Source organism: Populus trichocarpa, chromosome 18 (genome assembly GCF_000002775.5).
Source record: "Populus trichocarpa isolate Nisqually-1 chromosome 18, P.trichocarpa_v4.1, whole genome shotgun sequence".
Lineage (NCBI taxonomy): Eukaryota > Viridiplantae > Streptophyta > Magnoliopsida > Malpighiales > Salicaceae > Populus > Populus trichocarpa.
In genome coordinates this window covers 10,078,446-10,149,754 of record NC_037302.2, presented here as the reverse complement: position 1 = coordinate 10,149,754, position 71,309 = coordinate 10,078,446, and the positions used below count along the sequence as shown (strand labels likewise).

The following is a 71,309-nucleotide window of genomic DNA, read 5'->3' as shown; positions in this document are numbered from 1 at the left end:
AATATATAAGTTATAAGATATTTAATATAAATATCTTATAAATATTTAAGATATTTATAGAGATATTTATGGTGATGTGTACATTGTATAAAACATCCATGTAGTTTTTTCATGTATCATCAGATCCCTCTAAGTCTTGCAAACATATATGTTTGCAAGACTTGACCTAGCAAGAGTAGGGGAAGAAATACTTATAATGGGTAATGTTACCATTTATGTATCATTAGAGCCGCCAAGTCCCGGTGACACCTTTTGGCGTGTACAAGTCATCATAAAAATTATTTATGAGAGTAGCCTTGTGGCATAGCCGTGGAGCGTAGCCATGGGCATAACTGTAGGCGTAGACATAGCCATGGGCATCACCGTGGGTGTGCCATGTATAGTCGCTAGCATAGTCACGTGGACGTAGCCGTTGGCATAACTGCTGGCGTAGGGCGTATCATAGGTAAAATTGATGGCTTAGTTGTTGATATGTTGATGGCGTAGCCGTAGACATAGTCGTTGCATTGGGGTTTTGTCATCCATGAAAAGAGCTTTTGAGAAATAAGAATGAACTAACTTTTTGTTCAGTCCCTACAAACAATGCCAAATGATAAGTCTGGAAAATATCCCCAGCAGAAAGATTAGAGACACTTATCATAGGCTGATAAAACTAGAACCGGAGGGCTTCGTGGGCCTGACGACACTTAAAAAAAACATTCTAAAGCTTAAGTTAGTATATTATTTATACAAGTGATGAAGAGAATGAGTATTCTCTTGGCTTAAATGTTTCTTAAACCTTGTTTAATTCTTGTATTAGACTTGTGTAGTGTTAAACTTGTGTTGAGTCTTGTGTTTTCTAAAGACATGAAGTCTAGAGAGATGAGCCTTAGAGAGATGAGCTCTGACTTTTCTCATGCTTTTAGGAAGACCTGTTTATATAGACTTTCTTAAGATAAATATCTTAAGAAATATCTAAGATATTGAATATAAATATTTTACATAAATATCTCCTAAATAACTAAGTTATGAGATATTTAATATAAATATCTTATAAACATCTAGAATTTTTATAGAAATATTTATAGAGATGTATATATTGTATAAAACATCCGTGTAGTTTTTTAACGTATCATCATTGTATAATTTTAAAAATTGTATTTAATGGAAGATTATAATCATAATTGTCTCTTACATTATAAGAATTACACACACACACACACATATAGTGACTTGATTGCAAAAAGGTTCTATTATAAGGACTAAAATGTATTTTAATAAATACAAGGACCAAAAAATCTATAGACTAATTTATGAATAGAAAGAAAATAGAAGGACTAAAAAATCATTTATGTAAAGAACTCATAGGGATTGAAATGAGATTTTATAAAGCTTCCCTTACATTACTGAAAAGTTTTTTGCAACCAAACTTAGAAAAGTAATAGGTCAATAATTAGCACCTTAATTAATTACACACATTATAATACAACAAAAGAAGGTATATATCTACAAATCATTACTCTAATATTGCTACATGTGTTGCATTTGTTACTTGGAAAAGATGATATTAGCTACATGTGTTGCTTTTGTTACTCGGAAAAGATGATATACTAGCTACGTATAGCATTCCCTTTTTGTCTTGGGAGCCTCTAAATTTAAATGTAAGTGTTAGGGTTTCAAGGGTACATTCTATATAATAAACCATCTTGGGATCGTAAAGAGGAATTAGTGGATTGAGTAAAGAAATAATAAAGCATGTGACGAGGAATCCGATGATCAAGCATGAACAAGTAGAAACAGAAAAAACACACCCTTTGATGAGTAATATATTCGACTTCAAGGAAACGACATGCCGATTTTCATATAGAATTAATGTCGAGTTCACGAAAACTGATTGCTGATTTAGATAGTAAGTATTGTAACTAATAAGATATTGAGAAATATGGGCTTCGAGTCATGCTAATTCAACATTGTGTCGGTAAGAATTCTAAGATCTTCTCGACAAAAGACGAAGCAAATGACTCGAAGTTCGTCATATCCCTAAATAATAAGGTTTGAGACATGAATTTTGAGGCAAGGGCTCATTGCTATCGTAAATGAAGTGACGTACAACTGCCTGATACACAAGAATTATCAAAATTTCCCATGTAATGTTCTTATTGGCATCTCGAATTTGCTTTTTAAGACTTGCTTCCAAAATTATGATCATCTCACGGAAATAATGGCTTTTTTATGCATCGTTATTGCTCTACAATGAGATAAATCCACGTACAAATGAAAATCTTGGGTGCATATATGAGTCCTCTGGATAGCAACACAACGTAACAGTTTGCGGACAGGTTCAATGCTTCAACCAGAAGTGTCGTCTGCTTAAGAAATATATGAAAAAGAAAATAGAAGTGAAAACCTAGCTAGCGGGTCCATGCTATTGATGAACTCTGTCTTACGGGATGGCTATTCCTGCCAGTTTGCGTATAAAATAAAAATAAAAAATGAATAGACCTAGCTCAAGAGATCGAATATAAGTAAAAGAAGATGAGGACAAGTGAGAACTGTTTACTCTCAATTTTGTTTTCTTTCGGTCGAGAAAAAGAAGAGAGCTAAAGAACATAAAATATAATATAAGAAAAGTGGAGGAAGAAAAAAAAAACAAAGAGGGGCGAAGGAAAAAGACACTCCTCCCCCGACAAATGTTTGGCAATTCGGAACAGACACGTTATATTCCCCTCAGTCCCGAAACAACGTCTATGTTCCTCAGCTGCTAGTCATGGCTGCCTCGAGATTTAAGGGTTTTGTTGTTTGTTTGTCACATTGAAAATTGTTTCAAGGGAGGAGTGTAGGTCGGTCATGGAATAAAAATATAAATTATACCGAGGAGAATAATTTCTTTTACATATTAGTATCTTAATAATGCATGTGGAGCTGGGAATAATGGAATGTTCTTGGAATTATCAAGCTAGCTAGAGACGCTGTAGCCTTATTTTTCTCATGAAAGCACTCCTACACGAAAGACTTTGCTCACCTTTTATAATATTCTAGTTCCATTGTTTTTGCTTCACTCATAAGCTTCACTCTGCATGCGCTTCAGAATTTTAAAACTCATTTGTCATGCTAAACTTGCTTCCAGTAGAAGAATCAGTATTCAAAATAAATATAAAGTGGAGAAAACTTCATGTATTTAACTGTAATTAATTTGAGATTCAAACATAACTCGATAAAGTTCTAAATATTAGAAGCAGTATATATTGCTAACGAGAGTTTAATAGTTAATTAATAAATCTGACCTTTACTTCTGTTACCCTCGTCATCGTCTCTGTGCGTATAATATTTATGCACGGTCACTTGCAACAAAACGTCACTACAAAAAATTAAAAAAGAATCTTTCGATTAGCATTGATATAAACATATCAAATCTATAAAAAATATTAAAAAATTAATTCATTTAACTTTTTTTTTAGAGTGTATTTTTGAAACATAGCTAAAAATAAAAATTATTACGTTCTTAAACAATCACATTTGCATTATACGTTACAGTGAAAAACTCTTAGCATCTTAATAAAATTGGTCTAACTGGCAAGTCAACATGGTGATTCGTTGACCCAGTTTCTAACCTAATTGAATTTTAAATCAAACTATATAAGAGTTGATTTGGTATGACCTAATCGACTTGAAAGATATACTCATGATGACTCAATCCGAACCTCGTTAGACTTTTGTTTTAAAAAAAAAAATTTAAAAAGATTTTTTTATAATTTTTTTTTGAGAAGACGATATTTTAGATTGACATGATTCAACCTGAGTTAACTTACTTAACCCATAATCCAGGTCATTGGCCCAACCAATTTTAATAACTTTGTATTTTGGAATCTATTTTTTTATTTAATTATAAAACAATAAAAATAAATATTCATAGAAAAGACAACGAATAAAATTATAGAGAAAAATATATTTCTTAATATAAAAATTGCTTTTTTAATTCATAAATTTTTTATATATATTTTCAACAAAATAGTTTTTATTTTTATTTTTTATTGCCAACATAGTTCATTGAATAAAAAAAAACCACAACAACCAAACCAATATTCAGAAAAACTATAATTATTTGAACTAGAAAGGAAAAAAATGTATTTTTATCAAAAATATTTTTTTATTTAGATGAAAATACATTTTTTTTCTTTTTATGAGAAGCATTATTTTTAAGCAAAACTTATTATGATTTTGAAAACAAGTCTAGATTAAAAAATTTAAAAATCATGAATCGATAATTATTATGCAACTATCTCTACCAAAGAATTAGCAAATACACACTTATTATGATTGTGAAAACAAGTCTAAATTAAAAAATTAAAAAATCATGAATCGATAATTATTATGCAACTATCACTACTAGAAAATTGACAAATACAAACAAAAACATAAAAGAAAATATTCTGTCAGTAAACACCAACAGAAAAATTCTCTCGGTATATACCGAGGGAATGACGATGGGTATTATATTGTAATTCAAAAAAACAAATCGTACGGTGACATGATAGTTTTACTGATAGAATGACCAATGAAGTTACTGAAGGAATAATTATGTCGGTAATGTCGTCGATGATATTTAATTCATGATTGGCGATCGACCCTCCTCTCCCCTCCCTCATTTCTTCTTCTTCCCTGTGTATTTTTTCCTGCAACAAATAGCCACCCCTGCCCCAATCTCAACACAATTCAATCTCCTACAACAAATCCGACCACCACAACACTCAATTTGTAAGCGTCCGTATTCTAATTGAAATTTTATTGAGGATTCTCCACTTTAAGTAATCAAATCTATCTTTTTTTTTTATTTGAACTCAATTTTAAAATGCTGATTTTCTTTGCATATTTTTTTTATAGTATGTGTATTTTGTTTGGGTGTTTTCTTGTTTTATAGTTTTTTCTCATACAAATTTGATGTATGGATTTATAATTTGTAAATGTTAGAGTTTATTTTAGATTTTGTAAAATTATATATTTTTTGTAAATTGATGAAACTTGTGTCGAATCTTTTACTCAGGTGTTTTGTGATGAAATAAATAATGGCTTATATAACGGGCCGGTTTTATATTTTATCAATTTTATTGCCGAGTTGAAATTTTCAGTAAATATGTAGAAATTTGAATGTATGTAGATAATTGATAATTAATTAAAAGTACTATTAAAATAGATTGAATAAGTTTAAGCTAAATCAATATTTTGCAAATTATTTTGTTAATGTAGTTAATTAATACATGTTGTCATCATTATTTTATATAGGTTTGATATAAGTAATGGATGATCTTGCATGGTTGTATACAAATTCACCACAAGGGTTGAGGAGGTTCAGAATTTTATTAATTACATACTATCTAATCCGAAAAATATTAGTGAAAGAGGTATTAGATGTTCATGCAAGAGGTGTAAAAATAAAAAGTTTCTCGATCCAAATGTTGTAACGATGCATTTTCTACAAAAAGAGTTCATGAAAAAAATACTTGTATTGATTTGCACACGAAGAACCATATGTTCCTTATGATACCATGGTAGAAAGGATAGTTGAGTTAACTTCTAATTCTACCAACGTGCATGAAGTTGTTGATGACAATAGTAATTCTTATAGGAATAAAGTTATCGATGCGATGAGAATGAATCAGGGTCATACTAGTCGATGTCCAATTATAGATAAAGAACCTAATGCAGACGGGACCAAATTTTTTTATCCTTTGTAAGATTCTGACGAACCACTATAGGATGGTTTCATAAATTATAGTAAATTATCGGTCGTTGCACAGGTGTTCAACATCAAATCAGATCATAGGTTGAGTGAAGCCAATTATAAAAAAAAATTGGTAAATTGGTAAAAAATATTTTACCTGTAAGGAACAAGCTGAAAGTGAACTTCTATGCTGCTAAGTCGATAAAGATGATAGCGATGAAATCAACATACAAGATTGCAATGGAGATGAGAATAAGTCAATTGACGAAGAAAAAGAGAATTCTGATTAATTTGCATAACAAGAATGTGTAATGCCATAAACTATAATGTAATATTTATAGACAAAATTCACTTCAATGTAATGACAATGATGTTAATTTATTATTGAATGATAAGAAAATATTTATTTTAATATTGTGATGTAAACTGGTATTATTGTGTTGTGTGTACAACTATAAATTTAAGTATTTGCAGGATGGATAGATAGACATAGGGAATATAAATATAATTTGGCATCAAACACTGTTTTACACCGATAAAAATACCGACAAACTGTACATTACATACGGGTATACCGACAGAATGTATCTGTTAGTATATTTCATAAACCATGGGAACTGTTCCCCTTCACCCTGGCATTATTCATGGTGTTCATTACATACGGGTATATCGATGGAATATGTCCATCAATATATTCTAGAGACGATGAGAATTGTGTCCCTTCACCTTGGCACCATTCTCGATGTTCATTACCTACAGGTATACCGATAGAATGTGTTTGTTGGTATATTTCAGAGATCATGGGAACTATTCCCCTTCACCCTGGCACTGTTCACGATGTTTATTACATACAGGTATACCGATAAAATGTGTTCGTCAGTATATTCTAAATATTAAAAATATTAATATTTAATCGCCTATCGGTAATCTCATCTGTAAAAACTAAATAAAAGACTTGAATCATAACAGATCACGACTTTATTTTCTTCACTCACACACCCGTTTCTCTTTTTTTCTCTTTCTCTTAATTTCTCTTTCTCTTCTCTCTCTCATTCTCACCTTGAGATCAAGCATTCTCTTCTTTTCTCATCCTAAGGTATGCTGTATTTCTTTATTTATTTTTTTGGATTTATTTAACAATGTATTTTCATTTTTTTAATTAAGAGCAAAAATAAATCGTGCCATCAAGGTAAGAATTTTTCATTCATTTTTCTTCTTTTTTGAGTTTTTCTTTTGCATTATTTTTGTTTTTTTGTCATTATTTTTGTTCAATTTTATGTTTTTAATAATTTTAGGAATTAATACATGAAATGAATTTTAGTTGTTATTGAAATAAGTTTGGCATTATTTTGTTGAATTTTACTTATTTTTTTCTATTGCACTTCATGAGGAAAGAATCGCTGCTAGTGTTTCTAGTAGCAATGCTAACAACCATAAATCATTAGGAGCCGACCAAGAACAGACACTTGAGGCACAAGTATCGACTCACGATGCAAACTTGTAGGTGGGGGCTTTTTTATGTTTAAGAGTAAATGTTTTTAAAAAATAAAATAAAAAACAAAGTAGACAATGCGTTGTTTAATGATCTAATTTTCAACCACATGAGAGGTGGCTAGAAAGTTAGGGCATATGTTATTTTTATATCTAAAAACAAATTTTCAATTTATTTTCATCTAAAACTACTTCATACATACCATAAGAATCCTAATAAACCAATTGCTAACCTCAAAACGCCCCTAAACTATATAATCCAAAATTAAACCAAATAAAAAAAATTCTTCCTTAACCATAATCTTCACCCTTATTTATTGGAATAGTGTATAAATAATTTTTTTCTTCTAATAAAAAAAAATATTGAACTGGATATTATGTTCAGTGAGGTTTTTCATAATGCTCATTAGTCATTATTAAATTGAATGGGGATAAATTGGTGTTTTCATATTTCTAGAGCACACTAGAATGACTCAATTACTCTTCAAAGCAAAAGAGATTTAAAACTGGCATCTAGGGTTTCTTTTTGTATTTCATGCTAATTTGTTTTGTTATTATTAGGTTGACTTAGGGACAATTTGGTATTTAAAAAATATAAAGTTTAATTAAAAAAGTGGCTCGTGCTTGCAATGCACGCACTAGCTAGTGGGAGACGTTCACACCCTTTATGCAACGCGTTCTAGTGAGCAAAAACTACTTTATGCTATGTCATTGGAAGTGTTATGTCATTATTTTCGTATTAGGGCAGCCTGTGGTGGTGCTAGTGCAATGTCTCCAACACTTTTTTTTTCTCTCTTTTTCTCTCTTCCCTTCAAAATTAATGCTAGACATGCAAAATTTTGGAGTTGCCCCTTTATTTATTAATATTTTAACTTTGGTTTTTATTCTTTTAATTTTTAATTTTTATTCTTGACCCTTTTATAAAATTATAATTTGTTTTTAATTTTATCCTTCAATTTCAATTTGTGATATGTTATTTTTTCCACTTCGATCCTCATTCTCTTAAGTTTTTTGGATCATTTTGTTAAATTGATTTCTCTTTTTAATTTGACATTTGAATAAAAAATCATAGTTATCATCTAATTTATGTTTTATTTCAATTTTGATCCTCATTTTTTAAATTGTCATTTTATTAAATTGATTTTTCTTTTCAATTTTAACCTTCAATAAAAAAATTTAAGTTGTCCTCTAATTTATTTTATCCTTATTTTTTCAATTATCCTTGTAGTAAATTGATTTTTCCTTTTAATTTTATCCTTCAATAAAAAAAAATTAGTTGTGCTCTAATTTATTTTTTATTTCCATGTTGATGCCCATTCTTTTAATTGCTATTTTGTTTTTGTTTTGGATCCTTTTCTATAGTTTAATTTATTTCCCAACTTCATCATTTAACATATGATTGGTTCAATTTCACCCTTCAATAAAAAAAAATGTTCTCTATTTTGTTTTATATTTCAATGTTAATCCTTATTGTTTTAATTGTTTTTTTTTTTTTGTGTTGAATCCTTTTGTATAATTTTTTTTATTACATCCTTCAACATTTGATTGGGTGAAGATTAAGCTTCATAATTTTTTTAAGTGGGGTGCTTCTAGCTAGTTTAATAACCCAAGTTACGAGTTTGGAAAGTTAAAGCGGGTTGACATCTATTTTTTTTTTTACTTATTTTCCTTTCCGATTTCATCATTCAGTATTTTTTTTAAAGGGGCTTTGTGGTTTTATTTTATTTTATATCAGATTATCTCGATCTCATGACTTGGACCGTTAGTTTAAAAAGTTAACCCGAATTAGCTTGATATTTTTTATGGGGTGTTTCTTTTTCTTAAAAAAGAATTTTAATCTTTTTTTAAACATCATTTTTTACAAAAAAGAAATAATAATAATCTAACCCCATAGTGTAGCGCGGGTCAACATCTAATGCCATATCTATTTGTGAGCATATTTCTTACTTAAATATATTGTATACATGCATTATTTTATACTTAAAAAACATAATATTCTTTAAGGATTTCACTGTTGATATACTAAAAAAAATTTCTTTATAGAGCTTCATTGTTTATATGGATAATAAAGGTACACACACATGAGTATGTAAACTTTTCTCTCTCTCTGAAACTATAATTTGCTCGTACATACATGGTATCGATCCCTAGTCAATCCGGCCTTCATATAATTATTAATTGAGTCAACTGAACTTCATACCATAAAATGACAATCGAATAATAATGTCATTTAAGTTAATTAATAAGATTTTGAAGGTTCAAGGCCAGTCCATTAATTAATGAATATATAATTGGAGACTTTCTATTTCATCTTTGACCTAAGTCTAAGAAAGATTTTATTCCGTTAATTTACAAATAACTAACACCAAAATTGGCTTCATTAATTTTAACTTCTTCGTATTTAAATAAACTTATTGCGTATATAATCACACATATTATGATTGCAAAATTATTTTGATCACGTTTCTAAATATAAAGATAAATTGATAGGAAATGACATATATATATATATATATATATATATATATATATATATATATATATATATATCAAGCTGTTGACGACTTCATAATTATTGATCAAAGCATGACATAATTTTCTTTCGTGGGCATGGACTGTCATGAATAGCATCACAACTTAACGAAAACAGTTAAAATCAAACAATATTTCTCTTATAATTTTATTTTATTCAATGAGAAATCCAAAAACAAGAATCTCAACAAAAGTGCAAGTAAGATTAAGAAGATATATAGTTAGTTCCTCATATCTTGCTAACATAAATACTTGAAAAAATGATTATTTGTGATAGGAGTGCTCCGAGAGGCATTAAAGCAAGGATGAATAATTAATAACATATAGTATGATTCTGGGGAAATGGCAATCATTCCTTTTGGAGAACTTAGGATAGGGATCTCCAAACCCAAGATTTTGACCTCTCGAAAAGTGTGATATGTCGACCGTCTCATCTCTCACGGGTCCATTAATCTCACATTTACCACATTCTTAGAAGATTATCCATGTATACAATATACATGTATGTCACCACACCACACAATGCTAGCAGTTCTTATTTTTCCCATCATCCTGACGTACGTAGCTGTCATCCATTCTTCTTTCTTTCTTTCTTTTTTTTTTTTTTTTTTTAACCGTTAGTTAGTGTCCGGACTAACTTATACGTACCTCGATTAATCTTCTGAGATCTTGAAGTTAACAACTAGATAAGACTCCAGTGACCCTGAAATTTGTGATACTCGAACTGATAATTTCTAGAAAATAAACTAGGTATCTAGCTAGCTGTCCTCCACCCATTATCCATTCTTCTTTCTTTCATCAGTGGGTGGTCAGTCCCTCTGTATAGTGTAGTTTAAAGCCTGATTTTCCTATTCTTTCAGCTATACAATGCAGCTATATATGATATCGCGCTCTTTATACATAATTGAGCCAGTGTATATTTTGCCCATTTCATAGAATTTTCTACATGCATGGTAGTAAATAGTGCCTAGTCCATGAAGAGTGAAATAGTATTTAGCCACGTAGATAAAGAGGCGGCCATAATATATAAATATATATATATATATATATAACCTGCTTAGAGACAATTTACTGTTTGCTCCACAACTCGATAAATTCAATCACAAAACCATATTATGACAGACGAAGAAAAAAACAGAGGAGCATAATAAGAAGAGAAATTACTTTCGGTGCATTTAAATCCTATTAAAGTAACTATGTGTGACAATGGGACGTGGAAATGAAATATTAAATGTTGGTTGTGTATATATACTATAGTTTGACTGTAAACTAGATTTTAATTTTATGGCCAATAATCACTCTATTAATTAGGAAGTCATTCTCAAGGAAAAAAAGAAATTTAATTCATGATTTTATATTGTTTAGTTGCAAGAGATTTTGGGTTTAATTAAATCTTATTTTGATGTTTGGAATATATTTTGGTGATAAGAAAGAAACATCTCATTATAAAGTACCATCTCTACAAATAATATTCGGTACATTCATAAAGTATGAGCTAAAAATTAAATCACAATAAAACATGATGGAAAAATGTGTACACCTGCTGTCATTGTAGTGAAATCATTTTCTTTTTTTTTTAGTATTATAAATTAACTAGAGTTCATAATACCTTTTGTGTCCCACTTTGAGCTAAAGCAAAAGCAGAGATAAAGTAGAAAAGAAAAACATACAAAAGAAAGGGAAAAAAAAAGAGAGAAGAAAAAAGTAAAGTAATAAAGAAAGGAGGGAGAGAAACAAAGACAGGTTCTCAAACCTCCATGATTTAAATTCTCTCAACAGGAGGACTTTCTTCTATTTAATCCAGAACAGGAAGACCCCTCAAACTTTCTACAAAGACCCTGCTTAGGAGCTTCAAGAAAAGGGAGGAGAAATAAAAAAGAGAAAGATTTATTGCTAGTACAACTAGAGTGAAAGAGATCATCATATACCAAGGGGGAAAAATATATATTCTGTAGGAAGGCAATGAATAGAGGGGTTTTGCAGAGTTCACCGGTGCAGCAAATGATGGCTGGCAACCCCAACTGGTGGAGCATCAACAATATGAGGCCACCAATAACTCATCATCAACAACCCTCTCCTTTTCTGCCTCCTCCTAGTCTCTTCCCTCAATTCCTACCTTCCATTTCTTCTTCTTCATCATCTTCTCTTCCTCTTCCTTCTTGGAATTATGATAACCCAGATCAGCTTCCAGAGTCATGGAGCCAACTACTTCTGTAAAGTTCTCCCTGTCTATCTCTCATTCCCACACACACACCTCATAAGTACTCTTGATGCAACTTTATGGATGTGCTTTATTAATCATACTTGTTCTTGTGGTCTTCTTCTAGACATGTTTGTCATGCTTGTTCTAGTGGTCTTCTTCTAGAAATGTTTGATGGCACTCTTTAATTTCGTCTCTTTCTTTCTAGATCCTGGACAGTTTCTATATATCATGAGTTATACCAAATGAAGAGTGGATATTAAGATTTACTTGGGTTTTGTGTGATATGATCTTTTAGGGGTGGATTGGTGTGTGATGAAGACAAGAGCAATATAAGCAATTTTCAAGCAAAGAAGATGGAGAATTGGGAGGAGCAAGTGTTACATCAAGCATCAAGTGCTTCGGTTATGGATGTCAAGCAAGAAAACTCTGCAAGCAACTACGTGTACGGTGCAAATGAAGATTTCCAGGCAGCTGCAAAACCTACAGCTTGTTCTCAAGTGATACCTGCTTCATCCCCCAAGTCCTGTGTTACCAGTTTCAGCAGTAACATGTTGGATTTCTCTACCAGCAAAGGAGATGGAAGGCATCCACCACCAGATCGATCTTCTGATGTGAGTGAGAGTGAAAAAGGGTTATTTTCCACTGACTTTTCATTAAGAAATCCTATTTATTTTAGGGCTTCAACAGGAAATTGTTCACGTATCCCTTCATGATGGCCAAAATCAATATCCGTTAATTAATTTGAATAGGTTATCCAACGAAGAGAATTCAGAAAACCTTTTATTTTTTTATTTTTTATAAATTCTTCATTCTACATCTAGATTAATGGTTTTGTTAGGTCTCAAACTGTTAATTATATGTATTATAACAGGCTTGAAGCAATCAGTTTTGTTATTAAATACTTCTTCTGCTATCTTCCCTTTTGGTAGTGTAACAGCACCGCTAATGGTGGGGCAGTAAAGAAAGCTAGGGTTCAATCTTCTTCCGCCCAACCTACCTTTAAGGTAATGTACACATCTGAAGAGAATCCTCCATCACATAATACACACAGAGCACGCACATGCACAAACATCCGCTGGGGTGGTGGCTGTATTTGTCTTTCTTGATTGTCCATTTCTTGAACCACGGTGATTCTTTTAATTAATTTGCATCTTTAATTCTTCATTAAGAGATTAAAGAAGAAGAAGAAAACAATTTTAAGTACATGCATGTTTGAATTCACCAGGTGAGGAAGGAGAAATTAGGTGATAGGATTACCGCTCTTCACCAGCTTGTTTCTCCATTTGGGAAGGTGAGCTTGAATTTCTCTTATTTATTAAAAAATAAATATTGCTAGATCTCGCAGATAAAAAAAAAGGAATAAAACAAACACAACTCTTTTTATGGATATACATAAAAGGAGATTTTTCCCACTAATAAAAGCTTCCCCTTTTCCTTCATCTTCTGTTTTTCTAATTTACATTTTTTATTTATTTATTTTAAGGCTAGAGTTTTCACGTAAACCTAGCTATAAAGAAGACAAGAAATATGACTTTGGATGTTTGTGGTGTGGTATTCTCTCTTTTGCAGACTGACACGGCCTCTGTCTTGTTAGAAGCTATTGGGTACATCAGATTCCTTCAGAGCCAAATTGAGGTGATGTTCCTTTCTTCCTTTTATTTTCACGAACAACCATGAACCAGTGATGGCACCCTGCAAAAGATTTAAGTATTACACAATATTCCTTTAACATTCTTTTAGATATTGAAGTCCTAAATATATATATTTATATATATTCCCTCCTACCCCCTCGAATATATTGCAGGCTCTCAGCTTACCGTACTTGGGCAGTGGATCCACAAATATGAGGCAGCAACAATCTGTAAGAAACTGAGTTTATAAAATTCCATAACTTCTCCACTCCCAAAGCATGAAAAACAAAAAAAAAAACTCATGCATATATATCTGTGGTTATGTCCTTGCATGTGCTTGACATATTCGTTTTCTTAATTATATGATACTTACTGGTTGATGATTGTACATTTTCTTTGTAGGTTCAAGGAGAAAGCAACTGTATATTTCCCGAGGACCCCGGTCAGGTATGCTTTATTGGATCCATTACCTCCTTAAAAGGGTTTGGGAAGCTTGAATTTGAAACCAGAAAGGAAAAGATACTGCCTTACTAGCTAGTACTGTGCAGTGAATTTTTTTTCCCCCTAAAGAATGCTCTAAATGAACATTGCTCTCAGCTTTATGGACGGTTAAAGGCAATCTGAGTTTGCATTTCAAAATTGTAAGATTATATATGCAACCAAGAAAGCTAATAATGCTTTTGCCGTGTTGTTTCTTTGACTAGCTGTTGAATGATAGCTGCATAAAGAGGAAAGGAGCTTCTCAGCAGGTACTTTTTTATTTATTAAAAACCAGCTCTTTCTCACTTTTCCTTTCTAATTTAATAAAGTTTCCCTTCTAATTATCTCGCTACTCTATACTAGTAATTAATCCAACCATATATAAGTTAACAAATAAAATATCATTGACATGTTTTCCTTTCTTTGGACCGTTGTGTTAATAATCAGGACTCTCACGGGGAGCCAAAGGACCTGAGGAGTAGAGGATTGTGTCTTGTTCCAGTGTCATGCACACTGCAAGTTGGCAGCGATAATGGAGCAGACTACTGGGCTCCCGCTCTTGGAGGGGGGTTCCGATAGGCGGAACAATCTTCTGGTGGGAGGTTTAAGCACACGAGGAGCTTCATAAAATGATATAACATCATTAGCAGTCACTCTGCTCAAATCTAAGGCTGATTGCTCATGATGCTATATGCGGTCTTCGCTATCTGTGTGTGCTCTCTAGTTTGGACCTGAATGTCTTTAATTTGAACACTCTGATTTAAGATCAAGACTTATAATCTATCTATGTTCTTCCTCATTTAGCTGCTACTAAGATCGATGATGCTTTCATGTAAATGCACTACTTCTAGTATGGTTAATCATTTTAATGCTTGTTGCGCACGGATTAAGCAGCATTTCTTGGATCATTATTAATTGTCAGCATTCCGAATATCAATTCTTTTGTAAATTCTTCAATATTTCTAAAACCCTACTGTAAAAATATCTTCTATATCAAAAAAAAAAAAAAAAAAACACCCATCAAATTATTTTTATATCTATAAAATCCTAAAATAAAATCTTCAAACTAAAAAACTCCTATAAAATCTAACTCAAAAGGCATTTTACACGATCACCGACATTATTATTCCATCAATAATTTACAGATAGAAATACAAACGGAACAAATCCGTCGGTATATTTTCAGTAAGAATTTTTTTTTTGCGCGCATTTTTCATTTGTAAAATCATCAAGTTTTTTTTTTTTTTTGATAAAATTAGTAACAAAATATAAAATTATCGACGGACATATTTCAGTAAAATTTTAACCGACAACATTGTAAATCTTAAACCAACAAAAAATACCTATAAGTACGTAAAACTGTTAAATATTATATTGTAAAGAAAGAAAGAAAACTATAAAAAAGATTGCTATAAGGTTTAGAATCAGAAGTTAAACAAAACCCAGCAGCTAAACTCTATTGTTTTGCTTATCTGTGTATTACTTCTGAACTAATAGCCAAAGCACTTCCTCTAGAGGAGAAACGAAGCAACTCTGTGCAAGATCCGGAAATGGGTATCCTCCCAATTTGGTGTAACCTGATTATTGCATTTTGCCAAAAGTAAAGGATTTCCAAGCCTGAAATAAGCAATCAAAATCCTTTGGAATGACCCAAGAGCTACTCTACCAACGCATACATGATCAAAGCAGCTATACTTTTCGGCAGCGTAGGAGCAATTGATTACTATTTTCTGAAAAATCATTGCAAAATGGACAAGAGCAGCCTACTTGTTCAATAATTCTATAATTTTAAAGAAAATATCAAGTTGGAAGTTTACAATGGGCTGCTAACGAAGCAAAAAGCTTCAACCTTTGGTAGAGCTAGAGATTTCTAAACGTATGGAACTATTGGATTACTACTTTATAAAAGTTTTGACGCATACACAAATAATATAAGAAAAATAGTAAACATGAGTAACATAATATTCTGATAATTATGTTGAATAAGGTAATACACGGGAAAAAAAAACTCTCCTTTAAATTTTTATTATTAAATTATTTTTTCTTAGTAGTCTGCCAAAATATAAATTAAATAACTCTACTTATATTAATCCTAGGTCTATCTCTAAGAGGGAAAAAAATCATAACAAATAATTATACGGATTCCTATACTAAATAGGAGAAATATGATTACCAAGCATAAGATTTGATTGTCTAAACCAAATAAAAAAATAATAAAAACACCATCAAAAAATTATTTTTCTAAACTAAATAGAAAAACAATAACTAATTTTTCCTAAAAATATGTTTGGCAAATACGCCCTAACACATTTTTTCATAGCCTTATTATCTTTTTTTTTTTTTTTTGCCTAACATGCCTTAGTTTGATTTTTATTAATTTTCATATTTTTGGAGAACTATTTTGCAATTAATTTTGGATCTTTTATATCATTTTTATCCTTTTATATTTAATATTTGAAATTATAAACTTATATGTAAGATATTTTTTTGATATTAAATAAACTAGTTTTAAAAAATAGAAAAACAACCAAAACAAATCCTTCTTAAAAAATATATATTTATGTTTTTAATTGCATATGGTCAAATTCTAAGATAATTTTCACACATAATTTTTTTGTAAAATATAAAATATTTTCTTCATTTATTTAAGAAAAATCATTTAATGGATTTTACAACTAGTTTGTAAATATCCATTAGGATTTGTCTTAGATTTAAAAAAAAAACAATTTGTTTATTTTTAATATCAGGATTTATGAACTTACATGTAAAATGTATTTTCAATATTAAAAAAGGAAAAGTAAGTTCAAAATAAATAAAATAACCCCCTTCTCTCTCTCTCTCTCTCTACTTTTAATATTTGAGAACTACAAACTTATACGTAAGACACATTCCTAGTATTAAGAAAAACAAAAATATAAAATATATTTTGGCTTTAAAATGACTAAGTTTGACCCATAAAGTTTCACTTTACTAAGGTGGATATTCTTTAACCAATAGACAAATTAATGGTTACAAAAATACAACAGAGCCTTAATAATAATTAAACAAATTAAAAATGCAACTTACCTTAGGTAGGGTGTATTAGAGGTTATATTGTCTTTCATATACACAACCAGTCCTCTTATCTAAACTTTGTAAACCAGTTAGGGTTCTTAGTGACCAAAATACTAAGTGATGACTTCAAATCTTTAAACTATAAAAGAACAAGAATTCCTTATTCTTTCCACACCTAAATTTAATCAATAAGGATGTTCGTTGTGACATCGTACACGTACAACAAGGAGAGAGAAAATGAGAGAGGGGATGGGGGAGAGAGAAAAAAAGAGAAGGAAGACAACGACTGGGATAATTTTTCATACACCACCATCTCCCCCCTCCAAGTATTTTGAGTAGCCATGTTTAAAAAACTTAACTAGTAAAGGTATGGGAAATAAAATACTTACTATTTTATACAAGTGATGTAATCTTTTTATGGCTTTGGTTATCACGTCTATAAGAGAGATGAGAGTTTGCCTACAAGAGAGATAAGATTATGATAAATTTGTTTGTTCCAATAAAGGTAAAGAACATTATTATTTAGAAAGTCAAGAATACAAAGCATTATCTAAAGAGATGTTACATGGATAGAATACATAACCTCTAATACAAAGCATTTTTGTTGGAGTTATGGAGATTTTAATGGAGACATGAAAATCTCATCATAGATATTTTATTGGAGACATGGAAATTTTCATAGCCACCCAAGTCTTTTAAATAATCATGTTTGAAAGACTTAATTAGTACAAGTATGGGGAAGAAAATACTTACTATTTTATACAAGTTATGTTACTTTTTTTTTATAGCTTTTTATTATCATATCTACAAGAGAGACAAGCGTTTAACTATAAGAATTATAAGGGTTTGATTAGTTTGTTTGTTCCTCTAAAGATAAAGATCATTATTATTTAGAAAGTGGAGAATGTAAAGTAATGTTAACATATTATGTAAGGAGATGTTGCATGGATGGATATCTTTGTTGAAGCTAAATATATTTTAATGTAGATATGGAGATCTTACCATAAAGATTTTATTAGATGCATAAAAAAATTATCCAGACATGTGGAGATTTTATTGGAGATCTTGTTGTGGAAATTTTATTGGAGACATGAAGACTTATTTAGAGATATGAATGATTTGTTTGGAGACTCAAAGATTACATTGGAGACATAGAGGAACATTATTACTTTTATTAAAAAATAAAATATTTTCTCATGTAGCTAGAGATATAATTTCTAGTTTTTATTTGATCTCGAATAATGCATCATATGGATCTTGCTCACTAATAAAAATTTAAAATCAAGCTAAAATATGCAATGTTTAGAGACATCTCACTAACTCACTAGAGATTCAATCAGATAGATAAGGATATACCTGTAACATAGATTTTCTCTTGGTTCCAAGCAAGGGGTGAATCCTACTGAATTCTACTAAGGTTAGGCAAAGTTTAAAGTTCAATTCTTGTCAAAGTTTGAAACTTTAAATATTGTTTTAAATATATGGATTGACCCATATAGATTGTCTAAAAGATTTTCTCTTAAATACTTTTCTAAATAATAGGGTTTAACCCATACAAACTTTCAAAAAGTTTCATAAGAGCTTTAGACCCTGCATGACATTTTTTTCTATTGGCGTTGGACTCATACATATCACACAAGTCAACATAGAAATGAAACATAAAAATAAAGATTATAAAATGAAAAGCATTATATAAGGATAAACCCCACATGACTGGGGTTGTTTACATGACTAAAGAAAGACGAGGAGCTACGGCTTAAACATCTAGGTCAGGCTCTTAAGCTAGATATTCCTCGTATTGAGCAGATGCAGCCTTAGTAGGGAAAATGTCAACAAAGTCTGGCATAAGAACTAAATGGAAGGAAACACTAAATTCCACTTATATTCCTCTTGATTAATTAAAGAAATTATACAGGTTGGATATGGCAATGAAGATCTTATCCCCAACCATCTCGGATAAAACTATAAACCCTAGAAAAATTCCTTGAACTCCCTAGAAGATTTCCTCAAAGCCTTCAGTCGCATCTGAGAGCTCTAAGCTTCTTTACTGGAAGTGAGGAGCTCAACCCTCAGACTATCTTAAGTGGTCGTCACCTCAAGGATCCCTTGTTTTAGGGTATCCCTTTCATTTTGAGCAACCTGAAGCTACCTTTCGGTATAGCCTAACTGAAAGACAACACCCTGTATTTTATCCTTCAAATAGGCATATGCCACATTGATTGGGGCTCTTCAGTTCAGCCTCAACAATAGATTTCTCCTCTCTTAGCTGTTGGAGGGCAGTCTGGTCTGTTTTATGTTTGGTAATGGCCTTCTTTACATAGTTTTTCTTAGCTATCCAATAACTCTTGAAATGAATGCATATCATGAAAGTCTGCCAAAACAGGATTGTTAGAAACAATGATCATAAAACCAAACTAAAAATGTTAAACGAAAGATTTCCTTACATTCAAAGCCATTTTTTTTAAGATTCATATAGTAGTTTTATATCTCATCATATATCATTAAGATGGCTAAAGGAATAATAAAAATTCTCTTCAACTGCCTCACCACTTCGAGGCCAGCCTCTCTAAAGCCAGATCTCCCACCAACAACAACCTTTATGGTCAAACTCTCCTTCTTAGTTAGGGTGAGGAAATTGAAAAGAACTCAACCAAAAACGAGTTAGGTTGGCAAAACATCCTTAAACCTCTATTTAGTGTCCTTAGGAACACCCCAGGTAAAGGGCCTAATAGATGTAGCCTCTACAACCAATATTGGGGGTGAAGGCAGATGGATTATTGTCATACAAGCCTTTATAATCGAGGCTGGAACACCAGCTTTAGATTTGACTCTTTTTGCATCCATTTTGTTATAAAAAAAAAGAATAAAGAAGCTTTTTGGTACGAAATACCTAGAAAGACATTTTTCTTCTCAAATTAGGGCAAATTTAGGCTAGGGATTCTTCAACAAAACTGTTTTTCAAAAGTTACAAAGAGTAAAATTAAATGAAAAGATGGAAGCAAGAATGACTAGGGTTATAAAGGAAACAATATTTCACCCTTACCATTGGATGAATGGTCTTTCATGTCATCTCAGATCTCTAGAAATCTATTTAATTATTGTATTGAATACACACTATCGTTTTGTTTTCCAAATGACACCTCTTTTAAAGACAGGTCATCTAACAACATTGAATCCCAACAATTCTATGTGAGACATAAAAATTATATGGGAAATGTAAAAGATCTTTTTGTTCATTAATAAGAATGAGTCACCTGGCCACAAAGAATCCCAACATTTCTGTATGGGACAAATAAATCTCATGAGGAACGTAAAAAGGTCTCTCATTGATGGGATAAATAACTCTCAAGTAAAAAAGAAAAACTCTCATTAAAGCTGATAACATTTTAAATCTTTACGTATTTAAAACATAAAGATTGAATTGATGGATCATCATGTTTTATATATGTTATTTTTGCTTAAGTCCATGTTTAAAAGAGCTAAAGCATAGCGATAACCCAACATCCTCGCCTCAGCTACGTGTTGAACCTAAATACATGTGAGTTCAGTGAGCTGCCAATCTTTTTATGCCCTATATAAGGCCACAAGACTTTCTTTGTTTATTCTTATGACCTTTAAAATATTAAGGTCAATGATACTTATCTCTCAACATCTTTAGGTGTATAAAAGTCTTATAAAGACCTACCATATTTCCATCAATATTAATGATGTGTTCCTCATTGATGTTATTAGAAGGAAATTAATTTCCTACCCCTCCCTTCTATAAAAAAACAAGACTCGTGGGCTATATATATACCCTACGAATCCTTCAAACATGAGGTTTAAAATCTTCATTCTCTATTACATGTATATTTTTATAGCATCTATTTCTAAAATATTATTGTACCTTCTCTTTAAAAATATATTTAGTTAAGCATCTGAAAGTCTCCAAATTTATAAAAGAAAACCTTTTATATGTATCAGCCACCAACTACCTTAGTTTACCAGCTACCTTGGCTAAGGAGAATGAGTCAGATTTCTAGAATCAAGAGATTAACTGATTATCCAACATATAAACATTGCTTCTAAGATACTTGGATTTTTGGGACATCATCAGATTCTATATTATTTTTCATTAAGGCACATGATTTAACATAACCATAAATCAATTGCCAAAAATTAGGAGAAGTATCTAAAGAATTGCATCAACAGTTCATAAACACCAAAATCTAGATAGTTAAAAGCACACATGCATATAAAATTCAGTAGTATATAGCCATAAAATTACGGCATATACTAGAAAGTTCAAGTTCCAACCCCACTAAACTTCTATTCATTTGTTTTATTGAAAGTATGTTATAAATTAACAAATCAAACATGTTATTTAGATTAAAAAAATAAGTAACAATATGTGTTGATACCATTGTTGGAAACAATAGCAATAGAAAAAATATATATAATCATGTCATAAGAAACTTGTATCACTATTCTAAGCATAAGCATAAGCACAATAAATAATAAAGAATCATGTTTTGTGTTCAAAAATTAGTAAAGAGTTTTTTGTGAGTCTCTTCTTCTCTTTAACAAAAATACATTATTTTCTCTTTCTTACTTTGTTGTTTATATATATATATATATATATATAAAAAAGAGTGAGTTACAATCTCTGGCAATTATTGTCAGATATAACTCTTCATTATTTTTTTATAAATTATTTTAGTAATATAAATAATATTAATGTAGGCCAGGTTGCCTATTATGAGCTGCCTAAATCCATTTTTTTCTTCATTTATAAAAAATAAAATATGGTCAAATATTAATTAACCTTAGAAATAATATAATAGACCATTTTAATTAAAACCCACATCAACACCGGCACAAATCGAGATCCACAATCACAACAATTGTGTATAATATTTGTGGTGGTGTTGGCGAGGCACATGATATTGTGATCCTTGTTCTATTGAGTTTGAGGCAACAATGGTTACTAGCACTTGTGGTGATATGGGTTGATTTAGTGTGTGTGTTTGGTATTGTGTTAAATAGTGTTTTTAAAAGTATTTTTTTAATTGAAAAAATATTAAAATCATTGAAAAGCATTTAAAAAAATATTAATTTGATATTGTTTTCAGATAAAAAAAATAATTTAAAAGGACATTTAAAGCAGAAACTAGCACAATGACAAACACCTGGATTCAAGACTTGATTACTTTTTTTCTCTTATTTTTTGTCATGATAATACATTTAGTTTAGTCTTTCAAATTGGTTTCTTATGTCAAGTATTTTAGTAACATTTTATTTTAATCTCAAATTTCTCATGATCCTGTGTTTTAAAAATCAATTTATGCTAATATTTTTTTTTCAATCTAGACCTCAGTCTTCCGGCTAAAAACTGGACTGTACGTACCAAGTCAGAAACAGGAAGCATGTTTCTTTCCCTTTTTTTTTAATAAGAAATCGAAAACTATCATAGCAATTTCTTAATCATCTTAACATTTTCCTGATCCATGTTTCCTGTCCGTATATATAATATGATAAATTAATGCAACAATGGTAACCAGAACGTCAACTGCATGCTATGACTGAATCAAAGTATGAAATTTGTATATTGCTCCAACCTGTACATGGTGAATAGAAAAGGCTTGCAAATTTGGCAGATAAAATAAATCCAGGAAAGGCATGGCCCAGCCAAGAATTCCATGTAAAATGCTTTGAATCTTTGATGCTCTATGGAAGAAACATCGATAGACAAGTGGAACACCAAGAAGATAGCTACGCAAACTTGGATACACTGTAGAGCTACAGCCTAATATGGTCATCAGGCCGGCCAGGGCGGCAGAGGGTCCCTCTCTTGCATTCCGGTTCTCTCTTTGCCGCCAAAATTCAAAGCTAATTAAATTATAATGGAATCCTTGTTTTGTTTTCCTGGTGAAATTGAAAAATCAGAGAGTGAAAACTGAATACAAAAATTTGTCTCTTCTTGCTTCAATCTCCAATCATTTACAAGGGCCGTCCCGTTCTTTTTTTCTTTTAAAGAAGAATGAATTAAATTTTTGTGAGGGAGTGAATATTTTTGGTTTGAGTCTAGCAGAATTTGGTTTGTGCTAATTCTTGAGAAATCGTGATCAAAAGTCGTTCTTATGGTGTCGTAGTGGTGTTGTTCTGGGTGGTTTGCTTTCAAAATTAATATTTACAATAATTTTTAACATGGCAACCACCACAGCGTCCCAAATCCTCCACCACACCACTGCCTTCCTCTCCGAAACCCTCTCCCAACCTCATGACCACCGCCACCATCTTCTCTCCACTCTCCGCCGCGAAGCCCCATCATCCAACAAAACCACCACCATCAAACCTCTGAATTTAGCAGTTGAGAATCTCGAAAACGCCATCTCTACTACCAATCCTTCCATTCGATCATCTTCTCTACGCCTCGCCCAAAAGGTTCTCCTCTCGTATCCGGATTCCCTCCTTTCCTCCTTACTTCTCTCTCTCATCTACACCCTCAACAACCGGCCCACCAATGCCTCCATAAGTCTCCTTAACATCTTCCATCTAGACCCTTCATTGGCTCGATCACAGATTGCTCCTGTTCTCTTTGAGGAGCTGTTTTTAGTCCATCTTCTACCAGTTCTTCGATGGTTTAATGAGCAAAGATCAAGGATTTTGTCCTCTTTAACATTGGATTGGGGTTATGATAGTGATGAAAATTCAATAGGTGATGTTTCAATTGTTGTTCCTTGTACGAAGTTGCTGTCAAAGATGAGTGGTGATCAAGCATTGGAGTTGAAGGAGTTAGAAAGCATATACGAGGAGGTTATTGATGAGAATTGCAAAGTTTTTGCCAAGTATTTTAAGGAGGTTGTAACCAACGGTGATGAAAATAGAATGATAACGCCACCATCGGTGATCTTGAAGGAGTTGAGGAAAGTTGATAAATCTGAAGTGAGTGATGAAATTAGCAAGATGGAGGAACTCGGCTTTATGAATGGACGGTACAATGTAATGCTCCATTTTCCTTTTCATGGATTATACATTTTCTCTGTCTGCTTTAAATTCTTACACCTTTTGCTTTTTCAAACTTTGACTAATTAAAGAAAGGGCTGGTAACTTTTCATTTCAGCAATTTCGCTCAAATTAATTTTACAAGAAACAAAATCTGTGTAAAAAAGATTATTGATGTTCCAAGTTCAATGAATCTCTTCGATGTACATGTATGAGAGGTTCCAATGAACAGAGGAACCGCATGCAAGTCCTGGCATTTCTTTTATTTTATCAGACCAACATTATCACCCAAGTTACTGGTGTTAGCCTATCGCTTGCATGCACTATTTGTGCTGCTGCTGATACAAATTGCTATCCCAGCTACCGAGGGGAATTGAACCTGTAGCTTTCTAGTCACATTTTGTTTGATATTGTGAAGTTTAAACTCTCCATGTTATGTCTGTGTCAAGAATTTAATGATTTGATGTGCTTTTTGGGGGGCAATAATGGTTTGATAAACAAAATCAAACTGGTCAAACTCCATGTTAGATTCAAAAAGTCGTGGAAAATTCCTCGAGTTACACGGATTCCCCCCCTTCTTATCTCATCTATTAGATTAGATATTGTGATTGTTTTTCAATTCAGCTTATAACATGGTGTCCGAATGCGTCAAACTTTAAGATGAGAGAAATGGGGGAAATTATTGAGTTCTAATAATATAAAATTAATTGTATGAGCTGTTATGCCTAACCCTTTTTGGAGTATTTGATTCCTGGACCACATGTTGAATTTTAGCTCAAAAATAAATGGTTGTAATTAAGGCATAAAACATTATCAATATATGATAGCGTGAAGTGGAAGTGAATTGTTTACTTTCTCACATGTGAAATGCACTGGTTTAGGGAAATTCCATCTTTAGGTAAGCCTCCTGTATGCAAATTTTTGTGAATACAGTATGGTCGTTATTTTCTGGATTTTTTGAATTATCCAGGCTCCAATTTGCAGAAAATGGTCTGTTGTCATAACCTACTGGTTATCCTGTCCCAAAAAGTCTATCTTTTTCACTCGTTATTAATTGGCAATTACTGAATGAATGATTGGATATTTTAGCAGCATTTTTTACAAAGTCAAACTTTAGTTGAGGTCTTGACAATTCCAAGTTTAGTTTCATTTTCTGAGTTATCAGTCTTTTTTTTCTCCTCTTTTTGCAGCCAATGTGGACTGAAGGAGAAAGATCTGTTGATTTCCTTAGTTTTAGCGGGGCTAGCAAATCCAAGTATTCTTCACCATCCTATCCTCAAAGGGTCTCTCCAGAGACCATAAAAAATATCAGCTGTAGAAGATCGACAGCATTTCCCACATCGTTAAATTCTGATTCTGAGCCTGAGTTGTCTTTAGAAGACAATATGGCCTCTTCTGGTGCATCTTCTTCTTGTTGTTCGGAATCCGAAGCTGAAATTGAGGTAATCGATAACAACAAGGGGATAGATTCTCAACTCTGGATTGACTAACCTATGCCGTTGTTTCAGTTTTAAATCTTGTGTGTCATGTCTTGTAGGAAAACAACAGAAAAATGGCATTGTTTGAGCCCACACAAAGCGAAACCCAAAAACAAAAGCAGGCTACCGTTGCAGATTTCAGTAGGTATGTTTTGTATGGAAAACCATTCATCATTGTAGTCTTCGCTTCAGTTTTATCACATTTGGACTCTCTCTGTCACCAGTACTTCTTCAGAACATTCAATGGCCGATACAGATAGCTCACCTGGCGGAGGAAAACATACCCCTCCCAAGGACTTCGTCTGTCCGATAACAAGTCATATATTTGATGATCCAGTGACTCTTGAGACAGGACAGACTTATGAACGTAGGGCGATCCAAGAATGGCTTGAAAGAGGAAACTCAACATGCCCAATCACACGGCAGAAGTTGAATTGCACCCAGCTACCTAAAACAAACTATGTGCTCAAAAGGCTTATAGCAAGCTGGAAAGAACAGAATCCTGCAGGTATGGTCTCCATTCCACCAGAAACTCAACAGAAGAAGACAGAGCCAAGCTTCATGTCAAAAGAAATTCCTTCAAGTACTTCACCAAATAGTGTCATTATCCAGACCACCATTGATGGCACAATCAGTGAGCTGAGACTTGCCATTACAAATCTTTGTATGTCAGAAATTTTGAATGAGTCCGAAATGGCTGTTCTTCAAATAGAGAGATTTTGGTTGGAGGCAGCCATGGAATTTGATATTCAAAGTATGCTTTCCAAACCTCCCGTTATCAATGGATTTGTGGAGGTCCTTCTCAATTCTGCTGATCCTCTTGTACTGAAAGCAACAATTTTTCTCTTGTCTGAGTTGGGTTCGAGAGACAAAGGTGTAATCCATACACTTACAAGAGTTGATTCTGACGTGGACTGCATTGTGGCCCTCTTCAAGAAGGGTTTGCTGGAGGCTGTTGTTTTGATATATCTATTGAGGCCCCCTACCATGAGCCTACTTGAGATGGACATGGTCGAATCCCTCCTAACAGCCATTAAGAATAAAGAGGATGATATGCTTAAGATGTGTCTGAAACCAAAAACAGCATCAGTGCTTTTATTGGGACAGATCCTTGGTAGCAGTGAAGATAGTATTATTTCTTCAATTGCCAGTGCCATTATCTCAACAAAAGTGATCGAAAGTATTATTGACAGCTTGCAAGCTGAGCAGACGGAGAGGATTGCAGCAGTTGGGATCTTATTGAAATGCATGCTGGAGGATGGGAAATGCAGAAACACCGTTGCGGATAAAGCTGAGTTAGCCCCTGTTTTGGACAGCTTCATGAGTGCAAGTGATGGCGAGAGATTTGAGATTGTTCAGTTCCTCTATGAATTAGTCAAATTAAACAGGTAATTTTAACTCAAGTTTGCCTTTGTATGTGTAGTCATTTGAATTTGATATCTTTGTGATAAATCTTTGAAGTATGCAGTAAAGAGGAAAATTTGATCTTAATTTTTCTATAGGAGGACATTCAATGAGCAAATTCTTCACATCATTAAGGATGAAGGGGAATTTTGTTCAATGCACATCTTCCTAAGTTATTTACAGGTTACTCTTCCAGATCAGTCTCCTGTAGTGGCTGGTCTCCTGCTCCAACTTGATCTTCTGGTATGATGCCATCATTTTAAGTGATAAATATGCTGTCCTAGCTTCTTTGACCTAATGACAAATATATTGGTGTCTACTCTGTAGGTTGAGCCGAGAAAGATGAGTATATATCGTGAAGAAGCAATAGAGAGCCTCATTTCAAGCCTCAGGAATTCTGAATTTCCTGCTGCTCAAATAGCAGCTGCGGAGACGATTGTGTCATTGCAAGGGAGGTTCACTGTCTCTGGAAAGTCCCTAACCCGAGCTTTTCTTCTGAAACAAGCTGGACATGGAAAAATTTACAAAAATCTTATGCGAATGGAGCAACTCGGAAAACTTTCTGGAGAAATTGAAGAAAACTTGGTCAGTTCTATGGAACTATTGAGCAACATTTCTTTATTTATTTCCATTTATCATTTAGGGCTGCGCATGCTTTTCCTCGGCAGTTTAAGACACCGTATCGTCCATGCTCTCTACTTAGTCTAAATCATTTTACCACTTCCATTGCATCAATAGGAAGAAGAGAAGGCAGCTGAAGAATGGGAAAGAAAAATGGCCTTTGCTCTAGTAAGCTATGAGTTTGGTCTCCTCTTTGAAGCTTTAGCAGAAGGCATGAGGAGTAGATGTGCAGAGTTACGTTCAGCATGCTTTGTGTCAGCAACTTGGCTTGTACATATGCTTGGCATTCTTCCAGACACAGGGATACGAGCAGCAGCTCGAGTTTGCTTTCTCAAGCTCCTCATTGAAATATTCACGTCTTCGAAGGACATTGAACACAAAGTCCTTTCATTGGTGGCTCTAAACAGCTTCATCAAGGACCCTGGTATGCAGCAAGCTCTGGAACAAGACAGTTTGAATTCCTACTCATTTTAGGTTCCTGCACTCAAACAATGCAAACACTCTTACCAGATTCTTTAAAAAAAGGGGCTCAAAATTTTATGAATTCTTTTGCATGTTTGGGACATGCTATCTGGTTGCAAGTCACTACAAAGAAGATTGCAGAAGGCTAAGAAGTTCTTATAGCATTATGGAAGAGAAATACTATAACTATCTTAAAAATGATTCCATTGGACGTTAAATAAATCACTGTAGAATTCAGATGCAGTGGGAAAACACTGATTTACTTTTGACAACGGTTTTGCGGAATTGTTTTATTTTAATCCATTGCTTCTGAATTGTACGAATTGATGAACTTTAGAAACTTACATGCTTGAAATTCTGAATTACAGAGGGGCTGCATGACCTTACTTCATCCATGAAAGATATTAAGAAAGATCTGAGAGAGCTTAGAAAATCTTCATCCTTGGCAGTTGAAATTCTAAAAGTTCTCTCAGCTGGCCATGACTCTAGTATTGCTGTAAGTTTGTCGATCCAGAAAGTTGAAAATATCTTAATTGTACATACTTTTCTCTCTGTTTCTCTTCTCCTACTTGAAAAGAATAAAAAATAAATAAAGAGAACTTACTATCCGTGCTTGTTGGACAACAGGAATTATGGACTCATAATGAATTAGTTCAAGTAGATTGCAGTGGGAATGGAGAAGTGCTTTCAATTACTTTCTACAATGACAAGATATTTTCTGGACATTCAGATGGAACTATAAAGGTACCTCATCAAACCAGGTTCATTTTCTTTCGGCATAAATATACAGAATCTAGATCACAACATGAAGATGGTGTGCGTGTAAATATATCAGTAAGTGCATATCAGCACATTGTTTGATCTCAGTAATGACTGTAGAAATATGGTTCGGAACCAGATGTACATGCAAATGTGATATGGAGCATATTTTGATCTCAGCAATGACTTGGAATCAGACAGCGTATCCACAGTACAGATGAATAACTTTAGAGGAGTAGACCTCAGGTTGTTGAAAGTATTCATCTGTAGTGCGGAAAGAAATGAAACGGCAGCTCATTCCATTCCATAGAATCTGCCATAGTTTCTATGCTTTGTCTCAATGGAGAGAGTGAATAACTTGTGTCCCCCCTAGTTTTTCTCTAGTACATGGTTAAACAGAATAGTAATCAGAGTCTAATACTAGTGCTTGGAAGAAGAATGTGATGTTTTATCAAATAGTAGATGACATGATAATCTAATGACATTCTATTTTCTATTTCTGAAGGTTTGGACTGGTAAAGGTAGCATTCTTCATCTCATCCAAGAAATTCGAGAACACACCAAGGCTGTCACTAGCTTGGCAGTATTACAGCCGGGAGAGAAATTATACAGTGGTTCACTGGATAGAACTGCAAGGGTACGATGCTCTTATAACTCTCTAAATTAATTTTGGTTAATGGAATAAAATTAGTAGATGGCAGTTACTCTAGATGAACATCAACCCAGAGACATGGTTGAAAGTCGAAACCAGCAAGACCTCATTAAATCTTCATCCCTTGAAGAAGTTAAACGGAGAGGGGAAAAAAAAAAAGCAACCTTCATACAAATAAATATGCCAGAAGGTGGTGTTTCAAAATCTGCATGACAAAACTAGTTGCGATATATAACTTGCTTTCTTGCTCGTGTACTTGTCACCTCCAAAGAGCTTATCCTACAGTTACAGTTATTCACTCCAATTCTTAGCATCACAGATGTCCCTTTGGCCATTAAAGGGCTCTCACTTCAATGGGAGTCTGGTGTTGTATGCAAAATTTGCAAAAGTTGATTCGACTTCTAGGCTTGAATGTTTCTTAATTGTGACGAACAGGTATGGTCTATTGGCAACGAATCTTTGACTTGTGTACAAGTACATGATATGAAGGACCAGGTTCATAATTTAGTGGTAGCCAATGGAATTTGTTGCTTCATTCCACAAGGAGCTGGTGTCAAGGTAACATATAAATGCTTCCATATTTTCTACTGCTTGCTGATTTCGTTTCTGCATAATTAATTTTATTCAAATGGTAGACAGGATCTCCTTCCTTCTCTTTTTGATGCTCTCTCTATTTGCTTCTAAGGAAGTGGCATATATGTGCAACTAGAAACAGGATTCTTGTCAAAAAAAAAAGAAGCTGAAAAACAGTATACTGTTTTGTCTCAGGTTCACTCATGGAATGGAGGATCCAAATTATTGAATCCAAATAAATATGTAAAGTGCTTGTCTCTAGTACATGGAAAACTATACTGTGGATGCCAAGACAGTAGTATTCAGGTATCAGAACTTGAGCAGACTATTATCTCCATTAATACATCCCCAGTTCTGATATCTTTCCTTTTCAGTGATAAATGTAAAGGTATTTTGGTTTTCAGGAAATTGATTTGACAACAGGAACACTTGCTACCATTCAACATGGATCTAGAAAACTGCTAGGAAAAACAAACCCAATCCATGCACTTCAAGTTCAAAATGGACTGATTTATTCAGCCAGCTCACCCTTTGATGGAGCAGCAGTGAAGGTATCTCTCTTTCAAAAAGACAAACAGAAGTAAAAAATTTGCCCCTTTCACCAAATTTCTGGCTTCTCCCATGCTCCTACACTTGCACATCATTAGATTAAATGTTTTATTTTTATTATACTAACTGTATGTAACTTTCTTTGCTGGCAAAGATTTGGAATGCATCCAATTATGGTCTGGTTGGCTCACTACCTTCTATACTCGAAGTGCGGTCTATGGCCATAAGCTCAGATCTCATTTACGTGGGCTGTAAGGCAGGAACTGTTGAGATTTGGGATAGAAAGAAACAACAAAATAGAGTTGAAATACTACAGACAGGTACAAATGATAAGGTTCTTTGCATGGCTCTGAATGCCAACGAAGATGTGTTGGTGATTGGCACTTCAACTGGCCAGATTCAGGTAAAATTCACAAGTACAACACAGTAATATTGCAAGATCCGGCTCTTTTTTACTTTCTATTGTAACAATTAAACCTACTTGTTGTTTTGCAGGCATGGGGTCTTAGCTAGAAATGGAGGCTGCTATATATTATTTACAAATGACAGTTTTTCACCAAAACAAAACGAACGACCAAGAACTTAATTATTTGAAAATTCTTTAGCATGATTCAAATAAACTCCTCCATTTGAGAATTATTCTTGCCACTGTATATAGCTCGAAGAGTAACAGATTTTCTTTTTCCTAACTGGAGATGTCTCTAAAATCTAAGGCGTATAACGGCAGGGTTTGGTGTTGGATAATCGATTAATTAATTAGTCATGAAAATCTTATTTATTCATTTTAATCAAAATAGTTTATAGCTTGTACTTGATATTTGATATTTAGTAGGCTCGGGTGACTTGTAACTAGTATATGCAGAAAAATCTTTTTTGGTGGATGTGTGAATTTTTATATGCTTAAATAAATATTCTTTTTTATAGAGATAAAGGATTATAACATTAATGAAGATTCTGAATCTTTATTTTGAATGATTCATGGTGTATATATAGCCCATTAGTCTTATCCTTTTATGAAGAGAATGGACTGGAGTGTAACTCTAAATTTATAATATTTTTGAGTTTTATTATAAGTTGAATTTCACTCATTTTATCCAGCAAAAAGATAAAGATACAGTATGTCATGAGAGACTTTAATACACCTAATGATATTGGAGGAATGTAGATTTGTTTAATTAAGATTATTTGTTGAGAAATATATCCTCTAAGATTTTATATAAAAATATATAAAATTAATGACATTAGATTTGGGTATTATATTTGAATTCATGAGTGTAGCGAATCTGGTTATACTCGAGGTGCGATTATAAAAACCTTTAGGTTCAACACTCTCAGATAACACACGTATGTCAGGCCAAGCTATTGGGCCTGATAGTACTTGACCCAAACGGTACCAGACTCAAGCGCTAGGTTGGCAGCATTTGCAAGACCCACGCGTTGGGTCTAGCACATGCTACCAGAACCATGAGGTGTTTGGGTCTAGCAAGCTCTAGACCTAGCATTATTTGAGTCTAGCGTTGGCTAGACTCATCAATCACTTGGGTCTGGATAGTGCTGGAACTAGCGCGCCTGAATGGAGACTCGTTTGATAATGGCACGTGTCAACTCAATGCATCTAAGAATACGAGAAAATTATACCTGTATATTTTTTTTTATCTGATATTTTTTTGGAAAAGATATATAAAAATATATTTATAAATCTTGTTTCTTCACTGCCCAATGCAGCCTACGGATTAATAATGCCCATTTGCAGTATTGTTACATCTATATCGAGAATGTGGAAAAGGGTAATATTAAGGGGAAAAGGCAGAACATTTGTTCTTTTGGTTTTTCCCCTCTGCAAATTGTAGACATATTCTTTATTTATTTTTTCTTTACCTTTATTTATATCTCTTCGTGTTTCTATTTTCATTTCTTGGAGAATCACTTGAGTCAGAAAAGCTTTTTTTTTAATTGTTTTTTAATGATAAAATTACCTAGAAAGAATTCTAGTGCTCTATAACAAAGTTGTCAAAAATGTTTTTTTAATACGATATAAAAAATATAATATAAACTCGAATCATAAAATCATAAATAATTTTTTAACTAATTATATATTGATAATTCTAGTCAAGAAATTAAATTACATTAAAATTTGATAAAATGAGTTGACAATATTATAATCAATGAGTGATATATATAAATAAAATGACAGAGTATGAATCAATAAATTAATAACATGGAGAAATAAAAAGTCTCAGAATAAAATTTCTCAATACAGGGGAATCACTTAAATGTAGGAAGCACACATAAACCTAGTGACAACCTAGTTGTTCCCATCACAATAAGTCTTGATAGACCCCTTTTGAGTTGCAAGCTAATGAGTTTAAATTAGTAATTAACTAACATAAATTCAATAATAAAATAAACCCCTAAACAATGTCTAATGCGCTAGAAAAAATTCAAATTAAAAATAATTATTTAAAATTAAATAAATAAAATAGAATAATAAAAAAAAGCATTTATGTTAAAATTCCTCCATGTAGCCTAAATCTTCAATTTTTGCATATTCTTGGCAGATTTGAGTCCTGATTTCACACATGTCGTTCTCTTCTGATTTGAAACATGTTGTTCTCTCTCGTTTGGATGAATTATTGGGCCTACGATATATAGTTGGAAAGTTTTAGATGTCTAATTTCTATCCCAACTTTAATCGAAGCAAAATTCCACCAGTAGTTCTAGATATGTCCCAAACAGTACATCAAGGTCTTGTTTGACATATTTGACAATATTAGTTTACTAACTTTGATTCTCTGAAATATTATATTTCCTAACTCTATTTGACTTAAAAATTTACCACAATATATGTTTATGTATCTAATATTTTCCTGTAAAATTCCACCTTTATCCAATATACGGCTTGAAATATATGTTCAATCTCGCAAAACTAGTCAACAGACATTTTAAGGCCAAATTTGGACCTGACTTGGTTCATATCACAAATTTAGTAAACTCGTAAAATCGGACCGAGTTTACCAATTTTACCGATTTTGCACGAGTTAAGTCTGATTTAGCACGTCAGATACATGTTGACTCGTAAAATCTTATGATTTTACAAGTTATCTTGCAATTTTAACAACCTTGCTCTAGAGTACTCATCACTCGTTACTTTATACATATAATAAATCACAATCACACATTTAAAATTGATGTGATTTTAGTTTTTAGTTCTTTCAAAATCATATAAACCATATCAACTTTAAACATTGTTCTTTCAAGCTTGGTTCTTTAGGGGAAACTCTATTAGAATTACGGTAGAATATAAAAAAAAAAACATTCTTAGGTTTTTCACCTAATAGAAATGCCAATTATCTTGAAATTATATTTAAAATTTAAGGTCACTATAGTTGGTATCAGAGCCCTGGCTTCGGTTCAGTGGATTTGTAATGGATATTGCTAAATGATAAGTTGTTCTGGGATGGTCCAGATCCATCTCTGGTACGGAAGAGGATTCAGGATACAGATACAAACGATAAATAAGGGGAGGACCCCTTAGCGGATACTACTTCTCATGTGTTGGCACCATCATTTCAATCCAGATATGGAGGGTCATTTGGACTCTAAGATGATATAGCATCTAGACAAGCTAGAGTATCACAGCTAAAAGGTTCAAACTATCAGGGCCAGACGACTTTGCCCCCATCAATATCATCTACGGGGACCCCTACTCCCCATATTGACTCTGTTTTCTTAAAACATATTATTAGAGTAGTAGTTGTTGGTATGTTTAGTGCAACAGCCTTAGGAGCCCTTACAACTCCAACACCCACAGACAGTATGTTCACTTTAGTCTGGATAGTTAAGAATATGAGAGAAATGGGTTGTAAGCCTTATTCGGGGGATCAAAATGCAAAGACTGCAGGAATATAGATTCAAGAAGTAAAGAAGACCTTGAATCATATTAGAATGCCAAAGGGATTACAAGTGGGTTGTGCCACCTAGTTGTTTTTGGATAGAGTGCAATCTTGATGGGAGAATGTATTATTGAGGAGAGCCACTGAGGAGTTATCTTGGGGTGACTTTAAGATGGAATTTAAGAACAAATTTTACTCTAGATACTACCGTAAAATAAAAGAGCAAGAGTTTTTGGCTCTGAAGCAGGGATAGATGTTCGTGTTGGAGTATGAGTGGAGATTCCAAGATCTCTCTATGTTTGGTTCATATTACATTCCTACTGAGTAGTATTTGATAAAGAGGTTACGAGAAGGTTTTAGACATGAGCTAAAACAAGGATTGATAGCCTTACAATATGCAACTAGAGAATTAATTGAGGCAACTTAGGCTCTAGAGGCGTGTATGAGTGAGGGTCAATAGGATCTATCTATGTTTGGGGGGGAAAAAAAGATATTGATTTCTCAGGTAGACCACCCCTCTTGAAGAAGAGCAAAAAGGCCTGTTCAGTCAATTTAACAAGAAATGAAGGAATTTTGGGTAGAGATGACCATTAGCTGGGTCTCTCAAATGCACAAGTGAGGGGTTGACTAGAGGACAATCGAACCTAAAGGCTAGTTCTACTAGAGGGTTTTTGGAATAGAAGACCATCATTTATCCTCACTATGTTCATTGTGAGCAAAGACATCTGAGGGATTGTTCGGCATCACAAGTCTAGTGGTGGCAGATATGCTACAATTAAATTATTTGCTTGTATATGCATTAATTAATCCCAGTGCAACATATTCATTTGTAGTAAGTAAAATTATAGGAAAACTTGGGGGGAAATTTAGTAAAGTAGAAAAAGAATTCACAATTGATATCCCTTTAGGTTAAAGTGTAGATATTGATCGTGTATACAAAGGGGTAAGAGCTAGAATTAATGGATGTGAGATAAGAGTAGATTTGATACCCCGCTACATGACTTTGAAGTAATATTAGGAATGAAGTGGTTAGGCATATATGAGGCTCAAAATGAATTGTTTTGTAAAAACTGTAACCCTTCAAGGATTGAATGCTAGGAGAGTAATATTCACAGGAGAAAGAAATGTCATACTGAATTGTATAATTTCGGTTATGACTGCTAGGAAGATAATGAGGAAAGGGTGTGTGGCTTACCTCACTTATGTGATACTCTAAAAATTGATATTGTTGAGTTGTCAATTTTTCTCATGGTAAAGGAATTTTTTTATGTTTTTCCAGAGGACATGCCATAATTTCCTCCGAAGAGCTACAAAATATATATCTTTCAAAAATTCAAGACCTGAAACATAATTTTGTTAATAATTTATGACTAAAATAATTTTGTTAATAAATTAGAGTTACTAAATGAAAATTATAGAAAAAAAATCCATTAAATTACCATATGATTTTACAACTAACAACAAAAATAATCTAATAAATTATCTTATATTAGATTACTTAAATCCTATCAAACATGGCTTTGAGGGTTGCATTTAGAGATAATATCCATGAGAAATTAATGTTTTCTTTATTAAATTGAGTAATGAAAGATATTTATATGAAATTAGAAGATAGTTACGTACATCCTAAAAAAGAAAGAACAGAATCACATTTTCTTAACGAAAACAAAATCAATATCCTATATTTACTTTTTATGTATAACAAAAAAATTCCATAAGAAAATTATAAAAAGATCATTTAGGCAAAAAAAGGATTCCGAGTTGTACTCATCCTTTTAGCTAGAGCAAACAATATTTTAGGCTCTTATATATATCATATATAATTGAGAATTAGGCCTCATAGTCCCCACTTCGAAGCCAACCTACAAACAACACAAACGTTTGAGCATGGCTAGCAGCCTAAACTTTAGAAATATTCAAATTCAATTATCGGTCTGTAGATGATCATAATTTCACGTACTAAATCTTTTTATTAAAGAATTTTCTTATGCTACTGCCAACTTTGCAACTTTATAAAACTACTATATGTGCAGTAAGCTAGAGAATACAAATGTCATTGAAGGCCCAATATTACATTATATACTAGTTGTTGAGATTTGTATATAGGATGATAAAAGCTGCTAGATGAATCTTTTCAAATCTATTAGATTAGATCTTCGTGTACTGTTTAGGATATATTTAGAGCTACAAGTGCAATTTTGATATGATTGAAGCTGGGCTGGAAATTAGACATCTCAAGCTTTCCAACCATATATGGTAGGCTCGGTAATTCATCCAGATAAAAAAGAACGATGTGTTTGAAGTCATGACTGAAATTTGTTAAGAATATATAAAAACTAGAAATTCAGGCTACATGGAGAAACTTTAGCATGAAGACTTTGTTTTTATTATTCTATTTTATTTATTTATTTAACGTTGAGTAATTATTTTTTTAATTTATTTTTGTTCTGGTTTATTAGACATTATTTAAAAGTTTATTTTATTATTGAACTTATATTACTTAATTACTAGTTTAGTTACATTAACTTGGAATTTAAAATATGGACCTATTTTGTTTGGGGGACAAGAGGTCCGCATCAGCAACTCTAGTATAGTCCTTGGCCGCCAACTCTAATGTGTTCCTTTTATTAGTGAAGCTCTTAGATTTTATAGCTCTAATATGACGCTCGAAATGGTTAGGATCTAATAGATACTTAACCTCGTAGTTCTAACACGACTCCCTTGATTGCCAGGTTTTTATATCAAATGTTGAGTTTGAATTTTGAACAAAAGCTTTTATACCAATTTTTCAGATTTGTATTATATGATGATCGAAGTTTCTTAAAAAGAAATCTCTATAAATGTGTAGTATTTCTTTAACCAGTATAATGCTATAATATATTATAGTGATTAGATATTTTCAACATTTTCTAGAGAATTCTTGAATATGCAATAATTTTTAACATAAACAATAATGAAGAATTCATCACTATTGGAGAAGATCGAAACTGAGTTGTCCATTAATACAAAATGGGAAATACATTGCGTGTTCACGATAGAAAAAAGAAAAAGAAAAAGGAAAATATATGTATTTCCTGTCTATAATTTCAAATGTAACGAATTAAACCTACTAAAAATAAAGATAAAATCCACATTAAAAGATAATTATCTTAAAACTTGTGAACTAAACACATAAAGAGACTACAATAAAAAATAAAAATAAAAAACTTTGGATATTAAAGAGTAATTATCTTATAAAATAGGATAAATTAACTTAACCTATCTTTATATAATTAAACAATCTCAAATATATTCTTTCATTACATATATATGTTTATAGTATATTTATATAATATTTAATTATTTCTAGTCCCTTCAAGTTCTACTTTATAAAGTTATTAAACTCGGACTAACCCGGCAGGTCGACCTGGAGCCTGGTCAACCTGGTGGCTGGACCGATCCGAATAAGGTGAAAAACTGGCAAGAGCAAAAAAAGAGATCAAACCCAGTCAATCCGTCGAGTCGACCTGTGACCTGGGCAACTTGGCAAAACCCGGTAGAAACTGTTTTTTTTTTTCAAATGTATTTTTTCTCCTAGCCAAAGAGACATTTTTTATATATTTTTTTAGTTGGTTATTAACCTTTTTCAAGCTTTATTACATAAATACGTACTAGAAGAATGTTTTATTTTTTCAATGTGGGATTTAAAACCCTTTAGTATATATATTTTATATTCCCAAGAAAAAATTATCTTTTTAATGTGGAATTTGAAGCCCTTTAGTATATATACTTATGTTCACAAGAAAAAAGTTATGTTTTTTCAATATAGAATAAAAAACATTTTAACTTAAAATGATAACATAATATATTTCCAACATAGAATAAAAAATCTTTTAAAATAAATTTTTAAACTTCGTCAACATGTATAGGATATATTCATATGAATTGTTTCTTAATTTTTTTATAAAAATATTAATATTTTAAATATTTTTCTTTTAATTTAATTTTTCAAAAGAAATTCAAATCAAATCTGAAGAACACATGCTTGAAATTGAAATTGAAATTGATCTCTTAACCACGTCAAACTCAGATCACATGCTTTTCTAAAGAACACATGTGACTAGTAGGTTATAATCGGTTTTTTTTTTTTAGGTAGCTGTTAAATGGAGTGGCTGTTAAATTTTTAATTATCTTGGTCTTCTCTGCCATTTGTTGCTGCTTCCTTCTCTTCTCTCTCTTTTTTGTTTCTTTCTTGACCAACTGGGGCCATCTTCTTCTTTAAATTCAATTCAGTTTAGACCACAGGAGGGTTGTCCGTCGCACGATTTGGTTCATCATTGCCGTTGCTGCACTATTCTTTTGCGTTTTTGGTTGGCCTCTCTACTGGCCGACATTTCTTCTGACAATTGGGAATTGTTTATAGATAATTCCCTCTTATAACCATAAAAAAAATTATTCCTATTGTTTTGGATCCTTGTCCTTTTTTATTTTTTATTTTTATGCACAATTTATTACTAGTGACTCTTTTATAATATTTTTTTATCATTCATGATGATTTTATATGTTACCTCAATTTTATTTTATTTTATTTTATTTTATTTCATTTCATTTGTCCTTATCATGCGCACTCCTTACATGCATAGTTTTAAAACCCGACCCGGTCATCGACCCGGTCCAGTGATCGGGTTACGGGTTAGATGGGTTGACCCGGGTCAGCCAAAAAAAAAAATGAATGTCTAGAAGGGCCAATCTATCAATTAATTGCAAAGCCTCTCTCAATTTGATTTGTCTAGAAAATCAACAAGGGGCATAGCTCCTGTCTTGTTAGCGATACTTTGGTTTCAAACAAGAATATAGATTCAACTTGTTTGCAATAACTTGGTTTCCCAGAATCAGTAAATTATGAAGCACAAATAGGAATTTCAAAAAAAAAGAAGGAAAGAAAAAATAGCTTAGACTTATCACTCACCTACACCAGAGCCCAGCTCAATAATAGAACATCCTTGAAGCATCTCAGCATTTTTTGCAAGATAATCATTCAAAAGCAGGGCACCAGGCCATACAAGTTGCCCAGTCAAATCAAAATCAGCTGCCTCGCAAATATTTAGTGTAAAATTTGAGGAACTTCTCATTTGAAATTTGAACGAAAACCCCAGCAGAAATAAAAGTGAACATTTCTTAAATTCATCAGTGTCTAAGCATATATACGTGCACAATCATAACAAATTGGTTTGTTGACATGCAAAAACTACATGGCATACGGAATTACTTGTTGTATGAATGTGATCACGAAAGCATAGAAAATTTGAAGATAAATAAAGCAGTTTCACAAAAGTCAGCAAAATTTGGTCTGAAATGTAAGATGATCCCATACTGGTCAATATTTCAAGATGACAAGAAAAAAGTAATTAACATTTCCCAATATCACACTAAAACTCTGAAGAGGGATTTGAGTGCACAATTCATTCCTTCTTGGCACCAGCTCTAATCATGTAACGAACCCTGCATCCTTCATGGGCGTGCAAAGACTACTGACCTTTCTCTTACAACCTTCAAAGCTGAGAGATTCTTCTCCCATAAAGAGCAAAATCATTAGCCTCCCAAAGGGTCCTTATAAAACTTGCTCCTTAGGACTTGTGCTTCCATCTTATGACCATTTTTATTGGTGATAAGAACTAATAATGCCTTTACAACGCTTCTACAAAGTCTCAGCGCGCAATGAAAATCAGACCACCCCTCAATCTCCCATTCATGTCACCATCTCCTTCTGATAAAACAATCACAGGTAGAGATGGTGGTGATGATAGGTGAAAAAGTTTGTGCCATACCAGGATCCTGACCTCACAACCCAATTTTACATCCGAAAATGAGAGTATGCCTTGCAAAAATCAAGGAAATAACTCATTTTTTACACAATTATCTTCACCAACAATCTTGAGGCAATTTAAACAACAGCCCTACTAAAATGCTTCCTCAAAACCCAATTGAAACCATTGATTACTATCAGCTAAATTCTTTCTCATGGCTTAAACCTAAATTCATACTATCAGTTACATTTGAGCTGCTGGTTTTTAGAAAAATAAAAGAGCAGAGATACATACCTGTGGGAAGAACCGATGGGTCAATCGGTAGGAAGAACCGATGGGTCAACAGAGGGAACAGAGGGAAGAATCGATGGGTCAACAGATTGAACAGAGGGAAGAATCGATGCCACTGTTATACTCTCCTGCAATTTCAACAGAGGGAAGAAGATGAAACAGAGCGAAAGGCGAAAGAAGAAAGAAATAATTAAAAACTCATCTAACCTTATGCTCAGAATTGAAACGGCGATCAATGATTCAAGATTCTTCTGCTCATCTACTCTTCTTCACGACTGAGAGTGAAATGGGTTTGACAAATTCTTGAAATTAATTAGGTCTTCTTCTCACTTCTCTGCTCTGCAATGCTCGTGATTCGTCTCTCTGCTCTTGTCGTTTTGGCATTTTAATTGTAAAAGGCCAAAACGACGTCGTTTCGGGCATAAGAATATAAAAAAAAATAAACCCGGGTCTCAGCCGGGTTTGGCCGGGTCGGCCGGGTCCCGGGTCCACCCTCCGGGTCGACCGGGTCTGGTCGCGCCAATTCCCAGCCTGTTTTTTGCTTAGACCCGACCCGGCCACAGGCCCGGGTCGGCCGGGTCCCAAGTTGACCCGCCGGGCCGGGCCGGGTCTTAAAACACTGCTTACATGAACACTTACGTCTTGATTTAGCTTATTTCTCATAAAAGTAAGAGATACATTTTTGTTTATAAACAGATGTTTTATATGATTTATATAACTCGTTATCAGAAATTTTAGATTTATTGTCAAAACTTTTTATTGATATTTATATTCTCAATCCATTAAAATTATTTTTACCGATAGTTTTACAAATAAAAATATTTATCAATAAAAAATTTATCAGTAATTAGTAATTTTTTATTTATCAGTAAATTTATCAATAATAAAATCACCTTCAAATTAAATGATGGTAAGAATAAAAAAAATTTAAAAAAAAAAAAGACCTAAAAATGTCGACGGCATTGACCAGCCCGTTCAAGACGCACAATCTGTTCATGGTCATTAGTAGTTGTGGATAGTTCCAAAAACCATAAAACAAGTTAACGACACAAACGTCTGACCAAGCTTTGGGAATTAGTTCGAAGTGGTCTTAAAATACATCTAGTTAAATGAACATTATTTTGACTTCAACACGATCTCCCGTCTTTCTACAATGTTGAATTCAAAACGAAGCTAGTTTTCGTGTGTGTGTGTGTGTGTTAAAAAGTGTGTTTTTTTTCTTTTACTGTAAAAGCCTATTTCATTTTGAATTATAATAGTAAGATTTTTTTTAAAAATTAATTTGATTCTCAAACTTTTTATTTGCACAATTGAGTCCTTATCAGCTTAAATTAAAAAACAATTGCATGTTTTTTAGGGGGTGAGGGTTGAATTGAAAGTGAAGAACTGAAGTGAAAAACACGGGTAACATAAATGGTGGCTTTGAAATTTGTTTTAAAATTTCACTTTCATCCCTTATTTTTATATATATTAGGTGATTGGTCCCTGTAATTTTAAAAACAAATATTTTGTTACCAAACTTTATTTTTCTCTTTTCTAATTCTTTTTTGGTGAAAGAGAGAGAAGAAATTGTTGTATTCTGGCTTCCAGAAAGAAAATTATCATTGGGGAAAATTTAAGCCACCAAAAAAAGTCTACTTTTATGTCAAAATATTTTATATAAAGGGAGATTAAGATTAGGTGTTTTTTTTAGCTTGAAAACACCTATATAAAAATTTCTGAGCTCGGGAAGTCTTTTAATTTTGGGTTTTTGCATTTTTAGAGGTCATGAATCGATTTAAGAAGGTTTCTAGGGTGTTTTTCAAGTGTTTTGAATCAAAATGAGTTTTTGGGTAAAAAACAACCCTGTTTTCTCGACCACACCGATGGCCGGATTTTAGGATTAACAAACGACGCGTTTTTTTTTTATTTTGACAGTAGTTATCTGGCCCATTCACTTTGGAAAACAGAAGGGAAAAAAGGCTAGCACACAGGGCTTTTCTTAATGGGCCCATAACACATGACCTCTTCAAAATGATTTTTTCATTTGTGTTTTAATTAGCACCCTTTCTCTGTGATTTTTTTTTTTTGCTTATTTAGCCTTTTTAAAATAACAATTATTTTTTAATTATATAAAGTGTGTTTAATTTTTTTATGAGGTTAATGTGGTTCATCTATATTTTTTTTATATTTTATATAAATTAAACTTATTTTTAAAAATAAAAACAATTATTTTTTATAAAAAAAATTAATATGTGCAGCCTTACACGAAATGTTTTCCTTTTATTTTATTCAATAAATTTTACGTGTGTCGATTTTTGTTATGGATTGATTTTCATAAATAAATTCATGAAACACAACCATGTAAATGACTCATATTGCAATATTAAATATATTGATTTACATCTATCTCTTAATTTTTTTAGTTTTTCTTTTGGTTATTGTTAACAACTTTTTTTTTTACTTACATATATGATTATCAGTTTATTTGATTAGATATTTGTTTGGATTTTTTTATTTATACTTTAAATTTTTTTAGAAAATAACCTACATATCTAGGATTTTAAAAAAAAATTATGATCAACAGCGATACGCAGGTTAAATAACTAGTGTGTGTGTATATATTGAGAGGATTATGTCAGAGAGTTCCCCACAACTTAGATCTTTTTTTCCTACATTCAAAAAATATATAGGTTAATTTACATCATAACGTGGGATGTAAACTAATATATAATACTCAACTAGAAACTCATTTCGATTGAATTAGAACATTTAAGATAAAAAAAAATAATACATAAAGCGTAGATTTGCTAGGTAAACTCGAATCAAGAACTTAACGATGTTTTTTCAACCATTTTTTAATGATATAACATTGTTTTAGAAAAAAAATTAAAATAAATTATTGAAATTGACCCGGCTCGGTCTCACTTAGGTTTGGCTACGTCAACATGTTTAATTGAATCAATCTTCAAATCAGTTTGAAATGAAACCCATTTTAAGTCATAAGTTTGTTAAGTCTATCCTAAAATGATGTTGTTTTATTTATTAAAATAAAAAGACATATTTTAAAAAAAATTAAAAAATAACCTTTGGAGTTCACCGGTCAATCGAGTTGATAAAGTTTTATTAAATCAGCTTTTAAATTGATTTAAAATAAAACTCAGTTCAGGCTAGACTTCGAGTTAATAAGTTATGAGCCAACCTATCAAGTTAAGTGAGGTGTAATAGTTATAGTTTATATTATAATAGAATGAATTTGTCAAATATGACAAAAAGGAAAGAAAAAATAATATACTCAATTTTTTGCCCACTCTAATGAAGCCAAATTTATTGAGTTTGTTCTTCTTGGAGATATATAATATTTTATGCATGGATATCTGATTAGAAGTGGTAAATAATTAAGAGAAAAGTTCAAAGAGGAAACTCATGAGTTATATAGTGCGAGCTTTCAAGGTAGTGGAGATAGTATGATTGGAACGGAGCAAGGCATCGTTGTTTATACTCAAGCTATCCACCTTCTTCTGGTATAGATCTTGCACCTCCATCATTTCTTTCATTCGATCTTTCAAGTTCCTTTTCTGCTTCAGTTACTCTAGAACTTTGCCTTTCAATCTCAATTTCTCTAGCAAACAACTCAATCTAAAGTTCTTTGATGCGAAGGTACAGCCCAACTATCCATTTCTTAAGCTTTTCTAACTTAGCTTTGATGTTAATTACAAGTTAGGTCTTCTGTCATTCCAGCTCTTCTACTTTGTCTGTCAATTCTGTATGGGCACGCAGTTCGATCTCTTCCCAATGCTCAACCTTACTTTTATAATCCTCTCTTTCATTTTCAGCTATTGTTCGAGCATCTTTTTAGTTTCCACCTTTTATCACATCTTTCCTTGGGGCTGGTAGCTGGAGTTTCTGGTTTTGGTCCCTGAAGAAGAAGAAGAAGAAGACAGAGAGGTTGAGGGTATATATATCAAAGCTTCAAACGACATCATTTGGCACTGACAAAGTTCAAGTTGGTCCTTGACTGTCAGCGCTTTTTCATTTTTAATCTTCCTGACCTGAAGTTTTAATTATCCAAAGGATGCAATATCGAAGCCAAATTAATAAAATCTTTCATTTGAGTCCTTGAATGAAATTAAATAAACCCTTAAACTTCTATGATTTTCCAATATGGCCCCTGGATCCGTAAAACATTTAAATTAAAGTTAAAATCAGCTATAAAGTCATAAATTTATTAAATTAAGTTTCTAATTGAATTAATGAAACCTCCCAAATTATGCTAACTTGACAACTTTGATTCTTGATATTTTAATTTCTTCTATTACAACTAATTTCTCTTTAATTTCAATTATTTTAAAAATTTATAATGTTCAATTAAAACTGAAGAATTTTGATCAATTAATTTAAATAAATATTTTTTAGATTTTTTTAGTTTGAAAATATTTTAAGGTAAAAATTGTTTAAAATAGTGGAAGGGAAAGTGGTGGTAAGATGGTAACAGTGGTGATAAAAAAGAAGATAGTAAAAAAGAAAGATGAGATAATAGTGTTGGTAATTAAAATAGTTAGATATTATTATAAGTTAATTATTACTCCTAAAATATCTAACAAACTTACTTTTTAAATTATAAATTAACTATAAAATATTTTTTATTAATTAATTTTTCCGTGAAATATTTTATGCTACTGTAATTATATTATAATAACGAACGACTGACTTTCAATAATCCGTAACGACCGCCGGGTTTCGTCGTATTGTAGAGTTGACTTTGCCTGAGATAATCTTCACCCCTGGCCAGAGTAAAGCCTCCGCTCCATGCGACCGATCGAACAAGAAAAGAGAAAATAGAGGGAGGGAGAGATTAGACTGGAATGACAGGTCAAACAAGAAGGAATGGCAATCTCGTAACTCTGATCGCATAGACCAAGATAGTCGTCCACTTGGCAAGCACGGCCATGCCAAGATAATTACAAGAGCGGCCACCCACCCACGTGCCACTCGTATAACACCGGACCCCAAAAATTTTCTCAATTCCCTTAAATGTAATAAACACTATAAATACACAGCCAAATTATCTAACCTTTTGCTCATAAACCCTCACTCGATCACACGGTAACAGTAACGAAAACAATACCGTCGATTCGATATGGCCCCGATCGCTGTTGGTGATGTCTTGCCTGATGGAAAGCTCGCTTATTTCGACGAGCAAGATCAGCTCCAGGAAGTGTCCGTACACTCTCTAGTTGCCGGTAAAAAGGTCATCCTCTTTGGTGTTCCCGGTGCCTTCACCCCCACCTGCAGGTAAACAGAGTTATTATTTTTATGGTTCCGATTTAAGTATATACATGATTCATTTTGTTGTTTGGTGATTTGTAGCTTGAAGCATGTGCCGGGGTTTATCGAGAAAGCAGGGGAGTTAAAATCAAAGGGCGTTACTGAAATTTTGTGCATCAGCGGTACGTCGTCATTTCCATTTGGGGATCTATTTTTTTAATTAATTTGATTTTCTTATTTTTGCGTCATTTTGATTAAAAATCTGTACAGCAACTAGGGTTTCACCATTTGTTGCGAATTAATGTAATCTGGGTTAAGTTTTTGTATCTAAGTTGACCAGTTGTTCTAATTGAAATTGGAAGGAAGAGCAAAGCTGCTCGAAATGCTGGTTCTGTTTTTTTCTAATTTGGGAATCTGTCCGAAACACCTAATCTGCTACTGGTATTCGTGTTGGAGGAAAAACTAAAATGTGTGCGGCCTTACTTCAACTCGCATTGTTCTTAAGTCTGCATCTCTTGTTTTGGTTGGCGTAAATAATATGTATGTAACTTATCAGCTGGATCTGTTATATTCTGTTGGAATTCAGACTAATTACAGGTTTAGAAAACTAAAAGAATAAAAGAAAGTGATTGGTTTCCGTGTTTTTTGAGTTTTGGTTTCTTATTCATTTGTAGTCAACGACCCCTTTGTGATGAAGGCATGGGCCAAATCTTACCCTGAGAATAAGCATGTCAAATTCTTAGCTGATGGGTCTGCAACGTACACCCATGCTCTCGGCCTTGAGCTTGACCTGCAAGAGAAAGGGCTTGGCACACGTTCTAGGAGGTTTGCTCTCTTGGTTGATGACCTTAAGGTGAAAGCTGCAAATATTGAAGGGGGTGGAGAATTCACTGTGTCCAGTGCCGATGATATCCTCAAGGATCTTTGAATTTCCCTTCTTGTTTGTTTCTGGGCCATTGAGCCTTTTAGTTTCTGGACGCAAAGAATGTCATGAACTTGATATGAGATGATGTTGGGAATAAAGGAGGATATTTATTTTTCCTATATAATGTTATTTTCGAGCTACAGCTTCTTCTTCTTTTAATTAACAACATTTATTAGAGTTGAACTGTGAAGTTAGGTGGAGATTCTGTAGATGTCAGCATCATGCTGCTAGTCAAATTTGCTGCTAGTCAAATTTATTATTAATAGGAATAGGAATTCTAAGCTTGTGTTGTGGTAAAGCACAGGATGACCGCTTGCAGGAGCTTTTCGTGCGCTTGAGATGATGTGAATTCTTTAGATAAAGACTTGTCAACATTTGGTTCCAAATAATATGGCAGCCTGCTCTGCAATCATGGGGCCAAGGCCCTATCGACGAAGATGGCTTCTTCTTTTTTTTTTTTAAGATGGCTTTTCTTAATCATGTGCTAGCTGATTAAGAAATTTGTTTTTTCTGTGATTTTAAATTCGAGAGCCATGTGGTTGTTCATATGATGGTCATCGAAGGTTTACATGGTCGTTAATTTCAAGGCCCGTAGAATTAGTTGAGATCCACGCAAGCTGGCTCGAAAATTTATCAGAAAAAAAAATATGGCTTCTTGTTCAAAAAAAAGTAATTTTGATGGAGCGAAAATACTATTAAAAAAAATTATCGTTTTTTACCGTTCAAATTCATTGCGAATGTCATTGTGCATTTACCTGAATTAACTTGTTTGATGAACACTGTTGTTTTTAATTTATTTTTTCAATCTTCGTCATGAAACTCTTTTGTTTTTAAATTTTATCCTTGCGTATGTTACTGATTTTTTTTCTCTGTATATTCTTGCAGATTCAGATTATTAGATATAAATTGAAAATTGAATTATTGGATAGTTGAATGGAATAGGATTTACACTTATAATATACAAAACAATTATCAAATTAAGAATAAAAAAATATTTTTCATTTTGGTGGATAAAGATTCAATTTATGAATTTGTGATCCATGTGGTTTTAAATTTTATTTATTTAATGTTTTTAAATTTGAGAAATAAAAGACAATCATTAAAAAAAAAAGGATGAGAGAGAAGAAGGTTGGTTTGTCACATTTCAATAATAAAAAAATAATCTTGAGTTAATATTGACGAGAGGAGCATTAAGGTGATTTTAGAATTTTCAGTCTACCCCAAAAAAAAATAGATCGGAGTTTGAAAATATTTTTTTATTTAATTTAATTTTGACTCTTTTGACCAACTAAAGAGTGTTTGAGGTTACAAATAGATTTAATGTAGTTTTTAAAATATTTATTAAGTGTTTTTGGGTAAAGAATATTAAAAAATAGGTTTATGAATCCAAAAATAAGTTTAATTTTTTTAAAAAAATAATAATATAAACAATATGTCATTCGCTTTAGAAAAAAAAAAGATCACTAACACGGGGACTGACCTTCTTTCTTTTGATGTAGGTGCATAGACCCAACCTTCTGGGCCTAGGCATGTGGGTTTTTTCTATAGCCCTTTATATGTTTTTTTTTCAAAACTGTTTTTTTATTAAAATACACCATAAATAAAATTATTAAAATGATATTTAATTATTTTTTTTGTTATTTTTCAATATAATTTTTACATGATTTTATAATATTAATTTTTTTTCTTCAATCACATATAAAAAAGCATTTTTTAAATTTTTTTTATTAAAACTTACTTTTAAAGTCGTAATATTTTTTTACATAATTCAATAGATAGTTTTTTCTAATGAATGTTCCTTTATTTTAATTCTCGTTACCTTTTATTTAAAAATCAGCTACTAATAAAAAGATATGTTTATTCAAACAAAAAATACATGAATAAAACAAAATTATCTAGTAAAATATATTTTCTTTGTATAGAATTTAAATCATTATCTTTCATATAATTATCTATTTTAATTGTAAAAAAACTAAATAAAATAAGATTTAAAAATTGGCCAAAAGTGTCGAATGAGAAAAAAACTAGTAAAAAAAACTAAAATACATAGGCATTTTACTATTTATACGTTTGGCACTCTCTAACATTTAATTGTTCATGTCACTATTCATTACCACTTTTTTCCTTTTAAGTTCTTGAATATTTTTTACACTTTGGTTTTTTTTTAATAGCATCATTGCAAGTTATGCTGGCATGGTTTTATGTGTTGGGATCAATTTAGATTTACATGCTTTCATGTATTTGATTTGTTATAGAAAATTTCAATCCTAAATTAAACATTGATTTTACAAGATAAAATTTAAAAATTGGATTTTGATTCCTATTCTATTAAATTTTTATAATTTGATTCTCAATTTTATTTTTATCAAGTTTTAGTTCTTAAATATTAAGAAATGAGAGAGAAAGTTTCTTAGCAATCATAAAAAAAAAAAAATCAAATTTGATTTTATTTTATTCATTTTAGAGATGAGAGTTGAATTGAGGTTGTTTTGTCTTTTAAATATAATAGAAAAGTGGATTAAGATTTGTGATTTTTGTTGTGATTTTATTTGATTTATGATTTTAATTTTATGAATATATTAGCATAATATACAAAGCTTTGAAAAACAATTGCTTGTTAATATTCAAAGAAAATAAAATATGTATTTTGTTATTTGCAACAACATGGGTTTAGGTATGAATTGCGGAATGAAATTTTGTGATTTGATTCTTTGAACAATATCATTGATTTATCTTGAAAGTATTGTTAAAAAACTCCTATAAAGGCATTTAGCCTTGATCCAACAGAGTTTCGTTCATATACTTTCAAGTGTAGTTGAAGAAGGCATAAGAGCTTTTAAAAAATAGTTTCTTTGCTTGAAGTCTCTTATATCTTTTAGAATTTTTTTTTCCCCTTTATTTTCATCTAAAGTGATGCCTTCTATTTATACAAATTTGTAGAGGCGTCCGCGTCTTTTTCCAAAGCCACATTGCATTATTTTATTATTAATTCATATGTATCAACCATCTATTTATTTTTCTTGTTATTTATTTTATTTTTATTTTATTTTTTATGTAAAAATAAAATAAAAAATTTTTATTTGTATAATTCATCTTCAAGTTTAAATTTTTATTTCCTCTATCTCGTGGATGTTTAGTTAAAAGTTATCTACCATTTACATGCTCAGCCTTTTCATTGAAAACATGCTCATATGGATACTTCAAACCTTATGTTGTACAAAAGGCAATGTGTTTCCTCGTTGACCATCAAAGTTTTTCTTATTCACCTATGCATTTGGCAAACCAAAATATCCTTAATGAGTATTGAATTCACAAAAGGCAATGTGTTTCTCTTTATTAATTGACAAGTTCATTTGGCAACTTGTCTCTACAAGTTATTATCTCTACACCTCACCAATTATCACAAACTAATTAAAACATAAACCCAAAATTAATTTGAAAAAATATCAGCTAATGCATTATATTTTTTTTAAAATCAAAATTTATATATAAAAAAAAAATCATGTCAGGCATTGCTGAGCCTGGTAAGTCGAGCCTAGAGCCCAGCCCAATCAGGCAACGCCCCGCGTGCGGGCCTATATATTTTTTAAATTTTACGGCCTATTTTTTTAAAAAATTTAATGGATTAGATGACGCGTCATCCATACCATGCATCAGGAAAAAAAACTTGACATGTCACCTATATCAACAGACAACACGTTGTCTATTCATCCTAGAATCCAGCTATTATGGTGGTCGGAAAAATAAAGTCATTTGTTTTTTATTCAAAAACTCCTTTTTAACCTATTTTCCCTCAAAACACCTAAGAAACACCCTAGAAACCTTGTTAAATTAATCCATAGTCACGAAAAATATAAAAAAACCACCCGAAAAAAAAAACTTTCTGAGCTCAGATATGATTTTTATGTATTTTCAAGGTAAAAAAAAACATATAATCTTAACTCCCCTCATCATATGGAATCATTTAACATAAAAAAAATCGTTTTGGTGGTTAGATTCCTTACCAATGGGTACTTTCTCTCACTAAATTAGAATACGACTACCTCCTCTCTCCTCTAACCAAAAAATAACTGAAAATGAGTAAAATAAAGTTTGAGATCAAAATTAAATTTTGTAAATTTTGAGGGACCGGTCATCTAATAGTTAAAAAAGATGGGAGACTTAAATGAATTTTTTATATAAATTTTTAATATGCCACATATGTTATTCGTTTTTTTCACTTTAACTCACAATTTAGTATCAAAAGAGATCAATTGTGCAAAAAACGTTTTAAGGACCAAATTAATTTTTTTTAAATTGCACTATTGTAATCCATAATAAAATGTAAGAAGGTGAAAAGTGTTTTTGTGAATAGTAAAAATACCACACATTTTAATATTATATATAATAATAATAACAATAATAATAATAATATAATGTATAATAATATAATAATAGGTTTTTTTTCACTCGACCATTTTTAAATAATTTTTATTTAAATTTGCAGCAATTAAAAAAAATATGTGAAAAGAATTTTAATGGTTTCAATTCTGAGTAAGAATAAAAAAAATCTGCAATTTTCCTTTTTTACAAAACCATGAATATTTTATAAACAATAATTTCTCTTTAATAAAGTATTAAATCAATTAAAATAAAATCTTATAAGAATTCAAAAGAATTATATTTAAGAGGAAAAATGTATTTCTTTATTCAATGTTTCTTTTTATTTCTTTATTTATTTTTATTTTTATAAGAGTATTTTTTATTAAAAGCACAGTTTTTATATAAAAACTTATCATGATTTGTGAACCAATTTTTATGCAAATGTGTAAGAAAATAAAAGAATAATAAATTAAATAAAAAATATATTTTATTCTCATTGAATGTTGATGCGTGTTTTTTCAAATATTATGCATACTATTTTCATATATAATTATAAAAAATTGCAAATATAATTATAAAAATTTCTAATTTTATTTACAACTTTGGAATAATTAAATATTTTTTTAATTATTATTATATTTTTTTATTTTAAAAGGATTTTATTTTAAGATGTAAAAAAATTAAACAAAAAACAAGAAGAGAAGGGCAAAGAGAAGCTAGGCGTGTATGGGTCTAGATTGTTAATGTCTGCGTGCCTGGCCACAAAAAACCTTGGCATGTCCAATGTACAACGTGAAGATGACATGTCATCCACTGTAATAAATTTCATTCATCTCTAATAATTAAAAAACAAAATCAGGTTTCAAGGTATTTGGATTCAAAAACCTTGATTTTTCACACATTTTTACCTAAACAAAATTATAAGAAGTTCGATAACCTCATTTACAATCTCAAAACATTTTCTAGTCGATATAAAAATTTAAAATTAAATAAAATAAAAAAGTATTTTTAATCCCTTATCCACTTTTCCAGTATGATTAGAGATTCAAATCACCTCCATTGAATGTTTTTCATGATGATTCGCTTCCATGTAAAGATTGACGTTCTTTTAAATGATTAACTAAAAACTCTCTTCTTTTTTTTAGTATTCAAATATTGGAACTTAGTAAAATTAAAGTGTAGGATTGAAATATAAATATTTAAAACTACAATGACAAATAATAAAAAAAAAGATCAAATTGTATTTTTACATCCTTAACGAATAATAATTTTTGCATTGTAGATGTATTGTCGCAATCCACAATATAATGTAGTGTTTAATAGTGTGCTAACTATTACTTTTCAAAGTGCTTTTCGCTTGAAAATATATTAAATAATTTTTTTTATTTTTTAAAATTTATTTATGAAATCTACACATCAAAACAATCTAAAAACACTAAAAAATTAATTTAAAAAGAAATTGAAATTTTCTTAAAAAATAGGTGGAACCACGGCACCAAATGGACACTTTAAATATCTCTTCAACAGCTGCAACAGTGAATTAGCTAGCACTTTTAATTTATTTTATGATTTTAATGGTAATGTGAGAGTAAAAGAAGTGTTCACAATGAAGTGGGGACATAAATGATTCAATTTATCATTTTTGTTCTTTTTTGGAGAACTTTATTTAAACTTTCGTTCATTTTACAGATTCTTTTACAATTCACGAGGACAATTTCAGCTTTAAACTTTTAAATTAAAGCGACTGTAATGAAAGAGGTTATTTAAAAGTGCACTCGTTTTGGGATTGCATTAGACAAGTAATTAATCGCGTGTTCGGTGATTAATCGTGGAATGATTTTCTGTAAATTTATAATCAACTTACTTGTGCTAAAATAAAAAATTAATCAAAATCAGTTGTTGAGTCTACACTAACAGCATGTTTGGTATTATTATGAGAGTTATTTTTTAAAATATTTTTTGTTTGAAAATATATTAAAAATAAAATAATAATTTAAAACAAAAATTAATATATATTTTTTAAAATTTTTTAATAAAACAAACAAGCTTTAATTATGAATGATTTATATATTTTTGATTGCTTTTCAAAGTGTTTTTCACTTGAAAATGCATCAAAATAATATTTTTTTATTTTTTAAAAATTATTTTTGATATCAGCACATTAAAATGATTTGAAAACACCAAAATAAAATTAATTTAAAGTAATGAAAAAAATATAAATTAAATTAAATTTTTTAAAAAACACTTTTAAAATGTAAAAATAAATAAAATATAATGATAAATTATTCATAAATATGAATGATTTAGAACCTGCTGCAAATATTTATTGAACAAATACTAGGGATGGTACTCTTTGTTGAAACTATATTTTATGATTTTTTATTATTTTATTTGGAATTTTTTTAATATTTTTAATGTTTAATATATTGATATTAAAAATAAATTTTAAAATATAAAATAACATTATTTTTTATATATTTTTTAAAATAACTACTAACAAACACTGCCTAAATCTAATAGACGGACGGCAATGCATGAAAGGACCACTACCCCACTAGTCCTTGCATTTGTATTATATATTTATCAGTCCAATATTACCTAACGGTCGCATTTCAATTGTCGGGAAAGAAAACAATTTTTAAACACTTGTACTGTTTTTTAGCTAGCGACTAGTTGACTGTTTATGTCTTTGCTAATAATTATTTTATAAAATATTTTTTATTTAAAAATATATTTAAATAATTCTTTTTATTTTTTAAAATTATTTTTAAGTTGATAACAATACATTATCTAAAAATATAACAAAAATTAATCTTAAAAAAAAAATTCAAGATTTTAAAGATGCAAGGTTAGCATGTTTCCAAACACTTTCTAAGATTATGTTGGAAATTAAAATGACAGTTATTTTTAAAAAATTATTTTTTATATTAATGTATTAAACCAATAAAAAAAATATTTTTAAAAAATTTAACTAAAAAAAATTAAAAAAGCTAAGCGCCATGAAAAAAACAAACACTGCTACAGAAACGCTGGCTACTGCTCTGTTTTTCTCGTTGTTGTTTTCTTGCATGCTCTCGAGTTGATGTTACCGAGACTTGATTTTCTCTTTTATATTATGCGATGGCACATAAAGAACAGAGAGTTGTTTTTTTCACTTGAAGGCTTGTATTTTTACTACCTGCCTCAAATATTCATCGTTCTTTCTAAAGCTTTATGAGCGTGTTTGGTAATGTGGTTGCGGGTGCTTTTCAAATAATTTTTCGTGTTAAAATACATTCCAATGATTTTTTTTATTTTTTAAAAATCATTTTTGACATCAGCACATCAAAACGATCTAAAACGTACAAACCATATTAAATTTTAACAAAAACAAATTCAATTTTTTTGGGAACGCAGGTTGAACCGCGTTTCCAAACACTGCCTAAGACTATCAGACTCGAATTTAAGTCCAGCAATTTTATTTTTTTCTATTTAAAAGTATGGTTGTAATTGTTTTTTAAAGTGTTTGTTACTTGAAAATGCATCAAAATAATATATTTTTTATTTTAAAAAAATTATTTTTTATATCAGTAAATAAAAATAATCTGCTTAAAAAATATTAATTTAAAAATATTAAAATTTTATTAAAAATAATTTTAAAATACAAAAATAAACAGTGATATAATATGAATTTTTTTCACCAACGATACACAATTACAGTGCTTATATGTTTTTTCTTATTATTTATCTATTTACTGTCATTTATATTCTGCCCTTACCTGTCATGAAAAGTTTTTTCATTAAATTTTTTTATTTAAAATTAATTTTTTTATGTTTATACATAGTTTTATTAATATTAAAAATAATTTTTAAAATGTATAAAATATTAAAAACCAAAACGCTACTCCGTAACATTGGATGAGGCATCAAATCCATCCAAACGGCAGCGATCGAATAGTTGCCGTTTGAGAGAGGGACCCAGTTTTCTGCATTTCAAAAAATATTTCTGTTGGCTTTGAAATTTCTTGAGAGGGACGATAAAGAGCGATGGACCTTTGACTAAAGACAGTAACTCTCCCTCTCTCTCCCTCTCCCTCTCCCTCTCCCTCTCTCCCTCCAACAAAAATAGAGACCCGAGAGAAAGACCTCTATTATATCATCCCTACAGCTTTCTACATTTCAAGCTCGCCCTTCACTTGCTTTTTTAACATCTTCGGTTCAACTTTTCCTTCTTTAAGCATCTTTCTTTGCTTTAACTCAACCTTTTAGAGGGTTTAATATATCCCAAACTCTCTCGCTGTAGTTAAAAGAAGAGTTACTGTGCAAGTTGTTCTCAGGTTTAAGAGGAGATGAGTGCTTCCAAGTTCATTAAATGTGTTACAGTTGGAGATGGAGCTGTTGGCAAAACCTGTATGCTCATTTGTTATACCAGCAACAAGTTCCCTACTGTAAGAAGTCTTTTTTTTTTGGTTTTAAGACATGCATCCCCATCCTCGCTCAACCACTTGACATTAACAACCCTTCCCTCACTTTTTTTTTGGCTTTGCTGCTTTAATTGGCTCCATTTATGACTTCCCATGGCATTTCTCCATATGGGTCTATTTAAAGATTGCTCTTTTTTATTATTATTATTTGGTTGGTATTTGCATCTTCATCGTTATTGGTCAAGGTTTCAGTAAGAGTTTTTGAAAGTTTTTGGTTAATGGCTATATGAGGATATTCCTCCCTCACAGACCCATATTTCTTGTTTGCTCTTCCCAGGATTATATACCCACAGTGTTTGATAATTTTAGTGCTAATGTGGCTGTGGATGGGAGCATTGTCAATTTGGGACTGTGGGATACTGCAGGTATTTGGATGTCCCCATAAACCAAGCCTTTTTAAGTTCTAATGCTGCCTGTCATAATTTCAGAGTCTGTTGTTAGGTTCTGGTTGCAACTAAATTTATGACTAATTACTTTAACTTAAACTTAATTGAAGGTCAGGAGGATTACAGCAGGCTGAGGCCCCTCAGTTACAGAGGTGCAGACATATTTGTGCTGGCTTTCTCATTAATTAGTAGGGCAAGTTACGAAAATGTTCTTAAGAAGGTACAAACTTTAATGCTGATGTCTTTTCCTACTTTTCTTTTTCTTATCTTTTCACTTTCCAATTGTCAAGGATATTTTAAGATCATTCTTGGAAAAAAGTCTCATACTATTATTCATTTCAAATTAAACCCTCTTGTATTGTTGTTTGCTCTGCGCTCCCTCACCTGACATTAATGTAATTCCTGGACTCTAGACATTGGCTATTTTCTTCAGGAGCTTTTTGTTTCTGAATTAGATATCTCGATCTATTAATAACTGAGGCTTTCCATCCAATTTGATTTTTCAGTGGATGCCTGAACTGCGTCGATTTGCACCAAATGTTCCGATTGTTCTTGTTGGAACGAAATTGGGTAAGCAAGTTCGAAAAATAGAAATTTGATCCTGACCATGTGTGTCTATTTAGATAGCTTTTTATGTGTTTTACTAGGTTTTAATATTTTATCTGTTACAGACCTTCGTGAAGACAGAGGATATCTGGTTGATCATATGAACTCTAATGTCATAACATCTGCTCAGGTATGTATTTGTTGATTTTTGGCTTCAATTGTGAGTTTATTTTTCTTGTGTGGCATACAGTTGCTACAAAGAGCTTATGTTATATAACTAGGGGGAGGAGCTCAGGAAACAGATTGGTGCAGCAGCATATATTGAGTGCAGCTCTAAGACTCAGCAGGTAGATTACTTGCGTGATTCTTAGCTTTGAGAAATGTTTTATATGGTGCTCTGAAGGTCCATTTTTTCTTTTTCTTTGCGATGATTAGTGCATGAAATGATTTGTGGTTTGATCATTCAGAATGTCAAAGCTGTTTTTGATACTGCAATCAAGGTTGTTATTCAACCTCCAAGGAGGAAGGAGATGGCAAGGAAGAAAAGGAGCCGAAGTGCTGGTTGCACTATTGCGTTAGTACTTCATTCTGCTTTCTCTTGTTTGATATTTCTCATTGCTCTACTGCATTGCTGTTACCAAATAAAGTAGAATTAGGTAGTAGATGATAAAAAGGGAGTGGGAAGCAATAGAGAGGCTTGGCAAAGGGAAGGTTTCTCGCAACCAATTACTAGTTAATTAGCCTTTTTTCTTCCCTCATTTGATTGCTAGACTATTTGGACATCTAACCTTGACATTGAGAATCAAAAAATGGATACATTAGTCGAGTTGTGTATTTGGCAGGAACCAAAGAATATTGAAGTCCAACCCTTAGTGGCTTACTTTAGTTGGTAAGTGAGTTTGTCTCCCCATGTTATCGTCTCGATTTTGAATCTTAGAGAAAGCCACAAGAAATGCGAATGCCATGTGTGGATGTCCTGTTTAAAACCCAACATGGAAGATAAGTATTATTCCATGTGTGGATGTCCTGTTTAAACCCAACATTCTGGGTGTGCAAAAGGTAGCTCGAGGGGATGCCTTTACTGTTAAAACAGATATATATTAGTATTTGATTTTGGTGTCAACCATAAACAAATCAGGACTCATGAGTAGCTGTGGTCTTCTCTTCATCATTATGGTCAACCAAGGTTGAATCCATTATATTTCTGAGCTTGAGTAGTTGAATCATCCCTTTCCTCGCCTGCAATATCTTAATTACATGCATGGATACTTAACCTTCTCCGTTAAATAGGCTAGTGCTTTTTATCTACTGCAGGAGCATCGTGTGTGGAGGTTGTGTCGCATAGGTTGATGATGGCAGGATGGATTGAAAACACCACCCCACTCTTTAAGCATCGTTGTTTTTGAAGGGACTTTTGGGTATTCAATGCTGGTTCCTGGCAGCTGATTGCATCTATAATTTTCTTCTTTTTTTTGTGTGTATGGAATATTATGGAGGAGCAATTTTCTTGTCTTACAAACTTGATTAGAAGCAGCATGGAGGGAATTGTTCATTCTCTCTTGTAATTTTAATGTAGTGAAGTAAATTTATTTCGAGTTTAGTATAACTTGTTTGCCTTTTTTCAACTAAAAGGGGATGGTATATATAATGTTTCTTTAGAAGACAAAAAAACGAAGAAAGAAAGTTTATTGGAGCTGGCATGGCATATATCAGCTTGTTGATTGATTACTCTCTATTTTACATAATCAGAGAATCCTTGAGAAAAACTACTGGAGTAATCAAATAATTGAGAACAAAGTTACAGTCTTACAGATTTTACATGAAATAGTGGGCACAAATTCGAAAACAAAGTTTCAAACTCCTCTTCAATAAGCAGGAAAAGTAGGTAGTTGATTCATGAATGTGGCGATGGTATCATCCACCATTCATGAATGTGGCGATGGTATCATCCACCATCCCTGTCTGTTTCGAGCAAGACCATAAATTAGGAACCTCTCGATTAGATGGATCATGATGGCCCCACGCCCATGTTGCACACTTTTTCAGGCTACTCACTTTCTCTGCCAGTCCAAAATCAAGTACGTAGACCCAGGAGAGCAGTGACTGATATGGTTTCATCATCATCATTTAATATTTTTGTACAGACGGTTGCATCTGCATGTACCCCCAGCGATCTGTCCTGGTTTAGGGTTATATTTGGTTGTAGTGAGGAGTGAGGACACCATATCTATATTATGACGAAGACGATATGCGGTGATCCAGTCGTTGAGCTCATTTGTATATATTATATTGTTTTATTTTATTTATTTAAATTATCTATTTTAAACAGTTGTAATTGATGTGTAGAGCTTAATGGTTGGATATTTTATGATCATGCTGTTTATATATTTTTCTAGAGTTTTTAATGATTAAATAAAAATAACAACTTCTCTTCCTGAATTCTTTTTTCTTTTCTAGTTTTTTTTCATTGTTATGAATCAATTTTGATATTAAAACTTTGAATTTTTAATTTTTCTTACAATCAAACTATCTATTAGAGCAGGGCTTGTGAAAATCTTTAGGATGATGATCTAGACAAAAATAACAAATCCCTTCGGTCTTTCAATTTACAGCTGAATAAAAAAAGTAATCATCTTTAAGAACTGGCCAGATCTCTCATGCCACAAGCAGAAAATCTTTGTCTTCAACAATCAACTGATCAGCATCACAAGCTGACAGGAGCCACCACTCACCACAATAGACTCGGTCGCTTCCACCCACGATGCCACAGCCACTGCCTCGTTCAACCAGCTGTGACAACCGTGATTCAATCTCACAACAGCCCAAGACCGCATCCTCGAAGGTCCAGCAGAACGGTCACGGAGTCCACGATAGATCCTTCACGCCGCCGATCCCACGCAGACAAAGAACCACAAATCCACGTCCCTTGCACCATCGTCGTCGGCAATGGCAACAAGGAAGTCACATAAGGCTTTCAAGCCAAATTAATTAACCCTTGCCACACTATCTATAAAAGTGTGTTTGACAATGTGGTTGCAGTTGATTTTCAAATAAATTTTCATGTCAAAATACATACTAATGATTTTTTTTTATTTTTTAAAAATTATTTTTAACATTAACACATCAAAACGATCCAAAACATACAAACTATATTAAATTTTAATAAAAAAAAAATTAAATTTTTTAGGAACGAAGCTGCAGCCGCGTTCTCAAACATTCCATGAGACTATAACACCAGCCACAACTGCCATGTCAGTCCTCACTAGACATGCCATCACAACAGCCACGTCAGATCCAATTCGCCATGTCTCATCTGCAACGTCAACTTCATATGCCACATCAGTGCCCGCTGTCATATCAACTGCCATGTCATCTGTTGAAATTCCAGCGTGTTCCCTTTGCAATCGAGTCAATAAACTACTTAGAAGTGTGATTCCTAAAGAGATGTTGTGCTTAGAAGTGTGTTCACCCATGACGAAGTTTACAACCCGCAACAAAACACAGTCAAATAACTAGTTTATTATATTATTAAAGTTTCATAGAATAAAAAAATATGTTTTTTTTATTTATTTTTTATATTTAAATTTAGGAGTTCCTCATTTAAAAAAAAGGTTAATTTTAATTAACATGTAGACTCATTTAGTGTATCTTTTATAATTTGTTTGGGAACATCGTTCAAATCATGTTTTTAAAATATTTAATTTTTTTTTGTTAAAATTTAATATGTTTTATATGTTTTAGATCGTTTTGATGTGCTAATATCAAAAATAATTTTTAAAAAATAAAAAAAATATCATTGATATATATTTTAACATGAAAAATTATTTGAAAAACAACCACAACCACGTTACCAAATACTCTCTTAATCTAAAAAAAAAAGTGGGAAAAAATGATTTTATCAAAAATTATTTAAAAATAAAACCACTTTATATATATAAACCCAAAAACAACACAGCGAAGCTCCGACAAAAAGGAGAGAAAGGAAGAACTCCAATCAAAACCTGCCACAAAACACATAATGGACCGATCTCCGCCGCCCGCAAAGAGCTGGAGCATCCACACCCGACCCGAAATCATATCCAAATACGAAATCCAAGAGCGAATTGGCTCCGGCGCCTACTCCGACGTGTACAAAGCCAGGCGTCACTCCGACAATCTCACAGTGGCTCTCAAAGAAATCCACGACTACCAGTCTGCATCTAGAGAAATCGAGGCATTGCAGGTCCTCCAGAATTGTCCAAACGTCGTCGTTTTGCACGAGTATTTTTGGAGAGAAGACGAGGACGCTGTGCTTGTTTTGGAGTTCTTGAGAACTGACTTGGCTGCTGTTATTAAGCAAGGGGAAAAGAGGGATGATGGTGTTGGCGTTAGTGTTGGAGAAGTTAAGAGATGGATGGTTCAGATTTTATGCGGGGTTGATGCGTGTCATCGGAATATGATCGTGCATCGTGATTTGAAACCTAGTAATTTGTTGGTTTCTGACGATGGGGTTCTTAAGTTGGCTGATTTTGGCCAGGTAAATAATGGGTTTCTTTTCTTTTTTAAGGAGATTGATTGATTATGGTAGTGTCTGTATTGGATCTTGCTGCAGTAAACAAATGTTTTAGATCGAGTGTTTTTTGTATCAGTATCCATTTATGCATAAAATATTGCTTTTAGCGAGTAAATGTTAAATCTTTGATGCTTTAGGTCTGCCTTTTGAATTGGCTAGATCAGTTTTTCATGGTCTTTGATGCATTTTGTTTGAATGGAAGAAAGAAATTCAGCAAAAAAAGGGATTCGAATTTCTTATCTTACTTCAATGATCATTTGAGGTCCGTGCATTCTTCATAATCTCTACTCTGCTTTGGCATTTCTTAATGTTTTGGTGAGATTGGTGCTCTGTGTGAATGTTGATGTGGTGACGAGTTGAAGTTTTTCTCTCTATAGTTTTCAAGTTGTGAAAAGCTAATTGTTACTTTATTTCCAGGCGAGGATACTCATGGATCCTGGGTTCGTTGCAGCCGATGAGAACATTCAACCATATGAACAGAACCCATTATTTCAGGAACATGCTACTCCACCAGCTGAAGTTGTTCCTGAGATAGACAGCTCATCTCAAGAAGGACATAGAAATGAAAAGCAAGGTACGATTAGTAGAGAAGAATCATTTCGAGAGATGGGCAACTACAAGATTCAGGGTTCATTAGATGACATTGATAAGGAAATGAGTATTCGGGATGGAGATACTTCTTGTTTTGCAACTGGCACTGCAAGCGACTTAGGAGATGATATGTTGAAGAGTTATTGTTCATATGAGGCTGAGGATGCTGAAAACGATGGGTGTGGTTCACTCACTTCATGTGTTGGAACACGGTGGTTCCGGGCTCCGGAACTGCTCTATGGATCCACAGACTATGGCCTGGAGGTTGATCTGTGGTCTTTGGGCTGTATTTTTGCTGAGCTTTTGACCCTCAAACCCCTCTTCCCAGGCACTTCTGATATAGATCAAATTAGCAGAATTTTCAGTGTCTTGGGAAATTTGACTGAGGAAGTCTGGCCAGGCTGTGTAAAACTTCCTGATTACGGAACAATTTCTTTTGCCAAGGTGGAAAATCCCACTGGCATAGAAGCCTGCCTCCCTAATCATTCCCCTGGTGAAATCTCTCTGGTCAAGAAGCTTGTCTGCTATGACCCAGCTAGTAGAGCTACAGCCATGGAATTGCTCCATGATGAGTACTTTAGCAAAGAGCCTCTTCCGGTTCCCTTCTCTGATCTCTGGGTTCCTTCAACTAGTAGTGGGCAGGATGAGGATTCCCCTGGTCTGTGGCATGATTACAATGATAGGGAATCTGATTCTGATTTTGATGACTTCGGCCCCATGAGTGTCAAAACCACCTCGGATGGTTTCTCCATACAGTTTTCCTGAGCTCAAAGAGCATGAGGCACCTCACATTTTGAAATTAAGTTATGTTTTGTTCAAGAATACAAATGAATGCTGTCCTAAATCAGTTGGGCGTTGTGTGTTTTTTTATTAAAAAAATTCCATCTTGTAAAACCATATTCTAATATTATGATGTCCTCCTTCTTGTGTTGCTGAGTATTTTTGGTTCTATTTCAAACGGATGTGGTGAGTTGACGTATGAAGGAAGAGGAGGGTGCGCGCGATAATGTATGTCTCCTTTTGGGCATGGCAAAGTAGTTTTTGCTCCTTGGATTTCCAGAGGTTTTTTATGGCAAAGACGACCCCTGTTTTAAACGTTTGGCAAGAATAGCTGCGCACCTTGTGTTTGTTTTCATGTTTAAAAAGTATTAATTTGTTTTCATGTTTAAAAAGTATTAATTTGTTTTTATTATTTTAAATCATTTTAATATGTTGATAGAAAAGTGGAAATACGTTTAAATTGATGTGAAATCAGTGAAAAACAATGATTCTTGTCGTCAATGTGAGTTTATCTGTTCATCATGAGAGGTGCTGCCCTGCAGGTCTAGTTGCTGTATCTTGATTTTGCGTGTCATTGCACTATGGTTTAAAAATATATATTTTTAATTGTGATCTTAAAAAATTACATTTAATTAAATTATTATAAGTTTAGTTTTTATATACAAAATAAATAAAAAATTATTTTAACTTATGAAATTAGAAGTTTGAAACACAGTTACACAAAAACATATTGGCCGGATAAAAAAAAATAAAAATTATATGCTTGGTATTGCAATAGTTTTTAAGATTACTAATTTTTAAAAAAAAAAGTTGAAAAAATGGTAGAAATTAGAGCCTTTTCTTAGCAAAAATTCAATGGTGTAAACATATGGTAGTAAAGATTAAGGGGTGTTTGGTTTGGAGGTGAAGGTTTTTAAAAAACCTACATAAAACACATGTATTTTTGTTTTTATAAAATATAATTTGTACTTTAAAAAAATTATACACCACATCTCTAAACCAATCACACATAGTGACCAGAACAAAGACATTTCCAACCTCAATTTCAAACTGAAGCATGTCCGTAGCATGGTGCGCAACAGAAAATCCCAAGCCCATCAACTCCAAGCAAAATATAATTTGATAAAACAAATTGAAAGGGAAATAAATGTGACTAGCAGCCTCCTGGATCTTTAGTGCACAATCTTCATCTTTTGATATGATAAAAACACGAATAGTCAATTTTAACTTCAAAAAGATAATAAATTTACCATACATATTTATGCGCTCATAATTTTGCGAAGAACCAAGTCCCTAGGTTATGCATATTGTCTTTTTTGAAGGGTGGGGTACCATAAACCCAAACCAGTAGAGCTTTACATGAGAGCTTTCATGGTCGACGGAGTTGCCAACGGAAACTTCACGGTCCCCTGTATTCGTAAATGCTCCACGATGCATGGGCATCAATGCTAAAAGCTACTGATCGAAGGTAGGATTTTTATTATTATTACCCTCTCCCTCCCTCCCTCCCTCCCTCCCTGTAGTATTGTTTAGCTCTCACGCAACTGAGGTAGGTGTACCTTAGAAACTTTTAAGCAACGGCTTCACTCAACCATGGAAAATTCTCCTGGTGGCGTTTTCAGAAGAGATCCGATCTCATTCAGGGGGAAGCAGGGCTATCTCAATTTCTTGGAGTGATTTTCCTTTGGTTTCCATGACATTCCTCTTCACAAAAACCACTGCCATCAAGCAAAATGTACCAAAGATAGTGTACAAGAGCCGTGGTCCGAGTTGCTCCAGCAAACGCAAGAACAGCAAGCCAACAAAGAAATTTATTACCTGAATGAAGAAGAGCAGTTAAAATACAAAAGGCAATACTTATCCTTGAAATGATGCACTACAATCCAGTTTCCTAATTCACTCCTAAGAAAATTGATATTTGGCATGTCAAGTTTCATAAATATAACAAAAAAATGATTTCAAAATTCGTCCTTGTCAGGGAGCAGAGAAACAATAACGCAGAAGAAGAAAATTACCCAGTGCACAGACATGCAGACTGCCATAGCTTTTGCCCTGATTCGACTGGGGAAGATTTCTGGTAGGAGGAGGCCTGGAACTGGACCAGCTCCGATAGCAAAAGTGAAGACAAACCTGAACAGAGAAGTTCTCAGTTATGGAACACATAATGACATTGTCAATCAAAACGCCTTATTCATCATCTGTTAACCATCGCTAGCATTTTATATTAGCAAATCGATGGTTGGTTCCTACTTCCTAGTCGCTTCCACAATGAATCTGTGAGTGAGGTTTGAACTTGATACTTTTTTGGGAAAAGGGGATACTAGTGCCAGTTGAGCAAAGCTCATTGGTATATCATTGTTAGATATTTAATTCATGCATGCTCAAAGCTTATTTTGTGGGTTAGGGTCATTCATCTAGGTTCCCAAGCAGTTGGACGTACCGCCAAATTAAAATAACATTTTCCACATAAAAATGATGATCACCATGCTCATAAATGAAGGCAACAACAACATCGCATTTGATACCTTTCTATATGAATGCACTAACATAATCAAATTCATCTTCAACATTTACAAGAAAAATGAGTACTCACATTAGCATGCCACCAACAGATAGGTACAAAGTTCCAGAGCCCAACATATTAGAACTTGCTGCAACAACTTGAAGGCCCATGGATACTGCCTGCATCGTTAAAATGCACAACATGGTAAATGACAAAAATTCAACATGTAGCCCCTGGTTTCGTTCTAAAAAATAGAGAGGGGGGGGGGGGGGGGAGCGAGAAACCAAAAACACAATGATCACCTAGAATGTAATTTCTAGAGTGTGATTTCAAGTATATCTAATTATGTGCTCTGGCACATAAAATTTCCTTTTTCACTTCCCAATTTAATGAATGCATTCTATTCAGCTTCATTATGCTAAAAAATGATACCTACACTGGAAGCTTCCAAGGAAAAATGATATGCAATTGTCCCCAACGGGATGCCTGAGAAGTTAAGACCTGGGATTTCACTTACAGGTCCTGGGTGGAAACCCAGGGAGGAAAGGGAAAGGGTGGAGTGGGGATGTATGAAATAGGAAATGTGGGGGGCCACCACATCGTGTAGCTCAAGCCCCATTGCATCTCCTAATGAATACAAAAAAAAAATGATACAGAATTATAATTACCATTCCAGAGAAACTCCACAGAAGCAGCACCTTCCTTCCCATTTTATCCATCAAAACCATTGCAATAACAGATCCTGAAGGCAACCAGAATAAGAAGTGGAGATAAAAATAGCAAAAATCCTCGTACGAGAAAAAAGTTAACAAGGAACGAAGTTGTACCTGATAAATTTGCTATTCCAACAAAGACATTCGCTAGGTCTGATGGAACTCCCGCATTTTTAAACACAGTTGAAGAGAAATAAAATATAGCGTTTATGCCAGATAGCTGTTGTAAAGCAAATAGGGTTGACCCAATAAAAACAACTGCAAAAGGAACATGTGAATAACAAAACCTAAAGAAAACATGAGGGAAGACAAAGCAGAAGAAAGAAACTGATGGCGGCAATAGCAGCTGTATATGCCAAAATGAAGAACAAACATACTCACAAAGTCCGTTGGAGCATACCCAAAAATAAAAATACATATACCTCTAAAACATCGACCATAAAGCAATTCTGAGAAATGCACATCATCTGAATCATCCCCTCTGTCTAATTTGGATAACTCTTGCATTGCAAATTTGACATGTGCTCCACCTAAAAGCCTCTCAAACTCAGCTTCAGCTTCAGCAGTTCTTCCTTGCTGCATATATCAATAAGAAACTGTGGGCATGTTCCTTCAACACAAACACTCAGAGAGACAGTTTTGTTTTTAAGGATTTGATATCATGCTGCTGTAGCTGTGCATACTTTACAGTGTTTCTTAAAGCAAAAGGGAAGAAGTTAAGAAGGGAATACAGTGTGATGAAGTTCACGTAGAACAATTCAAATATTTTCAACAAATCACGACATTTTTCCTTTTCAGTAGGTGATATATATAAATGAATTAAGTACATTGACTGACAACAAAGACGATGTGAATGGGAGCAAACCTTGTACAGCCAATGTGGACTCTCTGCACAAAACATCATGGAAAGAGCAAGTATTCCAGCAGGAACTGTAGAAACCCAAAAACATATGCGCCACCTGGCATATACAACATGAAAACTCAGCTTCAACAGTTCAATAAGAATCACACGCATCACAGGTTTAAATCTTTCTTACCAGCCTGCTATTTCTCTGACAGGGATTCCAATAAACAAAGCTGCCATAAGTCCAAGACATGTTGCAATCTGGATGAAACTTCCATAAGTTCCCCTCACAAAGGATGGAGAAACCTGGTTTCCAATTGACATACCCAGATAAAAAGTTCAAAACTTCATCTACTGATGCAGAAATGGACTCAATGACATCTAGTGCAGCAGAAATAAAACAATATGCATACCTCTGTCACATAGAGAGATGAAACAGGGGGACCAAGGCCCATTCCAGTTCCCACTAGCAACCTTCCTAAAAGCATACCAGCCAAAGTTTTGGTTGTTGCACTGAAAATGCAGGTCATTCATTCAGATATAAACACAAACATAGATATTTGGAACAGAACAGAGAAAGGATTTAACAAACACACTAAGGCCTTGTCTTTCTGCTGGAATGGTAATTAAAACAGAGGTTTCTATGCAAATGGAACGAGGGTGCAAGTATAGCAGTTCAAAGCAGATATTGATCTGTGATCCTTGAGCAAGTAATGACAGTGTGATACAGTTTGTTCGAGTTATGGATGCAGTTAGCAATAGAGAATTAACGGTTAGTTTGGGTCTTCATCCCTGTTTTGTCAGTGTCTGATTTTGTTCAGATTAGCAAAACTTGTTTCTGCATTGAGTTGTTTGATTGTTCCAGTGCGGCAACAGAGAAGAACGCCCATGAGCTTACTTTTTACATTTCTTTTTCTCAACAAAGTTCCCTTGATTTACCCATGTCTAAATGGAAGATACAGTAAAATGGTAGGAAATGGGTTTGAATAATTGTGGAAGACAAATCGTGGCCGTATTTTGAGGTGATACATGCCAGGAAGAGAATCAATGTTCAACCATGAGCTGATAGGATATATTGCTAACGCAATATTGCTTTTTCTCAATCATGCCTAACATATTTCTATTAAAATTTAAACTCCACCCAAAAAATATAAATAAAACCTAGTTATTGCTTACAAACTAACATAAGCCTGAAGGATTGCAATAAAATGAAGCACGTATATAGAGTTCATCATTTTATAAGCATTTGTTCTGTGCAGGAGAATTATTACCTTATAGAAGCGCCAACAATCATGGGCAAAGCACACAACTGAAAAGCCCTACGACGGCCAATCCCGTCGGCAATCCAACCACTGAATAAAGATCCGATCAACGCACCACCCAAACATGTGCTAACCACAAGACCTTCATTTTGTATCAATTGTTAGTCAGAGATACATATAACAAAACAGGTATCAGATTATAGGGGGAAAAAAAGAATCCATTATGTGGTCACCTTCTGCCAAGGTGTTTCCATTGAATCCAAGATCCAAAGAAATGCTCTCCAGTGGTTCATTTACCACACTGCAGGAAACAAAAATATTGAAATCATTATTGCCATCACATTATAATCTACCAGGAGTGAGTAAGACGAACTAAATAAGGAAAAAGAGTCAAAGAAAGTGCACAAACCCAAGATGATAGCCAAATAGGAAGGCTGATATGGTTGCGGCTAGTACATGTGGAAATGACAACCTCCATGAAGGATTTGTAATTTCTTGATCCGGAATGCTCTGTGAAACAACTAGAAGAATGTATACAAATTACGCTCAATGATCAGCTCATAGAATCACTCAACACAATAAAATAAATCATAAGCCAGAGTGCAAAATATCCAATGAACTGCGAACATTCCATACATTTGAATTGAAAGAATGATACAAAATTCGATATTTATTAATACCACCAAAGTAAAATATGCACTGAATAACTTGGGATGACAAGTACTTGGACTTACCAGAATTATCCTCTACATCAGCAGCAACAGTGAAATCTCTAGATGACATTCTCTTGTACATAGAGTACTCTCCCGTTCGATGTCCCCGCATGCCAAAAAAATGCAGCCAGCTTACCTTCCCAAATCACCCAATTTTTAGAGATTAAAGCAAGAGAGTCAAAATAATCATCGACACTCAATCATCAAGTCAAATCAAATGAAGCGGATTTCGATTTTTACAGTTTCTATATATACCGCCATATAAATTTTTTTAAGAAAAAGCTAAATTTGAAAACAATTCGGAATGGCACCAGAAGGAAACAGGAACACGTCTCTCTTAAACACCTTACAGCTTCCCATGCATTGATCCAATTTTTTTATAAAAAAAATCTGCCTATTACAGTGTCAATCAAATCAAGGCATAAAAAAAGTGTTTCCGCAGCGTAATTAAATCTATAAAGAAATCGGAAATCGGCTAACATTGACAGTCCAAAAAAAATAGCTAACTTAGTGTGGTTGCTGAAGAGATTAAGAGTAAGAAAATGATCTTCCAAATATTAAAATAATAATTAAAGCAATTAGTTTGCTAATACGTAATTATTCAATTCAAGACTGAGAATCGTGCTAACTTATTCCTTTTGATTTCTCAACTTTCTCAGCAGCCAAACAAAATGAAAGAATAAAAAGCAACTGCAGATAGATAGATAGATAGATAACAATAACACAAAAAGAAAAATATAAAAGTATCAGATACGTAAAAAAGAAAAGAAAAAAAAGATGATACGCTCGCTACCTTGATTGCTAGTGCTAACTGTTATGTTTCGATCGTCCAGAAGGTTAAATCAACAGAGTTGTTTGCTTTTCGCTTCTCTCAGTGAAGAGAAACGAAAAACTCTCAGATCTAGAGTGAAAAAATAACAAACTTATACTAGAAACAGAAGCTTAATCAGTACGTATAAAGGAGGAGGAAAAGCGGGTAGGCGTGCTAACGTGCGCTGGGAGTGGAGCGGTGCGATTGAACGAGTTTCTCTTCTAGTGTAGAAGAAACAGAGCACCACCATTAACTTTAACGATTTTTTACAGAGAGGACAACTGGAAATTTATTTTTTTTTAACCACCAAAAACCAGTAATTAAAATTGGGAAAAGAAATGGTAAGATTGCATTTTCACATCGCTGGCTTGTACTAGGTGTTCCTTTCTGTGCTTACCAAATCTTTGCCTTTGTGTAGAAAGCTGAATGGACCGATATATTATTGACACGTTTAAGGAATGGATTGGAAGGGTTTTTTTGTTAATAAAAATTTTCCTCGGGAGGGGTGCTTGAGTAGTCATTTGAACTTTGAAGCAAATATTCATGCAGCATGACTGCAGCTTTCATCGTGACACGTGGCGAAGATGGATGGAGGTATTCTGGGGTAATCTAGTCGTTTCAAGTAAGGCAGACTGTCAGTGTCACATGGTTTGATGGAAGTAAGGAAAGTTGCCCAGGTATGCACGTCTCTGGTTGTGAGCAGTTCAATGAATCGTCTTCTATACTGTATGATATTTTAAAAAGAATGTTTTTTAATTTATTTATTTTTAAATATGTTGAAATAATTTTTTTTATTTTTTAAAATTTATATTTAATATTAATATGTCAAAATAATTTAAAAATATATAAAATAAAACAAAAAATATACTTTTTTAAAAATACTTCTAAAACACAAAAACAAACAAACTCTTAGTTCATATTCAATATATTTTGTATCACATATTTTTTGATATTTTAATAAAATTTTCTTTAAAAATCATAGTTATTAAACCTAATTTGGGGTTAATATAATCAAGAGATCAGATCTTGAATTAACCCGAAAAATTTTAAAAAAAATATTTAAAACTTTAATATCTCATATTAAAATTTAAAAACAAGTTCATATGAAAGTAATTTATATATATTGTAAATAATAAAGTTTAAAATATTATTTTAAAATTTTTTATTTCATATTAAAAATATATTATTTTCTCTGAAATATTTAAATAAAAAAATCTTATTTTAAATTAGAAAAACACAACTTTCTTTTTTAAAATAAAAAATATATATAATGATAGAATTCAAATTTCATATTAAAAAATAAAAAAAAATTAAAAGTTTATATAATAATTCTTTGATGCTGGTTAATAATCAATAAAAAAAAGAGAGATCTACGCACATAAAATTGAATCAAGCGAGTAAAAAACTTATGAATGTCCCTTATACTGCAAGGAACGCTTATGGTGAAAAAAATTACTCTCTCTCTTAGGGACACCTACCCAAGCAAATATCTTCTACCTCTAAAAAAAATATCTCAGTGTAAGGGTGTGTTAAGCAACACAAATCAATTTTCCTTTTTTATTTTCAGTTTTCTTCTCCTTTTCTTATTTTTCTTCTCTAATAGAAAACTAGAAAAAATATTCATTTTTAAAAAATTTCAGAACATTTTTCTAACTTAGGAACCGAAAATATGTTCATATTATACTTTTTTCTATTTGGAGAGAAATAGCAAAATAAAAATCATGTTCAAATTAAACATGTTTTTTCTATTTATATGATATTCTTTTACATTTTGATATGCACAAATATTTTTTATCATTATTTATTATTATCTTAAGAGAAATTTTCCACATAATTATATTAAATGAGATATAAAAGTAAACATAATATTATATTTTCACTGTTGAATAACTTTTATTGATCTGCAATATTTCTCCATCTACTCACTTTTTTCTCAAAAAAAACTCTCCAGTGTCAGGACCTCTTGATGGTATCTGCACTTGAAACTCCTCATCAGTCAACTTTTGAACTTCCTGTAAGACCTCTAAAGATCAACTATCCAAATTCCATGAATAGAAAATTATGTACACA

General features: G+C 32.5%; 6 protein-coding genes across 11 annotated transcripts; 5 read left to right on the top strand and 1 right to left on the bottom strand.

Annotated features, from left to right (window-relative positions):
• Positions 1-11,352: 11,352 nt before the first annotated feature.
• LOC7488103 (transcription factor bHLH68) lies at positions 11,353-14,943 on the top strand. Its single transcript, XM_002324972.4, has 9 exons — positions 11,353-11,934; positions 12,220-12,535; positions 12,854-12,928; positions 13,150-13,215; positions 13,494-13,559; positions 13,729-13,785; positions 13,958-14,002; positions 14,260-14,304; positions 14,483-14,943. The coding sequence occupies exons 1-9, from the start codon at positions 11,684-11,686 to the stop codon at positions 14,612-14,614; spliced, it is 1,053 nt and encodes a 350-aa protein (XP_002325008.2). The 5' UTR covers positions 11,353-11,683; the 3' UTR covers positions 14,615-14,943.
• An 8,187-nt stretch (positions 14,944-23,130) lies between these two features.
• On the top strand, positions 23,131-31,543 carry LOC7476297 (putative E3 ubiquitin-protein ligase LIN-1). Of its 5 annotated transcripts, none has more exons than XM_024589737.2 (15): positions 23,141-24,070; positions 25,264-25,515; positions 25,611-25,696; positions 25,776-26,939; positions 27,054-27,198; positions 27,283-27,540; positions 27,694-28,000; positions 28,407-28,534; positions 28,666-28,782; positions 29,303-29,434; positions 29,885-30,007; positions 30,218-30,328; positions 30,427-30,573; positions 30,726-30,974; positions 31,067-31,543. In XM_024589737.2, exons 1-15 carry the CDS (start codon positions 23,276-23,278, stop codon positions 31,082-31,084), a joined length of 4,032 nt encoding a protein of 1,343 aa, XP_024445505.2. In that variant the 5' UTR covers positions 23,141-23,275; the 3' UTR covers positions 31,085-31,543. The 5 variants fall into 5 exon arrangements, with proteins under 5 accessions (XP_024445506.2, XP_024445507.2, XP_024445505.2 ...); XM_024589741.2 differs by lacking the exon at positions 23,141-24,070 and adding an exon at positions 24,913-24,971; XM_024589740.2 differs by lacking the exon at positions 23,141-24,070 and adding an exon at positions 25,040-25,063.
• Positions 31,544-45,533: 13,990 nt separating this feature from the next.
• Positions 45,534-46,837, top strand: LOC7476296 (peroxiredoxin-2-like). Its single transcript, XM_002324969.3, has 3 exons — positions 45,534-45,815; positions 45,891-45,970; positions 46,463-46,837. Exons 1-3 carry the CDS (start codon positions 45,661-45,663, stop codon positions 46,714-46,716), a joined length of 489 nt encoding a protein of 162 aa, XP_002325005.1. The 5' UTR covers positions 45,534-45,660; the 3' UTR covers positions 46,717-46,837.
• An 8,282-nt stretch (positions 46,838-55,119) lies between these two features.
• On the top strand, positions 55,120-58,076 carry LOC7458775 (rac-like GTP-binding protein ARAC7). The gene is made up of 8 exons (XM_002324968.4): positions 55,120-55,502; positions 55,816-55,903; positions 56,035-56,144; positions 56,431-56,494; positions 56,596-56,660; positions 56,752-56,817; positions 56,938-57,044; positions 57,785-58,076. Exons 1-8 carry the CDS (start codon positions 55,404-55,406, stop codon positions 57,813-57,815), a joined length of 630 nt encoding a protein of 209 aa, XP_002325004.2. The 5' UTR covers positions 55,120-55,403; the 3' UTR covers positions 57,816-58,076.
• Positions 58,077-60,420: 2,344 nt separating this feature from the next.
• Positions 60,421-62,552, top strand: LOC7458774 (cyclin-dependent kinase F-1). Its single transcript, XM_002324967.4, has 2 exons — positions 60,421-60,986; positions 61,440-62,552. Exons 1-2 carry the CDS (start codon positions 60,489-60,491, stop codon positions 62,376-62,378), a joined length of 1,437 nt encoding a protein of 478 aa, XP_002325003.4. The 5' UTR covers positions 60,421-60,488; the 3' UTR covers positions 62,379-62,552.
• A 1,012-nt stretch (positions 62,553-63,564) lies between these two features.
• LOC7476294 (probable plastidic glucose transporter 2) lies at positions 63,565-69,622 on the bottom strand. 2 transcript variants are annotated; one of them, XM_024590398.2, is made up of 14 exons: positions 69,222-69,622; positions 68,450-68,559; positions 68,125-68,236; positions 67,949-68,016; positions 67,725-67,857; positions 66,867-66,966; positions 66,647-66,759; positions 66,475-66,568; positions 66,032-66,185; positions 65,724-65,867; positions 65,565-65,638; positions 64,987-65,075; positions 64,409-64,523; positions 63,565-64,211 (listed from the first exon to the last, which is right to left on the bottom strand). In XM_024590398.2, exons 2-14 carry the CDS (start codon positions 68,538-68,540, stop codon positions 64,029-64,031), a joined length of 1,470 nt encoding a protein of 489 aa, XP_024446166.1. In that variant the 5' UTR covers positions 68,541-68,559; positions 69,222-69,622; the 3' UTR covers positions 63,565-64,028. The 2 variants fall into 2 exon arrangements, with proteins under 2 accessions (XP_024446166.1, XP_024446165.1); XM_024590397.2 differs by having other exon boundaries at positions 68,450-68,564; positions 69,222-69,621.
• Between the last annotated feature and the right edge of the window lie 1,687 nt (positions 69,623-71,309).

Excerpts from the sequence above, each read along its gene's own strand:
- LOC7488103 (XM_002324972.4), top strand. The coding sequence starts at position 11,684 with ATGAATAGAGGGGTTTTGCAGAGTTCACCGGTGCAGCAAATGATGGCT. Across the intron at positions 13,560-13,728 it reads TCCTTCAGAGCCAAATTGAG|GCTCTCAGCTTACCGTACTT; the intron begins GTGATGTTCCTT and ends AATATATTGCAG. Across the intron at positions 13,786-13,957 it reads ATATGAGGCAGCAACAATCT|GTTCAAGGAGAAAGCAACTG; the intron begins GTAAGAAACTGA and ends TTTTCTTTGTAG.
- LOC7476297 (XM_024589737.2), top strand. The coding sequence starts at position 23,276 with ATGGCAACCACCACAGCGTCCCAAATCCTCCACCACACCACTGCCTTC. Across the intron at positions 27,541-27,693 it reads GAGAAATTGAAGAAAACTTG|GAAGAAGAGAAGGCAGCTGA; the intron begins GTCAGTTCTATG and ends TTGCATCAATAG. Across the intron at positions 28,783-29,302 it reads ATTCAGATGGAACTATAAAG|GTTTGGACTGGTAAAGGTAG; the intron begins GTACCTCATCAA and ends CTATTTCTGAAG.
- LOC7476296 (XM_002324969.3), top strand. The coding sequence starts at position 45,661 with ATGGCCCCGATCGCTGTTGGTGATGTCTTGCCTGATGGAAAGCTCGCT. Across the intron at positions 45,816-45,890 it reads GCCTTCACCCCCACCTGCAG|CTTGAAGCATGTGCCGGGGT; the intron begins GTAAACAGAGTT and ends GGTGATTTGTAG. Across the intron at positions 45,971-46,462 it reads TGAAATTTTGTGCATCAGCG|TCAACGACCCCTTTGTGATG; the intron begins GTACGTCGTCAT and ends ATTCATTTGTAG.
- LOC7458775 (XM_002324968.4), top strand. The coding sequence starts at position 55,404 with ATGAGTGCTTCCAAGTTCATTAAATGTGTTACAGTTGGAGATGGAGCT. Across the intron at positions 55,904-56,034 it reads GGGACTGTGGGATACTGCAG|GTCAGGAGGATTACAGCAGG; the intron begins GTATTTGGATGT and ends ACTTAATTGAAG. Across the intron at positions 56,818-56,937 it reads GCAGCTCTAAGACTCAGCAG|AATGTCAAAGCTGTTTTTGA; the intron begins GTAGATTACTTG and ends TTGATCATTCAG.
- LOC7458774 (XM_002324967.4), top strand. The coding sequence starts at position 60,489 with ATGGACCGATCTCCGCCGCCCGCAAAGAGCTGGAGCATCCACACCCGA. Across the intron at positions 60,987-61,439 it reads AGTTGGCTGATTTTGGCCAG|GCGAGGATACTCATGGATCC; the intron begins GTAAATAATGGG and ends CTTTATTTCCAG.
- LOC7476294 (XM_024590398.2), bottom strand. The coding sequence starts at position 68,540 with ATGCGGGGACATCGAACGGGAGAGTACTCTATGTACAAGAGAATGTCA. Across the intron at positions 66,186-66,474 it reads GTCCACATTGGCTGTACAAG|CAAGGAAGAACTGCTGAAGC; the intron begins GTTTGCTCCCAT and ends TGATATATGCAG. Across the intron at positions 64,524-64,986 it reads TCTGTTGGTGGCATGCTAAT|GTTTGTCTTCACTTTTGCTA; the intron begins GTGAGTACTCAT and ends TTCTCTGTTCAG.